General features: G+C 53.0%; 1 protein-coding gene across 1 annotated transcript; it reads right to left on the reverse strand.

Moving 5' to 3' along the window:
* Positions 1–4,673: 4,673 nt before the first annotated feature.
* Positions 4,674–38,132, reverse strand: SUPT16H (SPT16 homolog, facilitates chromatin remodeling subunit; the record flags this gene model as incomplete). Its single annotated transcript, XM_062638601.1, has 14 exons — positions 38,056–38,132; positions 36,076–36,168; positions 30,908–31,078; positions 29,636–29,788; positions 25,289–25,435; positions 21,992–22,143; positions 20,893–21,065; positions 15,448–15,538; positions 13,913–14,006; positions 12,163–12,228; positions 10,542–10,637; positions 10,339–10,454; positions 8,080–8,233; positions 4,674–4,801 (listed from the first exon to the last, which is right to left on the reverse strand). Coding segments are annotated over exons 1-14 (1,700 nt in total), but the record flags the coding sequence as incomplete, so codon positions are not given.
* Between the last annotated feature and the right edge of the window lie 17,385 nt (positions 38,133–55,517).

The following is a 55,517-nucleotide window of genomic DNA, read 5'->3' on the forward strand; positions in this document are numbered from 1 at the left end:
TTTGGGGGGATTTCCCTTTTGGGGGGGGGGGGGGGGGGGGGGGGGGGGGGGGGGGGGTTTTAATCTTGCGAGGGGCCCCTTGGGAAGGGCTGGGTGGAGGTCTATGGGCAGTGCTATGGTCGCTATGGGCAGTCTATGGGTCGCTATGGGGCAGTCATTTCCCTTTGGAGTTTGGGGGGTTAAGGGTTTGGGGTCATGGCTTCGCTATGGGCAGGTCTATGGGTGCTATGGGCAGGATCTATGGGCGCTATGGGCGCTATCAACTTTGGAAGGGCCCGGGTGGGGAAGGTTTTGGGGGTTTTGGTATGGGCAGTTTATGGGTCGCTATGGGCGAAAGGGTGTTGGGTTGGGGAGAATTCTTGCAGTGCTGGGGGGGGGGGGGGGGGGGGGGGGGGGGGGGGGGGGGGGGGGGGGGGGGGGGGGGGGGGGGGGGGGGGGGGGGGGGGGGGGGGGGGGGGGGGGGGGGGGGGGTTGGGAGTTCTATGGGTCAGTGCTATGGCGCTATGGGGCAGACTCACATCTCCTTGACGAAGGTGGCCTCCGGGTTGGGGAAGAGGTTCTATGGGTCAGTGTCTATGGCTCGCTATGGGGCAGTGCTATGGGTCAGGATCTATGGGTCAGGATCTATGGGTCAGGATCTATGGGTCGCTATGGGGCAGACTCACATCTCCTTGACGAAGGTGGCCTCCGGGTTGGGGAAGAGGTTCTATGGGTCAGTGTCTATGGCTCGCTATGGGGCAGTGCTATGGGTCAGGATCTATGGGTCAGGATCTATGGGTCGCTATGGGGCAGACTCACATCTCCTTGACGAAGGTGGCCTCCGGGTTGGGGAAGAGGTTCTATGGGTCAGTGTCCATGGCTCGCTATGGGGCAGGCTCTATGGGTCGCTATGGGGCAGGATCTATGGGTCAGGATCTATGGGTCGCTATGGGGCAGACTCACATCTCCTTGACGAAGGTGGCCTCCGGGTTGGGGAAGAGGTTCTATGGGTCAGTGTCTATGGCTCGCTATGGGTCAGGATCTATGGGGCAGGATCTATGGGTCAGGCTCTATGGGTCGCTATGGGGCAGTGCTATGGGTCAGGATCTATGGGTCGCTATGGGGCAGACTCACATCTCCTTGACGAAGGTGGCCTCCGGGTTGGGGAAGAGGTTCTATGGGTCAGTGTCTATGGCTCGCTATGGGGCAGTGCTATGGGTCAGGATCTATGGGTCAGGATCTATGGGTCGCTATGGGGCAGACTCACATCTCCTTGACGAAGGTGGCCTCCGGGTTGGGGAAGAGGTTCTATGGGTCAGTGTCTATGGCTCGCTATGGGGCAGTGCTATGGGTGGGGCAGTGCTATGGGTCAGGATCTATGGGTCGCTATGGGGCAGACTCACATCTCCTTGACGAAGGTGGCCTCCGGGTTGGGGAAGAGGTTCTATGGGTCAGTGTCTATGGCTCGCTATGGGTCAGGATCTATGGGTCAGGATCTATGGGTCGCTATGGGGCAGACTCACATCTCCTTGACGAAGGTGGCCTCCGGGTTGGGGAAGAGGTTCTATGGGTCAGTGTCTATGGCTCGCTATGGGGCAGTGCTATGGGTCAGGATCTATGGGGCAGGATCTATGGGTCGCTATGGGGCAGACTCACATCTCCTTGACGAAGGTGGCCTCCGGGTTGGGGAAGAGGTTCTATGGGTCAGTGCCTATGGCTTGCTATGGGGCAGTGCTATGGGTCAGGATCTATGGGTCGCTATGGGTCAGGATCTATGGGTCGCTATGGGTCAGGATCTATGGGTCGCTATGGGGCAGACTCACATCTCCTTGACGAAGGTGGCCTCCGGGTTGGGGAAGAGGTTCTATGGGTCAGTGTCTATGGCTCGCTATGGGGCAGTGCTATGGGGCAGGATCTATGGGTCAGGATCTATGGGTCGCTATGGGGCAGACTCACATCTCCTTGACGAAGGTGGCCTCCGGGTTGGGGAAGAGGTTCTATGGGTCAGTGTCTATGGCTCGCTATGGGGCAGTGCTATGGGTCAGGATCTATGGGTCAGGATCTATGGGTCGCTATGGGGCAGACTCACATCTCCTTGACGAAGGTGGCCTCCGGGTTGGGGAAGAGGTTCTATGGGTCAGTGTCTATGGCTCGCTATGGGGCAGTGCTATGGGTCAGGATCTATGGGGCAGGATCTATGGGTCGCTATGGGGCAGACTCACATCTCCTTGGGTCAGGTTCTATGGGTCAGTGTCTATGGGCAGCTATGGGGCAGGATCTATGGCTCGCTATGGGTCAGGATCTATGGGTCGCTATGGGGCAGACTACATCTCCTTGACGAAGGTGGCCTCCGGGTTGGGGAAGAGGTTCTATGGGTCAGTGTCTATGGCTCGCTATGGGTCAGGATCTATGGGTCGCTATGGGTCGCTATGGGTCAGGCGATCTATGGGTCAGGATCTATGGGTCAGGATCTATGGGTCGCTATGGGGCAGACTCACATCTCCTTGACGAAGGTGGCCTCCGGGTTGGGGAAGAGGTTCTATGGGTCAGTGTCTATGGCTCGCTATGGGTCAGGATCTATGGGTCGCTATGGGTCAGGATCTATGGGTCAGGATCTATGGGTCGCTATGGGGCAGACTCACATCTCCTTGACGAAGGTGGCCTCCGGGTTGGGGAAGAGGTTCTATGGGTCAGTGTCTATGGCTCGCTATGGGGCAGTGCTATGGGTCAGGATCTATGGGTCAGGATCTATGGGTCGCTATGGGGCAGACTCACATCTCCTTGACGAAGGTGGCCTCCGGGTTGGGGAAGAGGTTCTATGGGTCAGTGTCTATGGGTCGCTATGGGGCAGTGCTATGGGTCAGGATCTATGGGTCAGGATCTATGGGTCGCTATGGGGCAGACTCACATCTCCTTGACGAAGGTGGCCTCCGGGTTGGGGAAGAGGTTCTATGGGTCAGTGTCTATGGCTCGCTATGGGTCAGGATCTATGGGTCAGGATCTATGGGTCGCTATGGGGCAGACTCACATCTCCTTGACGAAGGTGGCCTCCGGGTTGGGGAAGAGGTTCTATGGGTCAGTGTCTATGGCTCGCTATGGGGCAGTGCTATGGGTCAGGATCTATGGGGCAGGATCTATGGGTCGCTATGGGGCAGACTCACATCTCCTTGACGAAGGTGGCCTCCGGGTTGGGGAAGAGGTTCTATGGGTCAGTGCCTATGGCTTGCTATGGGGCAGTGCTATGGGTCAGGATCTATGGGTCGCTATGGGTCAGGATCTATGGGTCGCTATGGGTCAGGATCTATGGGTCGCTATGGGGCAGACTCACATCTCCTTGACGAAGGTGGCCTCCGGGTTGGGGAAGAGGTTCTATGGGTCAGTGTCTATGGCTCGCTATGGGGCAGTGCTATGGGGCAGGATCTATGGGTCAGGATCTATGGGTCGCTATGGGGCAGACTCACATCTCCTTGACGAAGGTGGCCTCCGGGTTGGGGAAGAGGTTCTATGGGTCAGTGTCTATGGCTCGCTATGGGGCAGTCAGGATCTATGGGTCAGGATCTATGGGTCGCTATGGGGCAGACTCACATCTCCTTGACGAAGGTGGCCTCCGGGTTGGGGAAGAGGTTCTATGGGTCAGTGTCTATGGCTCGCTATGGGGCAGTGCTATGGGTCAGGATCTATGGGTCAGGATCTATGGGTCGCTATGGGGCAGACTCACATCTCCTTGACGAAGGTGGCCTCCGGGTTGGGGAAGAGGTTCTATGGGTCAGTGTCTATGGGTCGCTATGGGTCAGTGCTATGGGTCAGGATCTATGGGTCAGGATCTATGGGTCGCTATGGGGCAGACTCACATCTCCTTGACGAAGGTGGCCTCCGGGTTGGGGAAGAGGTTCTATGGGTCAGTGTCTATGGCTCGCTATGGGGCAGTGCTATGGGTCAGGATCTATGGGGCAGGATCTATGGGTCGCTATGGGGCAGACTCACATCTCCTTGACGAAGGTGGCCTCCGGGTTGGGGAAGAGGTTCTATGGGTCAGTGCCTATGGCTTGCTATGGGGCAGTGCTATGGGTCAGGATCTATGGGTCGCTATGGGTCAGGATCTATGGGTCGCTATGGGTCAGGATCTATGGGTCGCTATGGGGCAGACTCACATCTCCTTGACGAAGGTGGCCTCCGGGTTGGGGAAGAGGTTCTATGGGTCAGTGCCTATGGCTGGCTATGGGGCAGTGCTATGGGGCAGGATCTATGGGTCAGGATCTATGGGTCGCTATGGGGCAGACTCACATCTCCTTGACGAAGGTGGCCTCCGGGTTGGGGAAGAGGTTCTATGGGTCAGTGTCTATGGCTCGCTATGGGGCAGTGCTATGGGTCAGGATCTATGGGTCAGGATCTATGGGTCGCTATGGGGCAGACTCACATCTCCTTGACGAAGGTGGCCTCCGGGTTGGGGAAGAGGTTCTATGGGTCAGTGTCTATGGCTCGCTATGGGGCAGTGCTATGGGTCAGGATCTATGGGTCAGGATCTATGGGTCGCTATGGGGCAGACTCACATCTCCTTGACGAAGGTGGCCTCCGGGTTGGGGAAGAGGTTCTATGGGTCAGTGTCTATGGCTCGCTATGGGTCAGTGTCTATGGGTCGCTATGGGTCAGGATCTATGGGTCAGGATCTATGGGTCGCTATGGGGCAGACTCACATCTCCTTGACGAAGGTGGCCTCCGGGTTGGGGAAGAGGTTGCCCTCGTTGCGGCCCAGGGCGCTGCCCGGGCAGTAGAAGTTGATGCGCAGGTACGTGTAGTCGCCCTCCACCGACATGCTGATGTTCTGTGGGGCAGGACCCATAGGGGATCAGTGGGGCAGGACCCATAGAACATCATTGGGGTGGAGATTGGGTCCATAGGGGATCAGTGGGGTGGGACCCATAGGGGATCAGTGGGGCAGGAGCCATAGGGGATCAGTGGGGCGGGACCCATAGGGGATCAGTGGGGCAGGACCCATAGGGGATCAGTGGGGCGGGAGCCATAGGGGATCAATGGGGCGGGACCCATAGGACATCATTGGAGTGGGACCCATAGGGGATCAGTGGGGCGGGACCCATAGGGGATCAGTGGGGCGGGACCCATAGAGCATCACTGAGTGGGGACCCACAGGCCATCAGTGGGGCAGGAGCCATAGGGGATCAGTGGGGCAGGACCCATAGAACATCATTGGAGTGGAGATTGGGACCCATAGAGCATCACTGAGTGGGGACCCACAGGCCATCAGTGGGGCAGGAGCCATAGGGGATCAGTGGGGCAGGACCCATAGGGGATCAGTGGGGCGGGAGCCATAGGGGATCAGTGGGGCGGGACCCATAGGGGATCAGTGGGGCGGGACCCATAGGGGATCAGTGGGGCAGGAGCCATAGGGGATCAATGGGGCGGGAGCCATAGAACATCATTGGGGTGGAGATTGGGTCCATAGGGGATCAGTGGGGCAGGACCCATAGGGGATCAGTGGGGCGGGAGCCATAGGGGATCAGTGGGGTGGGACCCATAGGGCAGCAGTGGAGATTGGGACCCATAGAGCATCACTGGGGGGGGACCCACAGGCCATCAGTGGGGCAGGACCCATAGGGGATCAGTGGGGCAGGACCCATAGGGGATCAGTGGGGCGGGAGCCATAGGGGATCAGTGGGGCGGGAGCCATACGGGATCAATGGGGCAGGAGCCATAGGGGATCAGTGGGGCGGGACCCATAGGGGATCAGTGGGGCGGGACCCATAGGGGATCAGTGGGGCGGGACCCATAGAACATCATTGGGGTGGAGATTGGGTCCATAGGGGATCAGTGGGGCGGGAGCCATTGGGGATCAGTGGGGCAGGACCCATAGGGGATCAGTGGGGCAGGAGCCATAGGGGATCAGTGGGGCGGGACCCATAGGGGATCAATGGGGCGGGACCCATAGGGGATCAGTGGGGGGGGACCCATAGGGTATCAGTGGGGCGGGACCCATAGGGGATCAGTGGGGCGGGACCCATAGGGTATCAGTGGGGCGGGAGCCATAGGGGATCAGTGGGGCGGGACCCATAGAACATCATTGGGGTGGAGATTGGGTCCATAGGGGATCAGTGGGGTGGGACCCATAGGGCAGCAGTGGGGTGGAGATTGGGACCCATAGAGCATCACTGGGGGGGGACCCACAGGCCATCAGTGGGGCAGGAGCCATAGGGGATCAGTGGGGCGGGAGCCATAGGGGATCATTGGGTTGATGGTGGTACCCATAGGACATCATTGGGGTGGGACCCATAGGACATCATTGGGGTGGGACCCATAGGGGATCAATGGGGCGGGACCCATAGGGGATCAGTGGGGCGGGACCCATAGAACATCATTGGAGTGGAGATTGGGACCCATAGAGCATCACTGGGGGGGGAACTCACAGGCCATCAGTGGGGCAGGACCCATAGGGGATCATTGGGTTGATGGTGGTACCCATAGGACATCATTGGGGTGGGACCCATAGGGGATCAGTGGGGTGGGACCCATAGAACATCATTGGAGTGGAGATTGGGACCCATAGAGCATCACTGGGGGGAGACCCACAGGCCATCAGTGGGGCAGGAGCCATAGGGGATCAGTGGGGCGGGACCCATAGGGGATCAGTGGGGCAGGACCCATAGGGGATCAGTGGGGCAGGACCCATAGGGGATCAGTGGGGCGGGACCCATAGAACATCATTGGGGTGGAGATTGGGTCCATAGGGGATCATTGGGGTGGGACCCATAGGGGATCAGTGGGGCAGGAGCCATAGGGGATCAGTGGGGAGGGACCCATAGGGGATCAGTGGGGCGGGAGACATAGGGGATCAGTGGGGCGGGACCCATAGAACATCATTGGAGTGGAGATTGGGACCCATAGAGCATCACTGGGGGGGGAACTCACAGGCCATCAGTGGGGCAGGACCCATAGGGGATCAGTGGGGCAGGACCCATAGGGGATCAGTGGGGCGGGACCCATAGGGGATCAGTGGGGCGGGACCCATAGGGGATCAGTGGGGCAGGACCCATAGGGGATCAGTGGGGCGGGACCCATAGGGGATCAGTGGGGTGGGACCCATAGGGCATCACTGTGTCTCTATGGGGTCTCTATAGGGTCTCTATAGGTCCCTATGGGTGCATACGGGTCTCTATGGGGTCTCTATGGGTCTCTATGGGTCCCAATGTGTTTCTATTGGTCTCTATGGGTCCCGCTATGGGTCGCTATGGGTCGCTATGGGTCCCAATGGGTTCCAATGTGTTTCTATTGTTCATTTTGGGTCTCTATGGTGTATCTATGGAGCCCAATGGGTCCCAATGGGGTCTCTATGTGTCTCTATGGGTCTCTATGGGTCCCTATGGGTCCCTATGGGTCTCTATGGGTCCCTATGGGTCTCTATGGGTCTCTATGGGTCCTGCTATGGGTCCCAATGGGTTCCAATGCGTTTCTATTGCTCCTTTTGGGTCTCTATGGTGTATCTATGGATCCCAATGGGTCCCAATGGGGTCTCTATGGGTCTCTATGGGTCTCTATGGGTCGCTATGGGTCTCTACGGGTCGCTATGGGCCCCAATGGGGTCTCTATGGGTCGCTATGGGTCCCGCTATGGGTCGCTATGGGTCTGACCTTGATGGTGGCGATGTGGAAGGGGGCGGCGATGCCGAAGACGGGCACGAGGACGCTCTCGTACTTCTTGTCTCTATGGGTCCCTATGGGTCCCTATGGGTCTCTATGGGTCTCTATGGGTCTCTATGGGTCTCTATGGGTCTCTATGGGTCCCGCTATGGGTCGCTATGGGTCTGACCTTGATGGTGGCGATGTGGAAGGGGGCGGCGATGCCGAAGACGGGCACGAGGACGCTCTCGTACTTCTTGTCTCTATGGGTCCCTATGGGTCTCTATGGGTCCCTATGGGTCTCTATGGGTCCCTATGGGTCTCTATGGGTCTCTATGGGTCCTGCTATGGGTCCCAATGCGTTTCTATTGTTCCTTTTGGGTCTCTATGGTCTATCTATGGATCCCAATGGGTCCCAATGGGGTCTCTATGGGTCTCTATGGGTCCCGCTATGGGTCGCTATGGGTCTGACCTTGATGGTGGCGATGTGGAAGGGGGCGGCGATGCCGAAGACGGGCACGAGGACGCTCTCGTACTTCTTGTCGATGAAGAGCTTGAGCTCGCGCACCGGCGCCTCCCGCGGCAGCAGCGCCGCGCTCCGGTACGACACGTTCGACTTGCGCGCCCTATGGGGCAGGACAGGGGGCGCCGTGGGGCAGAAACACCATGGATTTAGCCCAAAAACCCCATAGATTTAGCCCAAAAACCCATGGATTTAGCCCAAAAACTCATGGATTTAGCCCAAAACCCCATAGATTTAGCCCAAAAACTCAATCGACCCAATTGAGTCAATGGGAGAAGACCAAAACCCCACGGATTTACCCCAAAACCCCATAGATTTAGCCCAAAAACTCATGGATTTAGCCCAAAAACTCAATCGACCCAATTGAGTCAATGGGAGAAGACCAAAACCCCATGGATTTAGCCCAAAACCCCATAGATTTAGCCCAAAAACTCAATCGACCCAATTGAGTCAATGGGAGAAGACCAAAACCCCATGGATTTACCCCAAAACCCCATAGATTTAACCCAAAAACTCAATCGACCCCATTGAGTCAATGGGAGAAGACCAAAACCCAATGGAATGGACCCAAAACCCCATGGATTTAGCCCAAAACCCCATAGATTTAGCCCAAAAACTCAATCGACCCCATTGAATCAATGGATTTAGCCCAAAACCCCATGGATTTACCCCAAAACCCCATAGATTTAGCCCCAAAACTCAATTGACCCAATTGAGTCAATGGGAGAAGACCAAAACCCAATGGATTTAGCCCAAAACCCCATGGATTTAGCCCAAAACCCCATAGATTTAGCCCAAAAACTCAATCGACCCAATTGAGTCAATGGGAGAAGACCAAAACCCAATGGAATGGACCCAAAACCCCATGGATTTAGCCCCAAAACTCATAGATTTAGCCCAAAAACTCAATCGACCCAATTGAGTCAATGGGAGAAGACCAAAACCCCATGGATTTACCCCAAGATTTAGCCCCCTCATAGATTTAACCCAAAAACTCAATCGACCCAATTGAGTCAATGGGAGAAGACCAAAACCCCATGGATTTACCCCAAAACCCCATAGATTTAGCCCAAAAACTCAATCGACCCCATTGAGTCAATGGGAGAAGACCAAAACCCCATAGATTTAGCCCAAAACCCCACGGATTTACCCAAAAACCCCATAGATTTAGCCCCAAAACTCAATCGACCCAATTGAGTCAATGGGAGAAGACCAAAACCCCATAGATTTAGCCCAAAACCCCATGGATTTAGCCCAAAAACCCATAGATTTAGCCCCAAAACTCAATCGACCCAATTGAGTCAATGGGACAAGACCAAAACCCCATGGATTTACCCCAAAACCCCACAGATTTAGCCCAAAACCCCATAGATTTAGCCCAAAAACTCAATCGACTCCATTGACCCAATGGTAGACCCCCAACCCCATTGAATCTATGGGGCTTGTAGACCCCCATTGACTCAACAGGAGACCCCCATTGACCCAATGGTAGACCCCCATTGACCCAATGGTAGACCCCCATTGACCCACTGAATCTATGGGGCTGGTAGACCCCCATTGACTCAACTCTAGACCCCCATTAACTCAACCCTAGACCTCCATTGACTCAATACCCAAACCCCACTGAATCTATGGGGCAGGAAGACCCCCACTGAGTTGATGTAGACCCCAAACCCCATTGAATCTATGGGGCTGGTAGACCCCCACTGACTCAATGGTACAACTCTATTGACTCAATGGTAGACCCCCAACCCCACTGAATCTATGGGGCTAGTAGACCCCCACTGACTCAACAGGAGACCCCCATTGACTGAATGGTAGACCCCCATTGACCCACTGAATCTATGGGGCTGGTAGACCCCCATTGACTCAACGCTAGACCCCCATTGCCTCAACCCTAGACCTCCATTGCATCGATACCCAAACCCCATTGAATCTATGGGGCTTGTAGACCCCCATTGACTCAACAGGAGACCCCCATTGACCCAATGGTAGACCCCCATTGCCCCACTGAATCTATGGGGCTGGTAGACCCCCATTGACTCAACGCTAGACCCCCATTGACTCAACGTTAGACCCCCATTGCCTCAACCCTAGACCTCCATTGCCTCGATACCCCAAACCCCATTGAATCTATGGGGCTCGTAGCCCCTTTCCGGACGCTATGGGGCTGCTGCCCCCTTACTTATGGGTCCAGAACGGCCTCACCTCTGCACCTGCTGCTCCCCCTTCTGCTCGGTGAGCCGGCGCCGGGCCTCTTCGTTGAGTTGAGTGGCCAACTCCTTCTGGTGGGCCCGGCGCTTCTCCTCGGCCGTCAGCTCGTTCTATGGGGCGCCGTGGGGCAGAGCTCAGCGCTATGGGGCTGGCCCCATAGGGGGCCCGCTATGGGGTGAAAAGGGGGGGGATCGAACCCGCGTCCTCTCGGTGAGCAGGGCCGCGCGCGAGCTGCGCCCCAAGAGGTCTTCGGCCTCGTCCTTGGCCTCCTCTTCCTCGTCGTCGTCTTCGTTCTATGGGGCGGGAGGGGGGGAAATGGGGGGAAATTTGGGGAAATTTAGGGAAATTTGGGGAAATTTGGGGAAATTTGGGTGAAAATTGGGTGAAAATTGGGAATTTGGCACAAATTTGATGAAAATTCGAGGGGAATTGGTGGGATTTGGAGGGGGAACGGGGAAATTTGGACAAATTTTGGGGGTGAAATTGGGGAATTGGCATAAATTTTGGAGGGAATGGGGGAAAATTGGGTGAATTGGGACAGATTTTGGGGGGGAATGGGGGAAAATTGGGAATTTGGTGCAAATTTGACGCAAATTTGAGGGGAATTGGTGGGAATTTGAGGGGGAATGGGGAAAATTGGGACAAATTTGGGGGGAAATGGGGGGAAAATTGGGAATTTGGCACAAATTTGATGTGAATTTGAGGGGAATTGGTGGGAATTTGAGGAGGAACGGGCAAAATTGGGACAAATTTTGGGGAGAAATCGGGAAATTGACAAAAATTTGATGCAAAAGCGATGTTTCCCCGAAATTTTATGGGTTTTACCCCAAATTTGACGTTTTCGCCGCAAATTTCACATTTTCACCCCTATTTTGACATTTTTGCCCCAAATTTGACATTTCCGCCCAGATTTGATGTTTTCTCCCCAAATTTGACATTTTCACCCCAAAGCGATGTTTCCCCCAAATTTTTGGGTTTTACCCCAAATTTGATGTTTTCGCCCCAAATTCACATTTTCACCCCTGACATTTTCATGCCAAATTTGACATTTTCACCCCAAATTTGACATTTTCACCCCAAATTTGATGTTTTCTCCCCAAATTTGACATTTTCCCCCCAAATTTGACGTTTTCACCCCCAATTTGCTGTTTTTCACCCCACATTTGCTGTTTTTCACCCCAAAATTGCTGGTTTTCTCCCCACATTTGCTGTTTTTCTCCCCACATTTGCTGTTTTTCTCCCCAAATTTGCTGTTTTTCACCCCAAATTTGCTGTTTTTCACCCCAAATTTGCTGTTTTCTCCCCAAATTTGACGTTTTTCACCCCAAATTTGCTGTTTTTCACCCCAAATTTGCTGTTTTTCACCCCAAATTTGCTGTTTTTCACCCCAAATTTGACGTTTTTCACCCCAAATTTGCTGTTTTTCACCCCACATTTGCTGTTTTCTCCCCAAATTTGCTGTTTTCTCCCCAAATTTGACGTTTTCACCCCAAATTTGACGTTTTTCACCCCAAATTTGCTGTTTTTCACCCCACATTTGCTGTTTTCTCCCCAAATTTGCTGTTTTCTCCCCAAATTTGACGTTTTCACCCCAAATTTGACATTTTCACCCCAAATTTGCTGTTTTTCACCCCAAATTTGCTGTTTTTCTCCCCACATTTGCCGTTTTTCACCCCAAATTTGCTGTTTTCTCCCCAAATTTGCTGTTTTCTCCCCAAATTTGACGTTTTCACCCCAAATTTGACGTTTTCACCCCAAATTTGCTGTTTTCGCCCCACATTTGCTGCCCCCCCCCCGTGTGCCCCACTGCGGGCTCACCTTGAGGAAGATGCCCACGTTCTTCACCTTCTTCTTCACGGCCGTGAGCACCGTGGCCGGGCCCTCCTATGGGACACAGGGAATGTGGGGCGGGGATGTGGGGCGGGGATGTGGGGTGGGGATGTGGGGCAGGGATGTGGGGGATGGGGGGGGATGTGGGGCGGGGATGTGGGGGGGGATATAGAGGGGATGTGGGGGGGATGTGGGGGGGGATGTGGGGCGGGGATGTGGGGCGGGGATGTGGGGCGGGGATGTGGGGCGGGGATGTGGGGGGGATGTGGGGCGGGGATGTGGGGCGGGGATGTGGGGCGGGGATGTGGGGCGGGGATGTGGGGGGGGGATGTGGGGCGGGGATGTGGGGGGGGGTGGGGGGGGATGTGGGGTGGGGATGTGGGATTTAGGGGGGAAAATTTGGTGAAAAAATTAGGAATTTGGGGGGAATTTGGGGAAATTCGGTGAAAAATCAGGAATTTTGGGGGAATTTTTGGAAATTTGGGGGGAATTTGGGGAAATTCGGTGAAAAAAACAGGAATTTTGGGGGAAATTTTGGAAATTTGGGAGGGGAATTTGGGAAAATTTGGTGGAAAATTGGGAATTTTGAGTGGAAGTTTTGGAAATTTGGGGGAAAATTGGGAAAATTTGGTGGAAAATTGGGAATTTTGGGTGGAAGTTTTGGAAATTTTGGAGGAAATATGGAAAATTGGGGGAAATTTTGGAAATTTGAAGGGGAATCGGGAAATTTGGGGGGGAAATTAGGAAATTTTGAGGGAGATTGGGAAATTTTGGTGGGAATTTGGGGGAATGTGGGAATTTTGGGGAAAATTTGGGGATTTTGAAGGCGATTTGGGGGAAATTGGAAACATTTTGTGGAAAATTGGGAAGTTTGGGGGAAATAGAAAAAATTAAGTGAAAATATAGGGATTTTGGTGAGGAAAATTGGAAAATTTATTGGAAAAATTGTTGGAAAAATTGGAAAAAATCACTGAAAATTTGGGATTTTTGTGAATATGGGAATTTTGGAGGGAAATTTGGGAATTTGGGGGAATTGGAAATTTGAGAGGGGAATTGGAAAAATTTGCGGTAAAATTGGAAATTTGGGGGAAATTGGAAAATTTTGGTGAAAAATTGAAAATTTGGGGAAAGTCGGAAAAATTCAGTGAAAATTTAGAAATTTGGTGGAAATTGGGACTTTTTGAGGGAAATTTGGGAATTTTGGGGAAATTGAAACATTTCAGTGAAAAATTGGGGGAATTTGGGAATTTTTGGGGAAATTGGAAAATGGTGAATAATCGGGAATTTGGGGAAAATTGGATAATTTTTGGAGAAAATTGGGAATTTTGGGGGAATTTGTGAATTTGGGAGAAGTTGGAAATCTTTGGTAAAAAATTGGTAATTTTAGGAAAATCGAAAATTTGGGGGAATTGGAAAATTTGGGGGGAAATGAAAAGTTTAGGGGGAAAAGTGGAAATTTGGGGGGAGAATTGGGGTGAAAAAGGCCAATTTTGGGGTGAAAAACACCAATTTTGGGGTGAAAAAGGTCAATTTTGGGGCGAAAGAAGCCATTTTTGGGGTGAAAAAAGCCAATTTTGGGGTGAAAAAGGTCAATTTTGGGGTGAAAAGGGCCAATTTTGAGGTGAAAAGGTCAATTTTGGGGTGAAAAACACCAATTTTGGGGTGAAAAAAGCCAATTTCGGGGTGAAAAAAGCCAATTTTGGGTGTGAAATAGGCCAATTTTGGGGTGAAAAAGGGCGTTTTTGGGTCCGTGCTCACCCTTCTTGAGGCGCTGCTGGTTCTTGCTGTTGATGACCAAGGAGCCCTCGCGGAACTCGATGCCCATCGCGAACCTGGGGGGCAGCGCCCATAGGGTCTGATCCTGCCCCATAGAGACCCCATCCTGACCCATAGCGACCCCATCCTGACCCATAGAGACCCCATCCTGACCCATAGAGACCCCATCCTGACCCATAGCGACCCCATCCTGACCCATAGAGACCCGATCCTGCCCCATAGCGACCTGATCCTGACCCATAGAGACCCAATCCTGACCCATAGCGACCCCATCCTGACCCATAGAGACCCCATCCTGACCCATAGAGACCCATAGGGTCTGATCCTGCCCCATAGCGACCCCATCCTGACCCATAGCGACCCGATCCTGACCCATAGAGACCCAATCCTGACCCATAGGGTCTGATCCTGCCCCATAGCGACCCCATCCTGACCCATAGAGACCCCATCCTGACCCATAGAGACCCAGTCCTGACCCATAGAGACCCGATCCTGACCCATAGCGACCCCATCCTGCCCCATAGCGACCCCATCCTGCCCCATAGAGACCCGATCCTGACCCATAGCAACCCCATCCTGACCCATAGAGACCCCATCCTGACCCATAGAGACCCGATCCTGACCCATAGCGACCCGATCCTGCCCCATAGGGGCCCGATCCTGCCCCATAGGGGCCCGATCCTCCCCCATAGGGGCCTGATCCTGACCCAAAACAAACCCAATCCTGCCCCATAGGACCCAACCCTGCCCTATAGGACCCAACCCTGCCCTATAGGACCCGACCCTGCCCCATAGGGGCCTGATCCTGGCCCAAAACAAACCCAATCCTGCCCCATAGGACCCAACCCTGCCCTATAGGACCCAACCCTGCCCTATAGGACCCGATCCTGCCCCATAGGGGCCTGATCCTGATCTATAGGGCCCGATCCTGACCCAAAACGAACCCAATCCTGACCCAAACTGAACCCAATCCTGCCCCATAGGACCCAGTCCTGCCCCATAGGACCCAGTCCTGCCCCATAGGACCCAACCCTGCCCCATAGGACCCAGTCCTGCCCCATAGGACCCAAGTCTGCCCCATAGGACCCAGTCCTGCCCCATAGGGGTCCAATCCTGCCCCATAGGACCCAATCCTGCCCCATAGGACCCAATCCTGCCCCATAGGGGCCCGATCCTGATCTATAGGGCCCGATCCTGCCCCAAACTGAACCCAATCCTGCCCCATAGGACCCAATCCTGCCCCATAGCGACCCAATCCCGCCCCATAGCGACCCGCCCCTGCCCCATAGCGACCCGATCCTGCCCCATAGCGACCCGCCCCTGCCCCATAGCGACCCAATCCTGCCCCATAGCGACCCGATCCTGCCCCATAGCGACCCGCCCCTGCCCCATAGCGACCCGCCCCTGCCCCATAGCGACCCAATCCTGCCCCATAGCGCCCTGCCCCATAGCGCCCTGCCCCATAGCGCCCTGCCCCATAGCGCCCCGCCCCCTTACCCCAGGTTCTTGGTGATCTTGCCCAGCAGCTCCGGGCGCTGGCGCTTCACCACGTCCATGACGGCGCCGTAAACGTCACAGAGACGGGCGCCTATGGGGCGCAATGGGGGGCAATGGGGCTCAATGGGGCTCAATGGGGGTCAATGGGGGTCAATGGGGCGCAATGGGGGCAATGGGGCTCAATGGGGGTCAATGGGGGCAATGGGGGGTAATGGGGGGCAATGGGGGGCAATGGGGGCAATGGGGGGCAATGGGGGGTAATGGGGGGCAATGGGGGCAATGGGGTCAATGGGGATCAATGGGGCTCAATGGGGCTCAATGGGGCTCAATGGGGGTCAATGGGGCGCAATGGGGCGCAATGGGGGGCAATGGGGGGCAATGGGGGGCAATGGGGCTCAATGGGGGTCAATGGGGGGCAATGGGGCGCAATGGGGGGCAATGGGAGTCAATGGGGCGCAATGGGGATCAATGGGGCGCAATGGGGCACAATGGGGGTCAATGGGGGGCAATGGGGATCAATGGGGCGCAATGGGGCAGAAATGGGGCTCAATGGGGCGCAATGGGGAGCAATGGGGGTCAATGGGGCTCAATGGGGGTCAATGGGGGTCAATCAATGGGGGTCAATGGGGGTCAATGGGGATCAATGGGGATCAATGGGGGTCAATGGGGCGCAATGGGGCACAATGGGGGTCAATGGGGGTCAATGGGGATCAATGGGGGATAATGGGGGGCAATGGGGCGCAATGGGGCAGAAATGGGGCTCAATGGGGGGCAATGGGGGCAATGGGGGGCAATGGGGGGGGGGTCAATGGGGGGCAATGGGGCAATGGGGGGCAATGGGGGGCAATGGGGATCAATGGGGCGCAATGGGGATCAATGGGGGATAACGGGGGGCAATGGGGGGCAATGGGGGGCAATGGGGCAGAAATGGGGCTCAATGGGGGGCAATGGGGGCAATGGGGGCAATGGGGGGCAATGGGGGGCAATGGGGGTAATGGGGACAATGGGGGGCAATGGGGGGCAATGGGGGGCAATGGGGGGCAATGGGGCTCAATGGGGGTCAATGGGGCTCAATGGGGGCAATGGGGCTCAATGGGGGCAATGGGGCTCAATGGGGGTCAATGGGGCTCAATGGGGGCAATGGGGCTCAATGGGGGTCAATGGGGCTCAATGGGGCTCAATGGGGGTCAATGGGGGCAATTGGGTAATGGGGGGAATGAGGGAATGGGGGGCAATGGGGGTCAATGGGGTAATGGGGGGAATGGGGGCAATGGGGGGCAATGGGGGTCAATGGGGGGGTCAATGGGGGGCAATGGGGGCAATGGGGGGCAATGGGGGGCAATGGGGGGGCAATGGGGGGCAATGGGGGGCAATGGGGGGCAATGGGGGGCAATGGGGGGCAATGGGGGGGGGGGCAATGGGGGGTAATGGGGGCAATGGGGGGCAATGGGGGGCAATGGGGTCAATGGGGGGCAATGGGGGGCAATGGGGGGCAATGGGGGCCAATGGGGGCAATGGGGGGCAATGGGGGGCAATGGGGGCAATGGGGGGCAATGGGGGTCAATGGGGGGCAATGGGGGTCAATGGGGGTCAATGGGGGTCAATGGGGGCAATGGGGGCAATGGGGGCAATGGGGGGCAATGGGGGGCAATGGGGCTCAATGGGGGTCAATGGGGGTCAATGGGGCGCAATGGGGCACAATGGGGGGCAATGGGGCTCAATGGGGCTCAATGGGGGTCAATGGGGGGCAATGGGGATCAATGGGGGTCAATGGGGGGCAATGGGGGGGGGCAATGGGGGGCACTGGGGGGCAATGGGGGGCAATGGGGGGAGGGGGGGGGGAATGGGGGGCAATGGGGCAATGGGGGGGCAATGGGGGCAATGGGGGTCAATGGGGGCAATGGGGCGCAATGGGGGGCAATGGGGGGCAATGGGGCGCAATGGGGATCAATGGGGCTCAATGGGGATCAATGGGGATCAATGGGGCGCAATGGGGATCAATGGGGGTCAATGGGGGCAATGGGGCGCAATGGGGCTCAATGGGGGTCAATGGGGCTCAATGGGGGTCAATGGGGCTCAACGGGGCTCAATGGGGGTCAATGGGGGGCAATGGGGAGTCAATGGGGGGCAATGGGGGCAATGGGGGGCAATGGGGGACAATGGGGGAATTGGGGCAATGGGGGGCAATGGGGGCAATGGGGGGCAATGGGGGCAATGGGGGGCAATGGGGGGCAATGGGGGCAATGGGGGGCAATGGGGAGCAATGGGGGCAATGGGGATCAATGGGGGGCAATGGGGAGCAATGGGGAGCAATGGGGAGCAATGGGGGGCAATGGGGGCAATGGGGGGCAATGGGGAGCAATGGGGGGCAATGGGGGGGCCAATGGGGCACATGGGGGGCAATGGGGCTCAATGGGGCTCAATGGGGCGCAATGGGGCTCAATGGGGGTCAATGGGGCTCAATGGGGCTCAATGGGGGTCAATGGGGCTCAATGGGGCTCAATGGGGCGCAATGGGGGTCAATGGGGGTCAATGGGGCTCAATGGGGCGCAATGGGGGGCAATGGGGGGCAATGGGGAGCAATGGGGCAGCAATGGAGCTGTAATGGGGCTGCAATGGGGGGCAATGGGGCTGCAATGGGGTTGCAATGGGGGGCCAATGGGGGGCAATGGGGGTGAATGGGGGGCAATGGGGCGGCAATGGGGGGCAATGGGGGGCAATGGGGTCAATGGGGGTAATGGGGGGCAATGGGGGGCAATGGGGGCAATGGGGGTCAATGGGGCTCAATGGGGCGCAATGGGGGCAATGGGGGCAATGGGGCGCAATGGGGGCAATGGGGCAATGGGGGCAATGGGGCTCAATGGGGGGCAATGGGGGGCAATGGGGCGCAATGGGGCGGAAATGGGGCTCAATGGGGGGCAATGGGGGCAATGGGGCTCAATGGGGGGCAATGGGGCACAATGGGGGGCAATGGGGCACAATGGGGGGCAATGGGGGGCAATGGGGCACAATGGGGGGCAATGGGGCACAATGGGCGCAGTGGGGCGCAATGGGGCACAATGGGGGGCAATGGGGCACAATGGGGCACAATGGGGGGCAATGGGGCACAAGGGGGGGCACTAGGGGAATGGGGGCAATGGGGCACAATGGGGCACAATGGGGGGCAATGGGGCGCAATGGGGGGCAATGGGAGTCAATGGGGCGCAATGGGGATCAATGGGGGCAACGGGGATCAATGGGGGGCAATGGGGATCAATGGGGGCAATGGGGATCAATGGGGGGCAATGGGGCGCAATGGGGCGGAAATGGGGCTCAATGGGGGGCAATGGGGGCAATGGGGGCAATGGGGCGCAATGGGGGCAATGGGGGCAATCGGGCAATGGGGGGCAATGGGGAGCAATGGGGGGCAATGGGGGGCAATGGGGGCAATGGGGGGCAATGGGGGGCAATGGGGCACATGAGGGGCAATGGGGGCAATGGGGGGCAATGGGGTCAATGGGGGGCAATGGGGGCAATGGGGGGCGATGGGGGGCGATGGGGGTCAATGGGGGGCAATGGGGAGCAATGGGGGGCAATGGGGGGCAATGGGGGCAATGGGGGCAATGGGGGCAATGGGGGGCAATGGGGGGCAATGGGGGGCAATGGGGGGCAATGGGGGCAATGTGGGGCAATGTGGGGCAATGGGGGCAATGGGGAGCAATGGGGGGCAATGGGGGGGCCAATGGGGCACATGGGGGGCAATGGGGGGCACATGGGGGGCAAGGGGGGGCAATGGGACACAATGGGGGCAATGGGGGCAATGTGGGGCAATGGGGGGCAATGGGGGGCAATGGGGGCAATGGGGGGCAATGGGGGGCAATGGGGGACAATGGGGGGCAATGGGGGGCAATGGGGCACATGGGGGTCGGGGGGGGCAATGGGGGAATGGGGGGAAATGGGGGGCAATGGGGGACAATAAGGGGCAATGGGGGGGCCAATGGGGCACATGGGGGGCAATGGGGGGCAATGGGGCAATGGGGGCAATGGGGGGCAATGGGGGGCAATGGGGGGCAATGGGGGGCAATGGGGAGCAATGGGGGCAATGGGGGGGCAATGGGGGGCAATGGGATCAATGGGGGGCAATGGGGAGCAATGGGGGGCAATGGGGGGCAATGGGGGGCAATGGGGGGCAATGGGGGGCAATGGGGGGCAATGGGGGGCAATGGGGGCAATGGGGGACAATGGGGGGCAATGGGGGGCAATGGGGGCAATGGGGAGCAATGGGGGGCAATGGGGGCAATGGGGGGCAATGGGGGGCAATGGGGAGCAATGGGGGGCAATGGGGCGCATGGGGGGCAATGGGGGGCAATGGGGGGCAATGGGGGCAATGGGGGGGCAATGGGGGGCAATGGGGGGCAATGGGGGGCAATGGGGGACAATGGGGGGCAATGGGGGGCAATGGGGGGCAATGGGGTCAATGGGGGGCAATGGGGGGCAATGGGGGTCAATGGGCGGCAATTGGGGGCAATGGGGCGCAATGGGGGGCAATGGGGTCAATGGGGGTCGCAATGGGGCAGAAATGGGGTAAAACAGGAGAAAATGGGGTGAAAAGGGGGGAGAAATGGGCAAAAATGGGGAAAACGGAACAAAACAACCCCCATAGAGCCCCACAGACCCCATAGATCCTCATAGAAACCCCTTAGCCCCCCATATCCCCCCCATACTCCCCCATATCCCCCCATATCCACCCTATATCCCCCCATATCCACCCCATAGACCTGCATTTCCCCCCATATCCCCCCATACCCACCCCCATAGACCCCCATATCCCCCCCACAGACCCCCTCATACCCACCATACAGACCCCCATAGACCCCATACCCCCCCCCCGTACCCCCCCCCATGTCCCCCCATACCCACCCCACCCCCATAGACCCCCATAGAAACCCCATAGACACCCCATAGCCCCCCATAGACGCCCATAGACCCCCACAGACCCCCATAGAAACCCCATAGAGACCCCATAGACCCCCATAGAAACCCCATAGACCCCCATAGACCCCCACAGACCCCCATAGACCCCCATAGACACCCCATAGACACCCCATAGACCCCCATAAACACCCCATAGACCCCCATAGACACCTCATAGACCCCCCATAGACCCCCATAGAAACCCCATAGACACCCCATAGACACCCATATCCCCCCCATAGACCCCCATAGACCCCCATAGACACCCATAGACACCCCATAGACCCCATAGACACCCCATAGACCCCCATAGACACCCCATATCCCCCCATAGACACCCCATAGACACCCCATATCCCCCCCATAGACCCCCATAGCCACCCCATAGACCCCCATAGACACTCATAGACCCCCATAGTCCCCCATAGACACCCCATAGATCCCCCCATATCCCCCCCATATCCCCCCCATATCCACCCCCCATCCCCTCACCGGGCCGCATCTCCCTGAGGAGGCTCTCGTGGAGCAGGAGCAGGAAGGCGTAGAGCTCCTGAGCCTCGGCGCCGGGCTCCACCAGCAGCGTCCGCACCAGGTTGGAGCAGTAGGAGCGGTACCGCACCCCCATGGCGCACGTGATGGCCCCGAAGTGCAGCGCGTGGCGGTCACTGCCATGGGGCAGACCCACAGCGCTAGGGACGGCTGCCCCAGAGAATCTATGGGGCTGCCCCGGAGGATCCGGGCGGTTGACCCATAGGATCCGTGGGGCTGACCCATAGGATCTGTGGGGCTGACCCATAGGATCCGTGGGGCTGACCCATAGGATCCGTGGGGCTGACCCATAGGATGTGTGGGGCTGCCCCATAGAATCGATGGGGATGTGATATGGGATGTATGGGGCTGTCCTATGGGTATTATGGGGCTGCTCTATGGGGATCTGTGGGTCTGCCCCATAGGATCTGTGGGTCTGCCCCATAGAATCTGTGGGGCGGCCCCATAGAATGTGTGGGGCTGCAACATAGAATGTGTGGGGCTGCCCCATAGAATCCGTGGGGCTGACCCATAGAATCTGTGGGTCTGCCCCATAGAATGTGTGGGGCTGCCCCATAGAATCTATGGGTCTGCAGCATAGAATCTATGGGTCTGTCCTATGGGATGTATGGGGCTGCTCTGTGGGGACCTATGGTGCAGCTCTATGGGGATCTATGGGTCTGCCCCATAGAATCTGTGGGTCTGCCCCACAGAATCGGTGGGTCTGCCCCATAGAATCGGTGGGTCTGCCCCAGAGAATCCATGGGTCTGCCCCATAGAATCGGTGGGTCTGCCCCACGGAATGTGTGGGTCTGCCCCATAGAATCCGTGGGTCTGCCCCATAGAATCCGTGGGTCTGCCCCATAGAATCCGTGGGTCTGCCCCATAGAATCCGTGGGTCTGCCCCACGGAATGTGTGGGTCTGGTGCACGGAATGTGTGGGTCTGCCCCACGGAATGTGTGGGTCTGCCCCCTAGAATCCGTGGGTCTGCCCCATGGAATCCGTGGGTCTGCCCCACGGAATGTGTGGGTCTGCCCCACGGAATCGGTGGGTCTGGCGCACCTGACGACGCTGAACTTGAGGCTGTAGTGCCCCCCGCTCTGGATGATGGGGGGGTAGCAGAGCTCCACGGCGCCGGGGTCCGCGCCCCCCAAGTAGCGCTTGTCCTCGAGCGCCTGCTCCACCGCCTCGGCCAGCTTGCAGTGACGGACCTTCTGTGGGGGGAGGGGAAAACAGGGGGGGGGGGTTAAAATGGGGGGAAAAAGGGGGGTTTTGGGAAAAATGGGGCGGAAAAATGGGGAGTTTTGGGAAAAATGGGGGGAAAAATGGGGATTTTGGTAAAATGGGGGGAAAAATTGGGGGGATTTGGGTAAAAATGGGCGGAAAACAGGGAGTTTGGTTAAAGTGGGGTGAAAAATGGGGATTTTGGGAAAATGGGGTGGAAAATGGGGTGAAAAATGGGGGTTTTGGGGAAAAATGGGGGAAAAATGGGGGGTTTTGGGGAAAAATGGGGTGAAAAATGGGGAGTTTGGGGAAAAATATGGGGGTTTTGGGTAAAAATGGGGTGAAAAATGGGGAGTTTGGGGAAAAATGGGGTGAAAAAGGGGGGGGATTTGGGTAAAAATGGGGGGAAAATGGGGGGTTTGGGGAAAAATGGGGGTAAAAATGGGGGTTTTGGGAAAAGTGGGGGGAAAAAGGGGAAAACGGAGTTTGGTAAAAGTGGGGTAAAAAATGGGGAGTTTGGGGAAAAATGGGGGGAAAAATGGGGGTTTTGGGAAAAATGGGGGGAATAAACGGGGGGGATTTGGGGAAAAATGGGGGGAAAAACGGGGGTTTTGGAGAAAATGGGGGGAAAAATGGGGAGTTTTGGGAAAAATGGGGGGAAAAATGGGGGGAAAAAGGGGGTTTGGGGAAAAATGGGGGGAAAACAGGGAGTTTGGTTAAAGTGGGGTGAAAAATGGGGGGGATTTGGGTAAAAATGGGGGAAAACGGGGGTTTTGGGAAAAAGGGGGGAAAAATGGAGGTTTTGGTAAAAATGGGGCGGAAAACAGGGATTTTGGTAAAAATGGGGTGGAAAACGGGGGTTTTGGGGAAAAATATGGGGGTTTTGGGTAAAAATGGGGTGAAAAATGGGGATTTTGGGAAAAATGGGGTGAAAAAAGGGGAGTTTGGTAAAAATGGGGCGGAAAATGGGGGTTTTGGTAAAAATGGGGGGGAAAATGGGGGGAAAAATGGGGAGTTTTGGAGAAAAATGGGGTGAAAAATGGGGGGTTTGGGGAAAAATATGGGGTTTGGGTAAAAATGGGGTGGAAAACGGGGGGATTTGGGTAAAAATGGGGGGAAAACAGGGAGTTTGGGGAAAAATGGGGAGTTTGGGGAAAATGGGTGAAAAAAAAGGGGGGTTTGGGGAAAAATGGGGGGAAAATGGGGGGTTTTGGGGAAAATGGGGTGAAAAATGGGGAGTTTGGGGAAAAGGGTGAAAAACAGGGGATTTGGGTAAAAATGGGGGAAAAATGGGGGTTTCGGGGAAAAATGGGGGGAAAAGGGGGGGATTTGGGGAAAAATGGGGTGAAAAATGGGGGTTTTGGGTAAAAATGGGGGGAAAACAGGGAGTTTGGGGAAAATGGGGTGAAAAAAGGGGGTTTTGGGAAAAATGGGGGAAAAAATGGGGAGTTTGCGGAAAAATGGGTGAAAAATGGGGGTTTTGGGGAAAAATGGGAAAAATGGGGATTTTTGGAAATTGGGGTGAAAAATGGGGGGTTTTGGGGAAAAATATGGGGGTTTTGGGTGAAAAATGGTTGAAAAAATGGGGAGTTTGGGGAAAAATGGGGTGAAAAAATGGGGGATTTGGGTAAAAGTGGGGCGAAAAATGGGGGTTTGGGGAAAAATGGGGGAAAAAATGGGGGGATTTGGGTAAAAATGGGAAAAACGGGGAGTTTTGGGAAAAATGGGGCAGAAAACAGGGGGGATTTGGTAAAAATGGGGTGAAAAATGGGGGGTTTGGGGAAAAATGGGAAAAACAGGGGATTTGGGGAAAATGGGAAAAATGGGGGTTTTGGGGAAAAATATGGGGGAGTTTGGGGAAAAATGGGGGGAAAAGGGGGGGGTTGGGTAAAAATGGGGGAAAAAAGGGGGGGGTGGGAAAAATGGGGGGAAAAATGGGGGTTTTGGGGAAAAATGGGGGGAAAATGGGGGTTTTGGGGAAAAATGGGGCAGAAAACAGGAGGTTTTGGGTAAAAATGGGGGAAAAATGGGTGAAAAAATGGGGGTTTGGGGGAAAATGGGGTGAAAAAGGGGGGTTTTGGGGAAAATGGGGTGAAAACCAGGGAGTTTGGTTAAAATGGGGGGAAAAATGGGGGGTTTGGGGAAAAATGGGAAAAATGGGGGGTTTGGGGAAAAATGGGGTGAAAAACGGGGAGTTCGGTAAAAGTGGGGTGAAAAATGGGGGGGGTTGGGGAAAAATGGGGAGAAAAGAGGGAGTTTTGGGAAAAATGGGGGGAAAAACGGGGGGGATTTGGGTAAAAATGGGGGGAAAACAGGGAGTTTGGGGAAAAATGGGGTGAAAAATGGGGAGTTTGGTAAAAAATGGGGCATTTTGGTTAAAAATGGAGGGAAAAAAGGGGGATTTTGGGGAAAATGGGGGGAAAAGGATGGATTTGGGGTTGAAAAACAGCATTTTTGGAGTCCTGAGGTGGATTTGGGGTCGAAAAAAAGGTTTTTTTTGGGTCTTAGGATGAATTTTAGGTTGAAAAGCGGTGTTTTTGGTTCTTAGGATGGATTTTGGGTTGAAAACCAGCATTTTTGGGCTCCCAGGATGGATTTTGGGTTGAAAAAAAGGGTTTTTTGGGGTCCCGAGGTGGATTTTGGGTTGAAAAGGGGTGTTTTTGGGGTCCCGAGGTGGATTTTGGGTCGAAAAGGGGTGTTTTGGGGGTCCCGAGGTGAATTTTGGGTCGAAAAGGGGTGTTTTTGGGGTCCCGAGGTGGATTTTGGGTTGAAAAGCGGTGTTTTTGGGGTCCCGAGGTGGATTTTGGGTTGAAAAAAAGGTTTTTTTGGGGTTGAAGAGCGGCGGTTTTGGATCCCGAGGTGGATTTTGGGTTGAAAAAAAGGTTTTTTTTTGGGTTGAAAAGTGGTGTTTCGGGGTCTTAGGATGGATTTTGGGTTGAAAAGCGGTGTTTCTGGGGTCTTAGGATGGATTTTGGGTTGAAAAAAAGGTTTTTTTGGGGTCCCGAGGTGGATTTTGGGTTGAAAAGGGGTGTTTTTGGGGTCCCGGGGTGGATTTTGGGTTGAAAAAAAGGGTTTTTTGGGGTCCCGAGGTGGATTTTGGGTTGAAAAGTGGCGTTTTTGGGGCCGAAACCCGACCTCGTCGGCGTCGACGATCTCCATGACGCGCTCCTTGAAGAACTTGCTGAAGAGCTCGGAGGTGATGGCGGCGGCGCGGCGCATGAGCTGCAGCTCCCCCTCCTCCTTGGCTGCCATGGTGTAGGCCACGGCCGCGCTGATGTCCACCTGCACACAGGGGAAACCCCATGGTTGCCGTGGAAACCCCATTGAAACCCCATGGTTGCCGTGGAAACCCCATTGAAACCCCATCGTCGCCATGGAAACCCCATTGAAACCATGGAGACATCATCATCGCCATGGAGACCCCATTGAAACCCCATGGTCGCCATGGAAACCCCATTGAAACCCCATCGTCGCCATTGAAACCCCATTGAAACCCCATCGTCGCCATGGAAACCCCATTGAAACCCCATCGTCACCATGGAAACCCCATGGAAACCCCATCGTCACCATGGAAACCCCATTGAAACCCCATCGTCACCATGGAAACCCCATTGAAACCCCATCGTCGCCATGGAAACCCCATTGAAACCCCATCGTCGCCATGGAAACCCCATTGAAACCCCATCGTCGCCATGGAAACCTCATTGAAACCCCATAGTCACCATGGAAACCCCATTGAGACCCCATCGTCGCCATGGAAACCCCATTGAAACCCCATCGTTGCCATGGAGACCAGAGCATCACCATAGGGACCACACTGTTACCATGGAGACCCCATTGAAACCATGGAGACATCATCATCGCCATAGAGACCCCATTGAAACCTCATTGTCGCCATGGAAACCCCATTGAAACCCCATCGTCGCCATGGAAACCCCATTGAAACCCCATGGTTGCCATGGAAACCCCATTGAAACCCCATCATCGCCATGGAAACCCCATTGAAACCCCATCGTCGCCATGGAAACCCCATAGAAACCACATCGTCGCCATGGAAACCCCATGGAAACCCCATCGTCACCATGGAAACCCCATTGAAACCCCATCGTCGCCATGGAAACCCCATAGAAACCACATCGTCACCATGGAAACCCCATTGAAACCCCATCGTCGCCATGGAAACCCCATGGAAACCCCATCGTCGCCATGGAAACGCCATTGAAACCCCATCGTTGCCATGGAAACCCCATTGAAACCCCATCGTCGCCATGGAAACCCCATTGAAACCCCATCGTCGCCATGGAAATCCCATTGAAACCATGGAGACATCAGCATCGCCATGGAAACCCCATTGAAACCCCATCGTCGCCATGGAGACCCCAGCATCACCATAGGGACCACACAGTTACCATAGAGACCCCATTGAAACCCCATCGTCGCCATGGAAACCCCATCGAAACCCCATCGTCACCATGGAAACCCCATTGAAACCATGGAGACATCATCATCGCCATGGAAACCCCATTGAAACCCCATGGTTGCCATGGAGACCCCATTGAAACCACATCGTCGCCATGGAGACCACAGCATCACCATAGGGACCACACTGTTACCATGGAGACCCCATTGAAACCCCATGGTTGCCATGGAAACCCCATTGAAACCCCATCGTCGCCATGGAAACCCCATTGAAACCCCATCGTCGCCATGGAAACCCCAGTGAAACCCCATCGTCGCCATGGAAACCCCATTGAAACCCCATCGTCGCCATGGAAACCCCACTGAAACCCCATCGTCGCCATGGAAACCCCATTGAAACCCCATCGTCGCCATGGAAACCCCATTGAAACCCCATCGTCGCCATGGAAACCTCAGCATCACCATAGGGACCACACTGTTACCATGGTAACCCCATTGAAACCCCATGGTTGCCATGGAAACCCCACTGAAACCACATCGTCGCCATGGAAACCTCAGCATCACCATAGGGACCACCCTGTTACCATGGAGACCGGATTGAAACCCCATGGTTGCCATGGAAACCCCACTGAAACCCCATCGTCGCCATGGAAACCCCATTGAAACCCCATGGTTGCCATTGAAACCCCATCGTCGCCATGGAAACCCCATTGAAACCCCATCGTCGCCATGGAAACCCCATTGAAACCCCATGGTTGCCGTGGAAACCCCATGGAAACCCCATCGTCACCATGGAAACCCCATTGCAACCCCATCGTCGCCATGGAAATGCCATTGAAACCCCATGGTTGCCATGGAAACCCCATTGAAACCCCATCGTCGCCATGGAAACCTCAGCATCACCATAGGGACCACACTGTTACCATGGAGACCCCATTGAAACCCCATGGTTGCCATGGAGACCCCACTGAATCCATGGAGACATCATCATCTCCATGGAGACCCCACTGAAACCCCATCGTCGCCATGGAGACCACAGCATCACCATAGGGACCACAGTGTTACCATGGAGACCCCATTGAAACCCCATCGTCGCCATGGCGACCCCATTGATGCTATGGAGACCCCATTGAAACCATAGGGACATCATCGTCGCCATGGAGACCCCATTGAAACCCCATCGTCGCCATGGAAACCCCAGCATCACCATAGGGACCACACTGTTACCATGGCAATCCCATTGAAACCCCATCGTCGCCATGGAGACCCCACTGAATCCATGGAGACATCATCGTCGCCATGGCGACCCCATTGATGCTATGGAGACCCCATTGAAACCATAGGGACATCATCGTTGCCATGGAGACCCCATCGTCACCATGGCAACCCCATTGAAACCCCATCGTTGCCATGGAGACCCCATTGATGCCCTGATGGTCCCACTGACCCCACTGATGCCCCGATGGTCCCATTGACCCCATTGATGCCCTGATGACCCCATTGATGCCCTGAAGGTCCCATTGACCCCATTGATGCTCTGATGGTCCCATTGACCCCATTGACCCCCTGTTGGTCCCATTGACCCCATTGATGCTCTGATGACCCCACTGACCCCCTGATGGTCCCATTGACCCCATTGACGCCCCGATGGTCCCATTGACCCCATTGATGCTCTGATGACCCCACTGACCCCCTGATGGTCCCATTGACCCCACTGATGCCCTGATGACCCCATTGACCCCCTGATGGTCCCATTGACCCCATTGATGCCCTGATGGTCCCACTGACCCCACTGATGCTCTGATGGTCCCATTGACCCCCTGTTGGTCCCATTGACCCCATTGATGCCCCAATGGTCCCATTGACCCCATTGACGCCCCGATGGTCCCATTGACCCCATTGATGCTCTGATGACCCCACTGACCCCCTGATGGTCCCATTGACCCCACTGATGCCCTGATGACCCCATTGACCCCCTGATGGTCCCATTGACCCCATTGATGCCCTGATGGTCCCACTGACCCCACTGATGCTCTGATGGTCCCATTGACCCCCTGTTGGTCCCATTGACCCCATTGATGCCCCAATGGTCCCATTGACCCCATTGATGCCCCGATGGTCCCATTGACCCCATTGATGCTCTGATGGTCCCATTGACCCCATTGATGCCCTGATGACCCCACTGATGCCCTGATGACCCCACTGATGCCCTGATGGTCCCATTGACCCCATTGATGCCCCGATGGTCCCATTGACCCCATTGATGCTCTGATGGTCCCATTGACCCCATTGATGCCCCGATGGTCCCATTGACCCCACTGATGCCCTGATGACCCCATTGACCCTCTCATGGTCCCATTCACCCCACTGATGCCCCAATGGTCCCATTGACCCCATTGACGCCCCAATGGTCCCATTGACCCCATTGATGCCCTGATGACCCCACAGATGCTCTGATGGTCCCATTGATGCTCTGATGACCCCATTGACGCCCCGATGGTCCCATTGACCCCATTGATGCCCTGATGACCCCACTGATGCCCTGATAGTCCCATTAACCCTACTGACGCCCCGATGGTCCCACTGATGCTCTGATGGTCCCATTGACCCCACTGACGCCCCGATGGTCCCATTGACCCCATTGATGCCCTGATGACCCAACTGATGCCCTGATGGTCCCATTGATGCCCCGATGACCCCATTGATGCCCTGATGGTCCCATTAACCCCACTGACGCCCCGATGGTCCCACTGATGCTCTGATGGTCCCATTGACCCCACTGACGCCCCGATGGTCCCACTGACCCCATTGATGCTCTGATGACCCCATTGATGCCCTGATGGTCCCATTGATGCTGTGATGACCCCATTGACCCCCTGATGGTCCCATTGACCCCATTAATGCCCTGATGACCCCATTGATGCCCTGATGACTCCACTGATGCTCTGATGACCCCACTAACGCCCCGATGGTCCCACTGATGCCCCGATGGTCCCATTGACCCCACTGACGCCCCGATGGTCCCACTGATGCCACGGCCGCCCCACAGCCGCCCCCCCTCACCTTGTCGAAGGCCTCCTTGCTGAGGCAGTCGTTCCAGGCTCGCAGGAAGTCCCCCGGGAAGTGGTCCTTGGCGAAGACCCCCAAGCGCTTCCCCCCACGGCTGCCCCGGAGGGCCTCGATCAACCGCTCAAAGTTGGCCTGGTTGCTCTCCGTCTGTGGGGCAGGGAGGGGGGGGTCACCATGGAGACCCCATCGTCACCATGGAGACATCAGCATCACCATGGAGACCCCATTGATGCCATGGAGACCCCATCGTCACCATGGAGACATCAGCATCACCATGGAGACCCCATTGATGCCATGGAGACCCCATCGTCACCATGGAGACATCAGCATCACCATGGAGATCCCATTGATGCTATGGAGACCCCATTGATGCTATGGAGACCCCATCGTCACCATGGAGACCCCATTGATGCTATGGAGACCCCATCGTCACCATGGAGACATCAGCATCACCATGGAGACCCCATTGATGCCATGGAGACCCCATCGTCACCATGGAGACATCAGCATCACCATGGAGACCCCATTGATGCCATGGAGACCCCATCGTCACCATGGAGACATCGGCAACACCATGGAGACCCCATTGATGCTATGGAGACCCCATTGTTGCCATGGAGACCCCATCGTCACCATGGAGACCCCATTGATGCTATGGAGACCCCATCGTCACCATGGAGACATCAGCATCACCATGGAGACCCCATTGTTGCTATGGAGACCCCATTGTTGCCATGGAGACCCCATTGATGCCTTGATGGTGCCATTGAAAGGCCTCCATTGACCCCCCCATACCCCCCCATTGCTGCCCCGCTGACCCCCCATAGCCCCCCATAGAACCCCCTATAACGCCCCCATTGAACCCCCCATAACCCCCCATAGAGCCCCATTGCCCCCCCATTGCCCCCTATAACCCCCCCATAGAACCCCCTATAACACCCCCACTGAACCCCCCATAACCCCCCCATTCCTCCCCCATTCCCCCCATAGAGCCCCATTTCTCCCCCCATAACCCCCCATTAAAACCCCCATTTACCCCCCATAACCCCCCCATTTCACCCCCTATTTCCCCCCATTGAACCCCCCATAACCCCCCCATTGCCCCCCTATTCCTCCCCCATAACCCCCCCATTTCACCCCCTATTTCCCCCCATTGAACCCCCCATAACCCCCCCATTGCCCCCCTATTCCTCCCCCATAACCCCCCCATTTCCCTCCCCATTTCCCCCCATTTCCCCCCCCATTTCCCCCCCCGTTGCCCCCCACCTTCTCCCTGACGAGCAGGCTGATGGTGGGGACCCCGTTGCCCCCCTCGGCCCCCTTGCCCGGGGCCACCTGCTTCAGGAACTCCACCTTCTTCTTGCTGGCCAGGAGCAGGATGCGCTGGGCGCAGAACACCATGATGGTGTCGGTCAGCTCGTAGCCAAAGAGCCACGTCTGGGGGGGGGGAGAGAGAAAACGGCATGAAATGGACCCAAAATGGGGGGAAATGGACCCAAAACGGGCTGAAACGGACCCAAAATGGGGGAAATGGACCCAAAATGGGCTGAAACGGACCCAAAATGGGCTGAAACGGACCAAAAATGGGCTGAAACGGACCCAAAATGGGCTGAAACGGACCCAAAATGGGCTGAAACGGACCCAAAATGGGCTGAAACGGACCCAAAATGGGCTGAAATGGACTCAAAATGGGCTGAAATGGACCCAAAATGGGGGAAATGGACACAAAATGGGTTGAAATGGACCAAAAATGGGGGAAATGGACACAAAATGGGGGGAAATGGACACAAAATGGGCTGAAATGGACCAAAAATGGGGGAAATGGACCCAAAATGGAGGGAAATGGACCCAAAATGGGCTGAAAAGGACCCAAAATGGGCTGAAACGGACCCAAAATGGGCTGAAATGGACTCAAAATGGAGGAAATGGACCAAAAATGGGGGGAAATGGACACAAAATGGGCTGAAATGGACCAAAAATGGGGGAAATGGACACAAAATGGGGGGAAATGGACACAAAATGGGCTGAAATGGACCCAAAATGGGGGGAAATGGACACAAAATGGGCTGAAATGGACCAAAAATGGGGGAAATGGACACAAAATGGGGGGAAATGGACCCAAAACTGCCTGAAACGGACCCAAAACAGGCTGAAATGGACACAAAATGGGCTGAAATGGACCCAAAATGGGCTGAAATGGACCTAAAATGGGCTGAAACGGACACAAAATGGGCTGAAATGGACCCAAAATGGGGGAAATGGACCCAAAATGGGCTGAAATGGACCTAAAATGGGGGAAATGGACACAAAATGGGGGAAATGGACACAAAATGGGCAGAAATGGACCCAAAACTGCCTGAAATGGACCCAAAATGGGCTGAAATGGACCCAAAATGGGCTGAAATGGACCTAAAATGGGGGAAATGGACCCAAAATGGGGGAAATGGACACAAAACTGCCTGAAATGGACCCAAAACTGCCTGAAATGCACCCAAAATGGGCTGAAACGGACCCAAAATGGGCTGAAACGGACCCAAAACTGCCTGAAACGGACCCAAAATGGGCTGAAACGGACCCAAAATGGGCTGAAACGGACCCAAAATGGGCTGAAATGGACCCAAAATGGGCTAAAATGGACCCAAAATGGGGGGAAATGGACCCAAAATGGGCTGAAATGGACCCAAAATGGGCTGAAATGGACCCAAAATGGGGGGAAATGGACCCAAAATGGGGGGAAATGGACCCAAAATGGAGGAAATGGACCCAAAATAGGGGGAAATGGACCCAAAATGGGCTGAAATGGACCCAAAATGGGGGAAATGGACCCAAAATGGGGGGGACCCAAAATGGGCTGGACCCAAAATGGGGGAAATGGACCCAAAATGGGCTGAAACGAACCTAAAATGGGGGAAATGGACACAAAATGGGGGGAAATGGACCCAAAATGGGGGAAATGGACACAAAATGGGGGGGAATGGACCCAAAATGGGGGGAAATGGACCCAAAATGGGGGAAATGGACCCAAAATGGAGGGAAATGGACCCAAAATGGAGGAAATCGACCCAAAATAGGGGAAATGGAGCCAAAATAGGGGGAAATGGACCCAAAATGGGCTAAAATGGACCCAAAATGGGGGAAATGGACCCAAAATGGGGGAAATGGACCCAAAATGGGGGGAAATGGACCCAAAATGGGCTGAAATGGACCCAAAATGGGGGAAATGGACCCAAAATGGGGGAAATGGACCCAAAATGGGGGGGAATGGACCCAAAATGGGGGAAATGGACCCAAAATGGGGGGAAATGGACCCAAAATGGGGGAAATGGACCCAAAATGGGGGAAATGGACCCAAAATGGGGGAAATGGACCCAAAATGGGGGGAAATGGACCCAAAATAGGGGAAATGGACCCAAAATGGGGGAAATGGACCCAAAATAGGGGAAATGGACCCAAAAAATGGACCCAAAATGGGGGAAATGGACCCAAAATGGGGGAAATGGACCCAAAATGGGGGAAATGGACCCAAAATGGACCCAAAATGGGGGAAATGGACCCAAAATGGGGGGAAATGGACCCAAAATGGGGGAAATGGACCCAAAATGGGGGAAATGGACCCAAAATGGGGGAAATGGACCCAAAATGGGCTGAAACGGACCCAAAATGGGGGAAATGGACCCAAAATGGGGGGGAATGGACCCAAAATGGGGGAAATGGACCCAAAATGGGGGAAATGGACCCAAAATGGGGGAAATGGACCCAAAATGGGGGGAAATGGACCCAAAATGGGGGGAAATGGACCCAAAATGGGCTAAATTGGACCCAAAATGGGGAAAATGGACCCAAAATGGGGGAAATGGACCCAAAATGGGGGAAATGGACCCAAAATGGGGGGAAATGGACCCAAAATGGGGGAAATGGACCCAAAATGGGGGGAAATGGACCCAAAATGGGGGGAAATGGACCCAAAATGGGGGGAAATGGACCCAAAATGGGGGAAATGGACCCAAAATGGGGGAAATGGACCCAAAATGGGGGGAAATGGACCCAAAATGGGGGGAAATAAACCCAAAATGGGGGAAATGGACCCAAAATGGGGGGAAATGGACCCAAAATGGGGGAAATGGACCCAAAATGGGGGAAATGGACCCAAAATGGGGGAAATGGACCCAAAATGGGGGAAATGGACCCAAAATGGGGGGGAATGGACCCAAAATGGGGGAAATGGACCCAAAATGGGGGGAAATGGACCCAAAATGGGGGGGAATAATCCCAAAATGGGGGGAAATGGACCCAAAATGGGCTAAAATGGACCCAAAATGGGGAAAATGGACCCAAAATGGGGGAAATGGACCCAAAATGGGCTGAAATGGACCCAAAATGGGGGAAATGGACCCAAAATAGGGGAAATGGACCCAAAATGGGGGGAAATGGACCCAAAATAGGGGAAATGGACCCAAAATGGGGGAAATGGACCCAAATTCAGCTAAAATGGACCCAAAATGGAGGGAAATGGACCCAAAATGGGGGAAATGGACCCAAAATGGGGGAAATGGACCCAAAATGGGCGGAAACGGACCCAAAATAGGGGGGTTTTCCCCCCAAAGTGGTGGTTTTTTACCCAAAACCATGGGTTTTTACCCCAAAACGACATTACACCCCAAAATGTTGTTTTCCACCCCAAAATGACAGCTTTTGCCCCAAAATGGTGGCGTTTTGCCCCAAAATGGTGGGGTTTTCCCCAAAATGACATTTTTGGCCCCAAAATGCTGGTTTTAACCCCAAAATGACGTTTTTCCCCCCAAATGGTGTGGGTTTTGCCAGAAAATGATGACTTTTTTGCCCCAAAATGACGATTTTTGACCCAAAAATGATGTTTTTTTTCCCTTAAATGTCATTTTTTGCCCCAAAATGAAGTTCCCCCCCTAAAATGCCGGTTTTTGCCCCAAAAATGTCATTTTTTTGGCCCTTAAAATGATGGTTTTTGCCCCAAAAGGTCTTTTTTCCCCAAAAGCCATTTTTTTGCCCCAAAACACCATTTTTTGCCAGAAAATGCTGTGGGTTTGCCACAAAAAGTCTTTTTTTTTCCCAAAAAATGTTTTTTTTGCCCCAAAATGCCATTTCTTCTCCAAAAAATGTCTTTTTTTGCTGCAAAATGGTGGCTTTTGCCCCAAAAATTCCAGTTTTTGTCCCCAAAGATGTTTTTTTTCCCCAAAATGTCATTTTTTTCCCAAAAATGTCTTTTTTTGCCCCAAAATATCTTTTTTTTCCCAATAATGTCTTTTTTCAAATAAAAATGGTTTTTTTTACCCCAAAAAGCCATTTTTTGCCCCCAAATGATGGGAGATTTTCCCAAAAATGTTTTTTTTTCCAAAACATCGTTTTTTTGCCCCAAAAATACCTTTTTTTCCAAAAATGTCTTTTTTCCAAAAAATGCTGGTTTTTTTGCCCCAAAATGCCATTTTTTGCCATCAAATTTTTTTTTTTCAAAAATGTCTTTTTTTGCCCCAAAACCCTGATTTTTTTTTCCCAAAAAGTCATTTTTTGCCCAGAACTGTCATTTTTTCCCCCAAAATGCTGTCTTTTTTTCCCCAAACCATCATTTTTTCCCCAAAACTGTCATTTTTTCCCCAAAAAAGCTGTTGCTTTGCCCCAAATCGTCCTTTTCTCCCCCAAAATGCTGTTGTTTTGCCCAAAACCACCATTTTTTGCCCAAAAATGTCATTTTTTCCCAAAATGCTGGTTTTTTGCCCAAACCGTCATTTTTTTTTCCCAAAACCATCATTTTTTGCCCAAAAATGTCATTTTTTGCCCCAAAATGCTGGTTTTTTTTTCCCAAACCATCATTTTGTGCCCAAACCATCATTTTTTGCCCAAACCATCATTTTTTGCCCCAAACCACCATTTTTTGCCCAAACCCGTCATTTTTTGCCCAAAAATGTCATTTTTTTTCCCCAAAATGCTGGGTTTTTTTTGCCCAAACCATCATTTTTTGCCCAAACCATCATTTTTTGCCCAAAAATGTCACTTTTTTCCCCCAAAATGCAGGGTTTTTTGCCCAAACCATCATTTTTTGCCCAAAACCGTCATTTTTTCCCCAAAAAAGCTGTTTTTTTCCCCAAAACCATCATTTTTTTGCCCCAAAATGCTGTTTTCTTCCCCCAAACCATCATTTTTTTTGCCCAAAAATGTCATTTTTTCCTCAAAAAGCTGTTGTTTTGCCCAAAAATGTCATTTCTTGCACCAAAATGCTGGTTTTTTCGCCCAAACCATCATTTTTTTGCCCAAAACCATCATTTTTGCCCAAAACCGTTATTTTTTTCCCCCAAAAAGCTGTTTTTTTGCCCAAAAATGTCATTTTTTGCCCCAAAATGCTGTTTTTTTCGCCCAAACCATCATTTTTTGCCCAAACCCGCCGTTTTTTGCCCCAGCCTCACCTGCAGCGCCGTGGACTTGGCGTACACGACCTCCTCGTCCACCCCCACGGCCACCACGATGGCGTCCACGGCGCCCAGCTCCTCCTCCCCGCGCTGGGGGGCAAGGTTGGGGGTCAGAGACCCACAGAGACCCATAGAGACCCATAGGGACCCATAGAGACCCATAGGGACCCATAGAGACCCATAGGGACCCATAGAGACCCATAGGGACCCATAGAGACCCATAGAGAGACCCATAGACCCATAGAGACCCATAGAGACCCACAGACCCATAGGGACCCATAGAGAACCCATAGGGACCCATAGAGACCCATAGGGACCCATAGAGACCCATAGAGACCCCATAGGGACCCATAGGGACCCATAGAGACCCATAGGGACCCATAGAGACCCATAGGGACCCATAGAGACCCATAGAGACCCATAGAGACCCCATAGAGACCCATAGAGACCCATAGGGACCCATAGAGACCCCATAGGGACCCATAGAGAACCCATAGGGACCCATGGAAACCCCATAGAGACCCACAGCACCCTATAGACCTCCTATAGCCACCCATAGCCCCCCCCCCGCCCCTTTAGCCCCTTTGCACCCCATAGAACCGCACAGCCCCCCATAGAACTGCATAGAACCCCTCAGCCCCTATAGAGCCCCATAGCCCCCCATAGAACCCCATAGAGCCCCATAGCCCCCCATAAACGCCCCATAGAGCCCCATAGCCCCCCATAAACGCCCCATAGAGCCCCATAGCCCCCCATAGAACCCCATAGAGCCCCACAGACCCCCATAGAGCCACCATTTAGGTCACTCCCCCCTCATAACCCTGCACAGCTCCCCATAGACGCCTATACCGCCCCATAGCCACCCCATAGACCCCTATAGCCACCCCATAGCCACCCCATAACCCCCCCATATCCACCCCATAGCCACTCCCCACACCCCCCCACACCCGCCCCATAGCGCCCCACACCCCCCCTCTCCCTTCCTCACCTCACAACCCCACAGGCCGCCATTACCCCCTCTCTCCCCCACAACCCCACATAACCCCCCCATAGACCCCCCCATAGCCACCCCATAGCCACCCCATAGACACCCCATAGCGCCCCACACCCCCCCTCCCCCTTTCTCCCCTCACAACCCCACAGGCCGCCATTACCCCCTCTCTCCCTCACAACCCCCCATAACCCCCCCCATAGCGCCCCATATCCACCCCATAGACCCCCATATCCACCCCATAGACCACCATAGACACCCCATAGATCCCCCACACCCGCCCCATAGCGCCCCACACCCCCCCTCCCCCTTTCTCCCCTCACAACCCCACAGGCCACCATTACCCCCTCTCTCCCTCACAACCCCCCATAGCGCCCCATAACCACCCCATAGCGCCCCATAACCACCCCATAGACTCCCCATAGCCACCCCCACACCCCCCCATACCCGCCCCATAGCGCCCCACACCCCCCCTCTCCCTTCCTCCCCTCACAACCCCACAGGCCGCCATTACCCCCTCTCTCCCTCATAACCCCCCGATAACCCCCCCATAGCGCCCCATAGCCACCCCATAGACCCCCATAGACACCCCATAGACCCCCTATATCCACCCCATAGCGCCCCACACCCCCCCTCCCCCTTTCTCCCCTCACAACCCCACAGGCCGCCATTACCCCCTCTCTCCCCCATAGCCCCATAACATAACCCCCCCACAGACCCCCATATCCACCCCATAGACACCCCATAGCGCCCCATATCCACCCCACAGACCCCTATAGACACCCCATAGACCCCCTATATCCACCCCATAGCGCCCCACACCCCCCCTCCCCCTTTCTCCCCTCACAACCCCACAGGCCGCCATTACCCCCTCTCTCCCTCATAGCCCCACATAACCCCCCCATATCCACCCCATATCCACCCCATAGCGCCCCATATCCGCCCCATATCCGCCCCATATCCGCCCCATAGCGCCCCACACCCACCTCCCAGGTGCCATAGAGCCGCCGGAGCCGCCGGTAGAGCGCGTCCCTATCGAGGCTGAGCGCCATTGAGCGGCGGGACCCGGAAGTGATGGCGCCGCACGCACTTCCGCTTCCGCTTCGCACCCGGAAGGAGGGAGAGGTCACGTGGGGGGGGGAGCGCGGGAAAGGCGGCGCCCTCTGGTGGATGGCGTGAGGGGATCGGTGACGTCAGCAGGTAATTAGTGACGTAATTAGTGACGTCGGGACTTAATTAGTGACGTCGGGACGGAATTGGTGACGTCGGGACGTAATTAGTGACGTTGTGAGGTAATTAAGTGACGTGGGGTAATAAAGTGACGTCGTGGGGTAATTAGTGAGGTAATTAGTGACGTTGTGAGGTAATTAAGTGATGTCGGGAGGTAATTAGTGACGTCGGGGGTAATTAGTGAGGTAATTAGTGACGTCGGGAGGTAATTAAGTGATGTTGTGAGGTAATTAAGTGACGTGGGGTAATAAAGTGACGTCGTGGGGTAATTAGTGAGGTAATTAGTGACGTTGTGAGGTAATTAAGTGATGTCGGGAGGTAATTAGTGACGTCGGGGGTAATTAGTGAGGTAATTAGTGACGTCGGGAGGTAATTAAGTGACGTCGGGGGGTAATTAGTGACGTCGTGAGGTAATTGGTGAGGTAATTAGTGACGTGGTGAGGTAATTAAGTGATGGGGTAATTAGTGAGGTAATTAGTGACGTCATGAGGTAATTAAGTGACATAGTGAGGTAATTAAATGACATCGTGGGGTAATTAGTGAGGTGATTAGTGACGTGAGGTAATTAAGTGATGTGGGGTAATTAGTGAAGTAATTAGTGACGTCGGGAGGTAATTAAGTGACGAAGTGAGGTAATTAAGTGATGTCGTGGGGTAATTAGTGAGGTAATTAGTGAAGTGGTGAGGTAATTAAGTGATGTCATGAGATAATTAAGTGACATTGTGAGGTAATTAAATGAAATCGTGGGGTAATTAGTGAGGTGATTAGTGACGTGAGGTAATTAAGTGATGTGGGGTAATTAGTGAGGTAATTAGTGACGTCGGGAGGTAATTAAGTGACGTGGGGTAATTAAGTGATGTCATGAGGTAATTAAGTGACATTGTGAGGTAATTAAATGACATCGTGGAGTAATTAGTGAGGTAATTAGTGACGTGGTGAGGTAATTAAGTGATGGGGTAATTAGTGAGGTAATTAGTGACATGGTGGGGTAATTAATTGACATCATGGGGTAATTAGTGATGGTGGGGAAGGGGTGGGGGTTAATTAATGGGTTAATTAATAAGGGGTTAATGGGGGAATTAGTGAGGGGATGATGAATGAGGGGTAATTAATGAGGGGGTGATTAATAAGGGGGTTAATGGGGGGAATGAATGAAGGGGGTTAATGAACGGAGCAATTAATGGGGGAAGGGGGTTAATGAAGGGGGGAATTAATAGGGGAGTTAATGAACGGAGCAATTAATGAAGGGATTGATTAATCAGGGGGTTAATGAAGAGGTAATTAAGGAAGGAATTAATAGGGGAGTTAATGAAAGGGGAATTAATGAAGGGATTGATTAATCAGGGGGTTAATGAAGAGGTAATTAAGGAAAGAATTAATACAGGAGTTAATGAAAGGGGAGTTAATGAAGGGATTGATTAATAAGGGGGTTAATGGGGGGATTAATAAGGGGGTTGAAGAGGGCTTAATTAATATGGGGGTTAATGAGGAGTAATTAATGGAGTAATAAGGGGGTTTAATGGGGGTAATTAATGAGGGGTTGACTAATGAGGGCATTAATGGGGGTAATAAATGAAGGAATTAATAAGGGGGTTAATGGGGGGAATTAATGAGGGATTGATTAATAAGGGGGTTAATGAGGGGGAATCAAGGAGGGGTTGATTAAGGAGGGGTTAATGGTGTAATTAATGAAGGAGTTAATGAGGGGGTTAATGCGGGGTAATTAATGGATTAATTAATAATTAGGGGTAATTGATGAAGGGATTAATTGATAAGGGGTTAATGAAGGAGTAATTAATGAAGGGGTTGAGAAAGGGATTAATGAGGGTGTTAATAATCGAGTTAATAAAGGGGTAATTAATGGGGCGATTAATAAGGGGGTTAATTAATGTAGGGGTTAATGAGGGGTTGTTAATGAAGGGTTTGATTAATAAGGGGGTTAATGGGGGGTAATGGATAAAGGGAGTTCACAAAGGGGCAATTAAGGGAGGGATTAATTAATAAGGTGGTTAATTAATGCACTATTAATAGGGAGGTTAATTAATGAAGGGATTAATTAATAAGGGGGTTAATGAACTGTTAATAAGGGGGTAATGAATGGGCGTGATTAATTAGAGCTAATTAATGGGGAGCAATTAAGGTGGGGCAATTAACGTGGGGTAATAAAGGGGGCCTATTTCCAGGGGGCATTTAGGGGCTAATGAAGAGGGGTTTAATGGGGCTAATTAATGGTGCTCATTAATGGGGGTTTAATAACGGAGGGCTCGATCAGGAGGGAGTTAATTAATAGGGCATTAATAAATGAGTTAATTAATTAATAAACGAGTTAATTAGGGCTCAACACTAATGGATTCTTCTAATTGCTAATTAACCCTAATTAATCACCTAATTAATGGTAATTAATGGGTTTGAAGGCATGTCATTAGATGGGGGTGCTAATGGGGGGGGCATTAACGAAGGTGTGGCTAATTAATAGGGTAATTAAGGGGGGATAATGGGGGTTTATTGAGGGCTATTAATAAAGGGGGAACATAATTAAGGGGGTCATTAATAGGCGGGTAATTTGATGGATGATTAATTAATGAGGGCAATTAACAGGGGCTTAACCGATGGGGGTTTATTGATGGTGATTAATTAACGGGAACCCCTTAGTCACTAATAGGGTTAATTAAGGGGGGATTAATTAGCGCTTAATTAGCACTAATTGGCTATTGGGGATTGATCATTAGCTTCAACGGGTGCTTAATGAGGGCTTAATGGTGGTTTATCGAGATAATTAATTAATTAATTAACGGGGAATCATTCATTCAATGGGATCAATAATGGGGACTGATCCATGGGGGTTAATTAAGGGGTATTAATGAATGGGGATCGATTAATTGGGACTAATTAGTGGGTTATTAATCAATGGGTATTCAGGGTGATCAATTAATAGAATTTAATAGATGAGAATGGCAGCTGAGGGGGTTCATTAATGGGGATTAATGGGAGCAATTAATGGGGATTAATTAATGGATATTAATCAATCGGGATGACGGGTGATTAATTAATGGGGATCGATCAATGGCGTTTAATTAGTGGGTATTAATTAAAGGGGATTAATTAATGGGGATCACCAACTGGGGAATAATTAATAGGGATTCACTGGGATTAATTAATGGGGTTCAATTAATTAAAATTAATGAGCATTGATTAATGGCAGTTTAATTAATGGGCATTAGAGGGATTAATTAAAAGGTATTAATGGGGATTAATAGCGATAAATGGAGGTTAATCAATGGGGGTTCATTATTGGGGATTAATAGGGAATGATCAGAGGGGTTTAATTAATGGGGATTAATTAATGGGGATTAATGGTTATTAATGGACCTTAATTAATGTGCTTCAATTAACGGAAATTAATAAATGATTAATTAATAGAGGTTTAATGGGGCTTAATAAATGGCGATTAATTAGTGGGTATTGATCAAAGTGGATTAATGGAGATGAATCATTGGGGGCTAATTGGGATTCTTCAATGGGGATTAATTAATGGCGAATAATTACTGAGGAGTAATCAATGGGCATTAATTAATGGGGATTAATAATGGCGACTATTGGGGATTAATCAACGGGGATTAATTTATGGGGATTAATAATGGCAAATAATTACTGGGGATTAATCAATGGGGATTAATAATGGCCATTATTGGGGATTAATCAATGGGGATTAATTAATGGGGATTAATAATGACGTTTAATTATTGGGGTTTAATCAATGGGGATTAATTAATGGGGATTAATAATGGTTACTATTGCGGATTAATCAATGGAGTTTAATTAATGGGCATTAATAATGGCAATTATTGGGGAATAATCAAGGGAATTAATTAATGGGGATTAATAATGGATTAAACTATTGGGGGTTAATCAATGGGGTTTAATCCATGGGGATTAATTAATGGGGATTAATCAAGGGGGAATAATAATGGCAATTAATTATTGGGGATTAATCGATGGGTATTAATTACTGGGGAATAATCAAGGGGATTAATTAATGGGGATTAATAATGGCAATTAATTATTGGGAATTAATCAATACGGATTAATTAATGGCCATTAACCAACGGGGACTAATAATCGCAATTCATTACTGGGAATTAATAGGGATTAATTAATGGCTATTAATCAACAAGGATTAATAATGGTGATTAATCGGGTCCAATTAATGCCCCATCCCCTTAATTAAACCCTAATTAATGCCACACCCCCTTAATTAACCCCTAATTAACGCCCCACCCCCTTAATTAACCCCTAGTTAACGCCCCACCCCCTTAATTAACGCCCCCGCCCCCTTAATTAACCCCTAATTAACGCCCCCACCCCCTTAATTAACCCCTAGTTAATGCCACACCCCCTTAATTAACCCCTAGTTAACGCCCCACCCCCTTAATTAACCCCTAATTAATGCCCCCACCCCCTTAATTAACCCCTAATTAATGCCCACACCCCCTTAATTAACCCCTAATTAACGCCCCACCCCCTTAATTAACCCCTAGTTAATGCCCCACCCCCTTAACCCCTAATTAACGCCCCCACCCCCTTAATTAACCCCTAAGTAAGGCCCCACCCCCTTATTTAATCCCTAATTAACGCCCCCATCCCCTTAATTAACCCCTAATTAAGGCCCCACCCCCTTATTTAACCCCTAATTAACGCCCCACCCCCTCAATTAACCCCCTAATTAAAGCCCCCCCTAATTAACCCTCATTAACGCCCCTCCCCCCCCAAAAAAAAGACCCCCAAACGCCGCCATTTTGGGTCCGTTTCACCTCCTTTTATTAGAAAAGGCCCGCTCCAAACAAGCCCCGCCCCCTTCCAAGCCCCGCCCTCCCCTTTAAGCCCCGCCCCCATTTAAGCCCCTCCCTCCCCCCCCGCTCCCCTCCCCTCCCCCCCTCCCCCTTCCCTCCATTCATTGGGGTTTCTTTTCTTAATTATGACACATAATTAATACATATTTATATAAATATTTAAATGAAGGGGGAGGGGCCTAAAGGGGGGGGCGGGTCCATGGCGGGGCAGGGTGGGGGAGGGGCTTGACCCCGCCCCCCCTCCCCTCTTTAATCGGAGTCGGACGTGGGGGGGAGCATGGGGTCGGCGAGGAGGGGGAAGGGCGCCCCTCCCCCCGCTTCTTCCTCTTCCGGGTGGGGGAGGGGGGGCCGGAAGTGGGGTGGGGGGCCCCCGCCCCCCCCCATCAGCGCCACCATCTTGGACACGTCCAATCCTGGAGGGGGGGAGGGGAGGAAAGGCTGCGGGGGGGGGGGGGGGGGGGGGCACAAAAAGGGGGAGGAGTCACGTTAAGCCCCGCCCCCTGTGGCTCAGGCAGCCAATCAGAGGGCAGGGAATGGGGGGGGGCGGGGAGTGGTACCGGAAGGAAGCGGGGGTCGAAGTCGGGGGGGCGGCGGTGGGGGGAGGGGTGGTGGTGGGGGGGGGGGTGGTGCTTGTCCAAGGGGTCGGCGGCGTCGCGGAGGCCCTCGAGGCAGCGCAGCTCCAGCTGTGGGGCGGGGGGGGGGACGGACACACACAGTTAGGGGGTGAAAGGCCCAAAATTGGGGGGGGGGAGCAGAAATTTGGGGGGAAATTTGAATTTTTTGGGGAAAAAAAGGAATTTTGGGGGAAATTCAAAATTTTGCGGGGAAAATACAAAATTCTGTAGAAAAAAAGAAATTTTCATGGAAAAAGTGAAATTTTGGGGGGAAAATCTGAAATTTTGGAGGCAGAATCTGAGGTTTTGGGGGTAAAACCTGAAATCTTGGGAGAAAATGCAAAAAATCGGGGGGTAAAACCTGAAATTTTTTGGGGAAATGCAAATTTTTGGGGGGAAGTCTGAAATTTTGCGGGAAGCTCTGAAATTTCAGTGGCAGTTTGGAAATTTTGAGGAAAATCTGAAATCTTTGGGGAACAATCTGAAACTTTGGTGGAAAAGAACACAATTTGGGGGAAAACCCCAAATTTTGGGGGAAAAGCTGAAATTCGGGGAAAGAACTCTAAAAACTTGAGGGAAATTGGAAATTTCAGTGGGAAATCCAAAATTTGGGGGTAAATTTGAGGGAAAATTTGAAACTTCAGGGGAAAGTTTGTGGGGGACGCGTGAAATGTGGCAACAAAATCCGGGATTTTGGGGGAAAATTTGACATTTTTCAGAAAACCTACAAATTCTGAGGGGAAAAGGTCAGAATTTCAGAGAAAAAATCCAAACTTTGGGGGAAATTCCCTCTTTTTAGGGGAAAATCCAGAATTCGGAGGAAAAAAGTTTGCCATTTCGGCAGGGAAACCCTAAATTTGCGGCGAAAACTTCAAATTTGGAGGGGGAAACCTGCAAATTCAGAAGAAATCTGCCAAATTTCGCCGCAAACAGCCAAATTTTAGGAGGAATTAGGGAAAAAGAAACATCCGCCCCAATTTTGAGGCGAAAAACCCCACTTTTGGGCCGCTTTTAGGTGGGAATCGCCGAATTCCGTCGGAAACGCGCGGATTTGGCGTGGAAAACCCCCGATTTCGGGCCAAACCCCCCCAAATTTCACCGCTTTCCAGCGTTCCCCTCACAAAGGGGACCTCGTCGGATGGCGGAGAAGAGGAAGAGCCCCAAAATTGTCCGTTTTCACCCCAAAACGCACTCACCTCCACCATCTTCTTGCTGTTCTTCTTGGGGGGCGCCGGCTCGCGCGGCGCCCCATTGGGCACCAAGCGGTGCTTCTGGAACGTCAGCTTCAAGCCTTCCTCCTGGGGGAAACACCCCCCCAAAAAACGCCCTTCAATTTGGGGGGAAAACCCCCAAATTCGGGCAATTTCCACCCCGCCCCCAAAAATGCCTTTTTTTTGGTTGTTTTTTGAGCCAAAACGGGGCGGTTTCGCCCCAAAACTCACGTCTTTGATCTGGACGGTGAACTCCTTGTCGTCGTGGCGGGGCCGGGGCGGGGGAGGGGGGAAGGCGGGGGGGTCCATGGGGGGCGGGGCTTGGTGGGGGGCGGGGGGAGGGGCGTCCTCGTTAGGCCACTCCCCCGACAGCACCGCGCGGCACACGAGGTCCAGGCGCCGGATGAGGGCCCGATCCTGGAAGAGATGGGGGGGGTTGGGGGGCGGGGATTCCCTCCGTTTTGGGGGGGAAATCACCAAAATTTGGGGCGAAAAACGCAGATTTGGGGAGAAAATCCGGGATTTTTAGGGAAAACGGTCCGGTTTTGGGGGAAATTTAAGTTTTAAAGGGAAATGCCCAAATTGTGCGGAAAACGCGCGCGTTTTAAGGGTGCAACGCCAAATTTGGGGAGAAATCCGTGAATGTATGGGAAAACCCATAAATTTGGGGAGGATTCCCCGAGTTTTCATTGGAAGACCGCAATGGCGGCGAGAAATCCCTGAATTTTCAGAGGCAAGGCCAAATTATGGGGAGAAATTCACATTTTTTGTAATTTTTTTGCGAAAAAAAAGTGAATTTTTAGCAAAATCCCTGAATTTTCAGAGGAATTCCCAGATTTTCAGCAAAATCCGTGGATTTTAAGGAATTCCCGAATTTCCAAATTCCCAAACGTTCAGAATTCCCCAATTTTCCGAAAAATCACCGAATTCTCAGGGAAATTTTTTCTCAGCAAAACCCCAAATATTCAGAGAAATCCCCAAATTTTCACAATTCCTACTTTTCATACAAATTCCCGGGTTTACAGCAAACGTCCCGGATTTTCAGAGAAACACCCGGATTTTCAGCAAAATTCTCTGATTTTCAGAGAAATTTTTCAGGAGATTCCCAATTTTTCAGCCAAATTCCCCAATTTTCCTGCAAAATCCCCAAATTTTCAGAGAAATTTTTAGTTTTCAAGCAAAATTCTCCAAATTTCAAGCAATTTTCCAAAATTTCAGCTGATTTTTCAGGAAAACCCCCAAATTTTCCGCAGAATTTGAGAAATTCACCGATTTCCACCCCTTACCCCCCCCCAAATTCCCAGCTCCCACCTTGGGCCATTCCTGGAGGTGCCGCGGCGCCGGCGGCCGGATCGGGGGCGGCCCTGGTGGGGGGGGCCGGGAGCCCGGGGTCCCCCCTTCCCCTTGGGGTGGGGGGGGCTCCTCTTCCTCCTCCTCCTCCTCTTCCTCCTCCTCCTCCTCCTCGCACGGGGCCTCCGCACCTGCGGTTGGGGGGCACAGGGGGGGTTGGGCGTCTCTAGGGGGAATTTGGGCGTTTCTAGGGGAAATTTGGACATTTCAGATAGGATTTTTGTGGTTTTAGACAGAATTTTGGTGTTTCAGATGGAATTTTTGTGGTTTTAGACATAATTTTGGTGTTTCAGATGGAATTTTTGTGGTTTTAGACATAATTTTGGTGTTTCAGATGGAATTTTTGTGGTTTTAGACAGAATTTTGGTGTTTCAGATGGAATTTTTGTGGTTTTAGACATAATTTTGGTGTTTCAGATGGAATTTTTGTGGTTTTAGACAGAATTTTGGTGTTTCAGATGGAATTTTTGTGGTTTTAGACAGAATTTTGGTGTTTCAGATGGAATTTTTGTGGTTTTAGACATAATTTTGGTGTTTCAGATGGAATTTTTGTGGTTTTAGACAGAATTTGGGCGTTTCTAAATGGAATTTTGGCATTTCAGATGGAACTTTGGTGTTGCTACATAGAATTTTGGTGTTTCTGATGGAATTTTTGCACTTTTAGACAGAATTTTGGAGTTTCTAAATGGAATTTTGGAGTTTCTAAACGGAATTTTGGCATTTCAGATGGAACTTTGGTGCTGCTACATGGAATTTTGGTGTTTCTAAATGGAAATTTGGCGTTTCAGATGGAATTTTAGTGTTTCTAGATGGAATTTTGGTGTTTCTAGACGGAATTTTGGTGTTTCTAGACAGAATTTTGGTGTTTCTGATGGAATTTTGGCGTTTCTAGATGGAATTTTGGTGTTTCTACATGGAATTTTGGTGTTTCTAGATGGAATTTTGGTGTTTCAGATGGAATTTTGGTGTTTCAGACGGAATTTTGGCGTTTCAGATGGAATTTTGGTATTTCTATGTGGAATTTTGGTTTTCTAGACGGAACTCTGGCATCTCTGGATGGAATTTTGGCATTTCTAGGTGGAACTACTGCATTTTTAAATGGAACTTTTTGCTTTGCAGATGGAATTTTGGCGTTTCTAGACGGAGTTTTGGCATTTTTGGTGAGTTTTCCTGATTTCTTAACACATTTTCCCTATTTTTGGTGCATTTTCCCCCTTTCTGATCCCATTTTTGGTGCATTCTCCCCCTTTCTGATCCCATTTTCCCCCTTCCTGATCCCATTTTCCCCATTTCCCCCTGCATTTGCCCCCATTTCCCCACACATTCCCCCCATTCCCGATCCCATTTCCCCCATTTTTGCTCATTTTCCCCCTTTCTGATCCCATTCCCCCCATTCCTGATCCCATTTTCCCCTTTTTTGGTTCATTTTCCCCCTTTCTGATCCCATTTTCCCCCTTTCTGATCCCATTTTCCCCCTTTCTGATCCCATTCCCCCCATTCCTGATCCCATTTTCCCCTTTCTGATCCCATTTTCCCCATTTTTGCTTCATTTTCCCCCTTTCTGATCCCATTCCCCCCATTCCTGATCCCATTTCCCCCCACATTTTCCCCATTCCTCATCCCATTTCCCCCTTTCTGATCCCATTTTCCCCATTTTCGCTCCATTTTCCCCCTTTCTCATCCCATTCCCCCCATTCCTGATCCCATTTCCCCCTTTCTGATCCCATTTTCCCCATTTTTGCTTCATTTTCCCCCTTTCTAATCCCATTCCCCCCATTCCTGATCCCATTCCCCCCTTTCTGATCCCATTTTCCCCATTTTCGCTTCATTTTCCCCCTTTCTGATCCCATTCCCCCATTCCTCATCCCATTCCCCCCTTTCTGATCCCATTTTCCCCATTTTTGCTCATTTTCCCCCATTCCTGATCTCATTTTCCCCATTTTCACTTCATTTTCCCCCTTTCTGATCCCATTTCCCCCATTCCTCATCCCATTTCCCCCCACATTTCCCCCATTCCTCATCCCATTCCCCCCTTTCTAATCCCATTTTCCCCATTTTCGCTCCATTTTCCCCCTTTCTGATCCCATTTCCCCCCCATTTCCCCCATTCCTCATCCCATCTCCCCCATTCCCGACCCCATCTCCCCCATTTCCACGTCATCCTCCCCCACTTCCCCCCTGCCCCACACCCATCCCCACCTCTCTCCTCATCGCTCTCCTCTCCGCTGCTCCCCTCGGATCTCTCCTCCACCCCATCACCATCCATCACCATCCTCATCCTCATCCCATCCTCGGTACCGGCGGCAGCACCGGTACCACCGCGGCGCTCCCGCAGGTACCGCCAGCGGCACGCTCCGAAGGAGAACTCGGGGTCGGGCAGGATGGAGGCGGCGGGACGGGCCAGGCCGTGGCGCGCGGCGCCGCGCAGCAGCTCCTCGTCGTGCCGGCCCCGTTGCCACCAGGCCGGCAGGTCCGGGCCCGGCGCGGGGCACAGCGCCAAGCGCGACGCCAACAACGGGTGCCGTAGCACCCGCTCCCGCACCACGCGCAGCAGCGACAGGCGGCGGAGGCCCCGCGACGCCCGCGACGCCGACAACGGCTGAACCCACACGCAGGGGTCCGGAGGCTCTGCAACGGGGGGGGGGGGAAAGGGGGCAGAGCCCTAGAACCAGGAGCCTTGCACCACATTGCACCCGTAACCCGCATTGACCCTATACCCCCATTACCCCCATTCCCCCCATACCCATTACCCCCTATACCCCCATACCCACATTACCCCATACCCACATTACCCCAATACCCCCCAACCCTAATACCCATTACCCCTCTACCCCCATTACCCCATACCTCCATTACCCCAATACCCCCCATAACCCCAATACCCATTACCCCCATACCCATTACCCCATACCTCCATTACCCCAATACCCCCCATAACCCCAATACCCATTACCCCTATACCCCCATTACCCCTATACCCCCATTATCCCCATACCCCCATTACCCCAATACCCCCCCAACCCTAATACCCATTACCCCTACACCCCCATTACCCCTATACCCCCATTACCACTATACCCATTACCCCTATACCCCCATTACCACTATACCCATTACCCCCATACCCCCATTACCCCCATTACTCCCGTTTCCCCCATACCCCCATTACCCCCATAGCCCCATTACCCCCATACCCCCATTACCCCATACTCCCATTACCCCAATACCCCCCATAACCCTAATACCCATTACCCCTATACCCCCATTACCCCCATACCCCCATTACCCCATACCCCCATTACCCCAATACCCCCATTAACCCATACCCCCATTACCCCAATACCCCCCCAACCCTAATACCCATTACCCCCATACCCCCATTACCCCTATACCCATTACCCCATACCCCCATTACCCCTATAACCATTCCCCCCATACCCCCATTCCCCCCATACCCCCATTACCCCCATACCCCCATTCCCCCATTACCCCCATTCCCCCTATACCCCCATTCCCATTCCCCCATTCCCCATAGCCCCATTCCCCCCATACCCCCATTGCCCCCCATTCCCCCCATACCCCCATTACCCCCATAGATCCCCATAACCCCATTCCCCATACCCCCATTACCCCTATACCCATTACCCCATACCCCCATTACCCCTATAACCATTACCCCCATACCCCCATTACCCCCATACCCATTACCCATTACCCCTAAGCCCCATTCCCCTATACCCCATTACCCCATACTCCCCATTACCCCCCCCCATTCCTCCATACCCCCATTCCCCCATATGCATTCCCCCATCCCATTCCCCCATACCCCCATTCCCCCCATGCCCCCATTCCCCCCATTCCCCCATTCCCCCATACCCCCATTACCCCATACCCCATTCACCCCATCCCCCCCATACCCCATTACCCCCATACCCCCCCATTCCCCCTTTACCCCATTACCCCCATCACCCCCCCATACCCCCCATACCCCCATTCCCCCATACCCATTCCCCCTATACCCCCATTACCCTCTATACCCTCATTACCCCATCACCCCCATACCCCCATTCCCCCCATACCCCCATACCCCATACCCATTACCCTATACCCCCATTACCCTCTATACCCTCATTACCCCATACCCCATACCCATTCCCCCCATACCCCCATTACCCTCTATACCCTCATTACCCCATACCCCATACCCATTCCCCCCATACCCATTCCCCCCATACCCCCATTACCCTCTATACCCTCATTACCCCATACCCCCCATACCCCCATTCCCCCCATACCATTCCCCCATACCCATACCCCCATTCCCCCCATAACCCCCATCCCCCCATTACCCCCATACCCCCATTACCCCCATACCCCCATTCCCCCCATACCCCCATGCCCCATACCCATTACCCTATACCCCCATTACCCCCATACCCCCATTACCCCATACCCCATACCCATTCCCCCCATACTCCCATTACCCCTATACCCCATTACCCCATACCCCATACCCCCATTACCCCCATACCCCCATTCCCCCTTTACCCCATTACCCCCATCCCCCCTATACCCCCATTCCCCCCATTCCATTCCTCCCATTCCGCCATACCCCAAATACCCCCATTACCCTCTATACCCTCATTACCCCCATCACCCCCCATACCCCCATTCCCCCCCCCAATCGCGGTACCGTCTCCGGGGGCGGGCGGCAGGCGGCACACCTGCCGGCACATGGCCACGAAGGCGTGAAAGAACCGCGTGAGCTCGGCGTCCGAGCGCCGCGAGAGCCGCGCCAGCACCCGGAACCGGGCCCACCGGAACCGGCCCCCCTCGGCCTCCACCTCCACGCCGAAGCTCGACGCCACCCGGTAGAAGGACGCCTGCTCCCGACGGCTCCACCTGCGCGCGGCACGCCGTGAGGAGCCCAAACGGGGCGAAATCGCCCAAAAAACAGGGGGTTCCGCGCGAAATCACCCAAAAAACAGGGGGTTCTGCCCAAAATCGCCCAAAAACCAGGGGGTTCCGCACGAAATCACCCAAAAAACAGGGGGTTCTGCCCAAAATCGCCCAAAAACCAGGGGGTTCCGCGCAAAATCGCCCAAAAAACAGGGGGTTCGGCCCAAAATCGCCCAAAAACGAGGGGTTTCTGCACAAAATTGGCCAAAAACGAGGGTTTTCCGCCCAAAATCGGCCCAAAACGAGGGGTTTTGGCCCAAAATCGGCCAAAAAGGAGGGGTTTCCGCCCAAAACGAGGGGTTTCGACCCAAAATTGGCCAAAAAGGAGGGGGTTCTGCACAAAATTGGCCAAAAAACAGGGGTTTTGACCCAAAATCGCCCAAAAAACAGGGGTTTCCGCGCAAAATCACCAAAAAACAGGGGTTTCCGCCCAAAATCGCCCAAAAAACAAGGGTTTCTGCACAAAATCGCCCAAAAAACAGGGGTTTCCGCACAAAATCGCCCAAAAAAAGGGGTTTCCGCGCAAAATCGCCCAAAAAACAGGGGGTTTTCCGCCCAAAATCGGCCCAAAACGAGGGGTTTCGACACAAAATTGGCCAAAAAGGAGGGGTTTCCGCCCAAAACGAGGGGTTTCGACCCAAAATTGGCCAAAAAGGAGGGGGTTCGGCCCAAAATTGGCCAAAAAGGAGGGGTTTTGACCCAAAATCGCCCAAAAAAAAGGGGTTTCCGCCCAAAAAACAGGGGGTTCCGCACAAAATCGCCCAAAAAACAGGGGGTTCCACGCAAGATCACCCAAAAAACAGGGGGTTCCGCACAAAATCGGCCAAAAAACAGGGGTTTCTGCACAAAATCGGCCAAAAAAGAGGGTTTTCCGCCCAAAATCGGCCCAAAACGAGGGGTTTTGGCCCAAAATCGGCCAAAAAGGAGGGGTTTCCGCCCAAAACGAGGGGTTTCGACCAAAATCGGCCAAAAAGGAGGGGGTTCGGCCCAAAATTGGCCAAAAAGGAGGGGTTTTGACCCAAAATAGCCCCCAAAATCGCCCAAAAAACGGGTTTCCGCACAAAATCGCCCAAAAAACAGGGGGTTCCGCCCAAAAAACAGGGGGTTCCGCCCAAAATCGCCCAAAAACGAGGGGTTTCTGCACAAAATTGGCCAAAAACGAGGGTTTTCCGCCCAAAATTGACCAAAAACAAGGGGTTTTGACCCAAAAATAGGCCAAAAAGGAGGGGTTCCCGCCCAAAATCGGCCAAAAACGAGAGGTTTCGGCCCAAAATGCGGGTTTCAACCCAAAATTGGCCAAAAAGGAGGGTTTTCAACCCAAAATTGGCCGAAAAGAAGGGGTTTAGACCCAAAATCGGTCAAAAAGGAGGGGTTTCAGCCCAAAATCGCCCAAAAAACAGGGGTTTCTGCACAAAATCGGCCCAAAACGAGGGGTTTTGGCCCAAAATCGGCCAAAAAGGAGGGGTTTCCGCCCCAAACGAGGGGTTGCGACCCAAAATTGGCCAAAAAGGAGGGGGTTCGGCCCAAAATTGGCCAAAAAGGAGGGGTTTTGACCCAAAATCGCAAAAAAAACAGGGGTTTCTGCCCAAAATCGCCGAAAAAACAGGGGGTTCTGCCCAAAATCGCCCAAAAAACAGGGGTTTCTGCACAAAATTGGCCAAAAAAAACGAGGGGTTTCTGCACAAAATCGGCCAAAAAACAGGGGGTTCCGCACAAAAACGCCCAAAAAACAGGGGTTTCCGCACAAAATCGGCCAAAAAACAGGGGTTTCCGCACAAAATCGCCCAAAAAAACAGGGGGTTCCGCACAAAATCGGCCAAAAAACAGGGGTTTCCGCACAAAATCGCCCAAAAAAACAGGGGGTTCCGCACAAAATCGGCCAAAAACGAGGGTTTTCCGCCCAAAATTGACCAAAAACAAGGGGTTTTGACCCAAAAATGGCCAAAAAGGAGGGGTTCCCGCCCAAAATCGGCCAAAAACGAGAGGTTTCGACCCAAAATTGGCCAAAAAGGAGGGGTTTCGGCCCAAAATGCGGGTTTCAACCCAAAATTGGCCAAAAAGGAGGGTTTTCAACCCAAAATTGGCCGAAAAGAAGGGGTTTAGACCCAAAATCGGTCAAAAAGGAGGGGTTTCGACACAAAATCGGCCAAAAACGAGGGGTTTCGACCCAAAATCGGCCAAAAAGGAGGGGTTTTGACCCAAAATCGCCCAAAAACCAGGGGTTTCTGCACAAAATCGGCCAAAAACCAGGGGTATCGACACAAAATTGGCCAAAAAGGAGGGGTTTCAACCCAAAATTGGACATAAATGAGGGGGTTCGAGCCAAAGTTGGACAGAAATGAGGGTTTTCGGCCCAAAATTGGACAGAAATGAGGGTTTTCGGCCCAAAATTGGACAGAGAGGGGGTTCAGCCCAAAATCAGCCAAAAAGGAGGGGTTTCGGCCCAAAACGAGGGGTTTCGACCCGAAATCAGCCAAAAAGGAGGGGTTTCGGCCCAAAATCAGCCAAAAAGGAGGGGTTTCAGCCCCAAATCGGCCAAAAACAAGGGGTTTCAGCCCAAAATCGGCCAAAAAGGTGGGGTTTCGGCCCAAAACGAGGGTTTTCGACCCAAAATCGGCCAAAAAGGAGGGTTTTCGACCCAAAATCGGCCAAAAAGGAGGATTTTTTGGCCCAAAATCGGCCAAAAAGGAGGGGTTTCGACCCAAAATAGGCCAAAAAGGAGGGGTTTTGGCCCAAAACAAGGGTTTTCAACCCAAAATTGGCCAAAAATGACGGTTTTCAACCCAAAATTGGATACAAATGAGGGGTTTCGGCCGAAAACATGGGTTTTCGACCCAAAATCGGCCAAAAAGGAGGGTTTTCAACCCAAAAATGCAGTTTTTTCCCCCCAAAAAATGCGGGTTTTTCCCCCCAAAAATGTGGGTTTTTCCAAAAAAAAATACGTTTTCCCCCCCAAAAATGTGGGTTTTCCCCCAAAAAATGCAGGTTTTCCCCACCAAAAATGCGGGTTTCACCCCCAAAAAATACGTTTTTTCCAAAAAAAAATGCGGGTTTTTCCCCCAAAAAAATGCAGGTTCCCCCCCCCATACAGGTTTTTCCCCAAAAAATGTGGGTTTCCCCCCCCAAAATGCGGGCTTTCCCCGCAAAAATGCGGGTTTTTCCCCCCAAAAAAAAGTTTTTTCCCCAAAAAAATGCAGGTTTTCCCCCAAAAAATGCAGGTTTTTCCCCCAAAAATGCAGGTTGTTTCCCCCCCCAAAATGCGGGTTTTTCCCCCTCAAAATGCGGGTTTTCCCCCAAAAAATGCGGGTTTTCCCCCCCAAAAATGCACGTTTTTTCCCCCCAAAAATGCGGGTTTTCCCCAAAAAAATGCAGGTTTTCCCCCCCAAAAATGCTGGTTTCCCCCCCCAAAATGCGGGTTTTCCCCCAAAAATGCAGGTTTTTCCCCCCAAAAACGCGGGTTTTCCCCCCCCAAACCTGCATTTTTTCACCCCAACCCCCACCCCCCCCCCCCCCCCCCCATCTCTTCTCTCTCCCTCCCCTCCCCCCGCTCACCTCTGCTGTTTCTCCCTGCGCGCTCCCTCCCTGGGCTCCCAGCGCCGCCTCCGCTCCCGATCCCGATCCCGTTCCCGATCCCGCTCCCGATCCCGATCCCGATCCCGGTCCCAGGCCCCCAGGAGCCGCCGGAGCCGCGCGCTCAGGACTGGGGCTGGCGGCCACGATGGGGAGCCTGGGGGGGGCACAGAGAGAGAGGTGGGGGTCTATGGGGTGTCTATGGGGCTCTATGGGTGCCTATGGGGGGTCTATGGGGTGTCTATGGGGTGTCTATGGGGGCCTATGGGGATCTATGGGGTGTCTATGGGGGACTATGGGGTGGCTATGGGGGGTCTATGTGGGTTTATGGGGGGTCTATGGGGTTTCTATGGGGTGTCTATGGGGTGTCTATGGGGGGCTATGGGGTGTCTATGGGGGTCTATGGGGGTCTATGGGGGGATATGGGGTGTCTATGGGGGATATGGGGATCTATGGGTGTCTATGGGGGTCTATGGGGGTCTATGGGGTGTCTATGGGGGGGATATGGGGTGTATATGGGGGTCTATGGGGTGGCTATGGGGGTCTATGGGGGGGATATGGGGCTCTATAGGGGTCTATGGGGGTCTATGGGGTGTCTATGGGGTTTCTATGGGGGTCTATGGGGGTCTATGGGGTGTCTAAGGAGTGTCTATGGGGGTCTATGAG

This window comes from Pezoporus occidentalis, unplaced genomic scaffold, assembly GCF_034315485.1.
Source record: "Pezoporus occidentalis ecotype Australia unplaced genomic scaffold, CSIRO_AGI_Poc_V1 ctg572, whole genome shotgun sequence".
Taxonomy (NCBI): Eukaryota; Metazoa; Chordata; class Aves; order Psittaciformes; family Psittacidae; genus Pezoporus; species Pezoporus occidentalis.